The following is a 72,089-nucleotide window of genomic DNA, read 5'->3' on the forward strand; positions in this document are numbered from 1 at the left end:
AGTATAAAGGCCCCGCTCTGCATCGGGTTCTCTTACTTTTAATACTTAAGTGCATTTTACTTTTCTTTCTCCTGTACTTTTACTTCAGTAAAACTTGAATCCAGGGTTTTTACTTGAAATGAAGTATTTACACTGTTGTACCTCTGTTGATCTTCTCTGTTTGAAGATCGTGTGTTAGGATTAAAGACACCAGAAAAATAGCTTTCAGTTATTATGCTCCTCACCTGTGGAACAATCTCCCTGCACACCTGAGGCCTGCACCGACTGTCACTTCATTTAAATCACAGTTGAAAACAGCTTTTACTTAAAGTAAATATATCTGCTAAATTATTTTAATCACTCTAAATGCTAAACTGCTGTATTTTACTGGCTTGTTTTTAATTTTCCTTTAAATGTATTTTTCTGTTCATAACTTTTATAGTATTTTATCTGTATTTTTATTTTTTATCATCTTTTAATTTTCTCTCTTTCTTTCTTTCACTCTTTCTTTGAAAGTATTTGTATTTATGATTTTAATGTATTTTTATGTTTCTGTAAAGCACTTTGAATGGCCTGATGTATGAATAAATAAATAAATAAATAAATTTGCCTTGCCTTCTGCTTCTTCCATTCGCTGATTTCTGCCACAAACACTCCGGGGTTGAAAGAGCAGTCTCTGGGGTGGATGCCCAGATCTTTAACTTCCTGTTTCCTGTAGTCCAGGAAGCCCAAATAGGTTAGGTAGAGAAGAGGACACCATAGCTCAAATTTAACCCACAAGCTCGCAAAATGAGTAAAAAACAGACGTGTTTGGGAAGTTTCTTTGTGAAGGGGAAAAGGCCCAGTGAAGAGACAGAAGAAGAGCCGACGACTTCCAAGAAAAAGAAGCTTTTAACTGACGATACCAGGAGTCCTACTTGAAATATGGATTTGTCTCGACAGGTGATTCCCACACACCGAGCCCGCTCTGCATAAAATATGCAGCGAGCGGCTCTCTAATGAGGCGATGAAGCCTCAAAACTGCTTCACCTGGAGACCAAGCACACTGGATTAAAAGACAATGTTACGAGGAAGCTGCTAATAAAGTTGCATACGAGTACACAGTGGATTTACGTTTATTATGTTATTTACAATATAAAGAATCTACGTACAGCCCCTCCCCTCCCGGGCCGCTGTAAAATTGTCAAGTGTTGACCGGTCCACGGTGATAAAAAGGTTGGGGACAACTGATCGACATCACAAAAAGAGACCAGACTCTCCTCATAATCCACAAACACCCCCAACTTCTGAGGCTTCCACTTCAGAGAGAGGTCCACTGATGATGCAGGAACTTTTTACCTGTTTTCTTTTGTCAAGCATTCACACCAAAAGCCATTTGTAGGGGTCAGTGTGATGTTCCTCCTTCTGTGGATAGACTCTATCATGTTGTGTTGTTTTGGTAATGATCTTATTCATTGTGCTCAGTACAATAATCATTTATAGCACATTGTCTTTGTCTGTCTCAGGTAACTGTTGCTCCTTGATCTGTGTGGACTCTGAATCCAGCCATCTGAGTTCAGATCAGGTGGGACCTGCTGTTGAGATGAAGATGAGGTGAAGTCATACGTAACACCTATAGGGTATTATATGAAAATCAGGAACTTCCTCGTTCCTTGAACACCTGTTTACACATTTGATATGTGTGGAGCATGGAGGGGGCCACAACCGCTGTTCCTTGTGCAATGCATGACAATTAAATACCCTGAATAAAGAATAACTACATGTTTGAAATGAACCTAAACCTTCATTCTAATGAGGACTCCTAACAATGAGCAGCTGTGACCCAAAAAGGCCCGTTTGGTAAATACATGTGATCATTGTTGTGAAAATTGATAACAGTTTGTCCTTTTTCTTTCTCCTTTCTATAAAATGCTGTTGGCGCTAAAGCCACCGTCACCGTTAGAGACCAACCAACCTTGGATTCTACACAGATATGAAACACTGTTTGTTTTTGTTTTTTTGGAAACCAAGACATGCAATGAGCAGAACATCCTACGGTTCAATAAAAACCAACCTGGCAATTTTTGGCATTTCTGCACTGATATTTCTTGTCTTTTAGATGTTTGATATCTGCAACATGCCCACATTGATCACCGCTGACAGTTCAGGGCTGTGCAAAAAATAAATAAATAGATAAAAATCCACAGACCGACAGTATCAGTATCATTTGCTCTTGAACATGCTGTCGTGCACTAGATCACCTCATGTTTGATCATTTTGCAGTGGTTTTATTTTCAATAGCATATTTCAACAGTTAAGACTTCTAGAGATTAAAAGGAGTATTTAGACACTTTGGGAATTATGCTTGTTAGCTTTTAGCTAAAACGGCTGCTGTTGTGTCTGTCTGTTAAATGAGAGGCTAGAGGCAGGAAATGGTTAGCTTAGCTTAGCAGAATGACTGGGGGCAGGGGGCTACAGCGAGCCTGACTGCTTTAAAAGACTGAAACAAACAGAAAATCAGCCTGCCAACACTTCTAAAGCTCACTATTAACATGTTGGGCTATATCTCATCAGTTTAGTGAGCATAAAAACCAAGTGTAGTCTGCAGTTTTACGGGGGTTTTGTTCTGGACAGTTTCTTGACAGTTTCTCATAGTGAAGCATCTCTATTCATTTAGTCGGTTATTTCCTTTTATTTATCAGTCCTCTGTATGTACAGGTTGAAACTGGCCTGACTTTGGTTGTAAGATGAAAGCATTTTAGATACATATACTTTACTGACATGAAACCATTGTTTCAACAGCTTTTTAATGACTCCTCTTTCAAATGTAGGCTTGTTGAGACGTACTTGACACCGATTGTACTTATTTAAAAGCCTTTGAAACAAAAATATGGAACACAGCTATCTTTGAAAAAATAAAAGAATAAAATGAGAATATATTTGATATATACTGTATATTAGATATTTATTATTTAGATATATAGATATTATTTGCTCTGCACATCAGAACAGAGCTTATCAATGAATACTTAAGTGAGTAGAAAATGAAGATTAAAGTTTTATTTATTTATTTAGAGAAAATAGCAAAGGAGCGCAGCAACATCTGGACTAATAATGACCTTCATGGAAGTCATCAGAAGAAAAGTTTCCTGCGTCCTCGCCACAAAATTCAGTGTAGAAGTTTGCGAAGGATCATGGAAACAAGCTTGATGCCTTGTGGAAACAAGTCGTGTGGACTGCTACATTTTTTCGATTGACTTTGTCAATGGGCGAACCGGAGCACCCGGAGAAAACCCCACATCTGAAGGAAGAACACAGAAGGAAGCAGGGCTGGGAGCTGAAGCCTTACTGTGTTACAGTAAAACTACAACGCAGCCCGAAGTCCCCTCTGGTTGATTCAGACGGCGCTTATGTCGGTCCAGCTGCACGTGCTGTCCCCCCTAGCGCCTGTTTGGCCAGTCTAAGAGGGACTGATGGGCCTGCTGCTCCTCCTCCTTCCTCTCAATGTGCAGCAGGACCTTATCTAAGCTCACGTCCTCCTTCCTTTATTTGGCTTTGATGGTTTCAGCGTTTCCCAGCTTGTTGTCCAGCCGTCCAGCGTCTGTCCTCCTGACGGAGCTCCTGAATTTGTTTGCGGAGAACAGAAATCTCTCGGCGAATGGTCTCTGCGGCAGATGTGATGTCTTTATTCTCCCTTACAAGAGACTGTTGCTGTCTAATCTTGTTGAGAATTTCCTGACGTTCCTGCACGAGGGCAACCTTCTCATTGTCAAACCTGTTCAGCTCAGTTTTGTTCTGTTGATACCGATCGAGCCAGGGTTTCACCTGTTCGTACTCTGCTGTCAAATCCAGGATTCTGCTTTGGAGGTTGTGAAGGTGGTCCATCCTTTCCTTTTTCTTAGCTTTCTCTGATGCATACGCGGCCTGCATCTCTTGTTCATCGCGAAGTTTCTCGTTCAAAGCCTGCTGCTGTCGTTCTTGGACAGCGATGAGTTGGCTCAAGGTTTGATTCTCCTCCTGCGTTGTTTGAATTTTCTTTTCCAAGTCGTTCTGCCTGGAGATTTTCTTCCGGAGGTCCTGAACCGTTTGCTGCAGCTTCTTCCATTCCTGGCTCAAGCGTTTGTTTACACTCAGTTTAGCCTCATATTCATCCTCCAAAACTTGATGGTCCCTCATTTGCCTCTGTCCTCCAACAATTTCTCGCTCAAGACTGTGGTTGTTTTGGACTATGATTTCTATTTCTTTTTCAGCAGCCTGACATTTTTCCTCCAGTTCTATCTGGCGCTTGAGTTTACTGTGCAGGTTGCCTGATTTCTTGCGAAGGTCTTTGCTTAAGTCACTGATTGCTTTTTTCCCAGCTTTAAGCCATTTATATCTCCCTTCTAGGTCTCGACCACGAGACTGTCCTCTGCGGTCGTCTTCTCGTTCTTCCAAGAACATATTGTGCAGCTCTGAGGCGTCTATTTCCTCAGGAGCTACACAAATGTTGTCGAGAAGATTTTCTTTGTCCTCTTTGCGTTTCAGCCAACGATCCATCTTATCTTATTTTGTTGTCTCTCGATATAAAAATGAATAAATGAAAAATATCTGGAACTGATGTGAACAGCAGAGCATGAGAAGTCATAGCTATTGATGTGCTTTGATGTCAAAGAGCAAGTGACGTCACAGTTCAAAGCAATTTATTTGCTCCGTGACCTGAAAAAAACCCCCTCCAGGTAGCCATAGCAACAGGTAGCGCAGCCAATCACTTCCGGCTTCCGCTCCAGTACGAAAATAAACCCGGCAACGGGAGCCGGCCGCAGTGTTCACGTCTGAAGCCGCTTCAAGTGTCCCGGTCCGCTTCTGCTGCTCTCAAGTTTCATCCGCCGACATAAAGAGGTGAGCTGCTGCTGCTGGCGAACTTATTTTATGCTTGTTTGATTTTGTCGACGAGCTAGCTAGCTTCTTTACGCTGTTACGCTATATGACGAGCGCTATATCGGCATTACTGTCGTTGCATAACGCTACTGTCTTGGTGCACGTCGGTGCAGAGAGAGTCGCTGTTAATTACTGTCCTGGTCTGTGTAGATTCAGATAAAATGATGTTGAATGTTGAATTTAGACTTTATACTGGTTTTCCTCAGAGAACAACGCAGAATCATAACGTTTTATCACCTCATTCTACTTACAGTAACGTTATAATGTTAGAGCATGTTCTCTTGCAGTTCTTCTTAATATCATTATTGTGCTTATGATGATGATGATGATGATGATCATTATCATCCTGGAAATAGTGACACAATGAATGTTCAACAAATGAAGCTACAGTTATTGATCACATGGTTACTATCTGAAGGCAACAGCCTGAATCTCCAGCTGTACCCCCGGGGGGCCTCCACAGATGAACCAGGACTGTGAAGCTGCATCCCTGGTAGTGAAGCCTCCCTCACTGCTTTCAGCCACTCAGGGGACCCTTTTCACTGCGTCAACATCTACAGCGTCAAGGTGCTCGGAAGGAAGCTCTTCCCCTCTTTTCAGCCGCCTGCTGTTTACTCTGGTGAGTTATCATGATGAGGTTATTTTTCTTATCCAAAAATACAATAATCTGATGCTGTGACAAGTTACACTCTGACAGGTGTGTTATTCTTCTGCCTGTCATATTGTGTGTTATATATATATGTTCTATATATGTGTTATATTTATCAGGGTGTGGATGAGCGCAGTGTCCCAGGGATGGACCGAGTGGACAGCCTGGCAGAGTATTTGATGGGGCTGAGGACTGAAACTGGACAAACACTGAGCAACCAGCAGGCCACCACCATCAAAGCCCTGTGGCAGAACCTTCTGCGTATGTCCTGCCACAGGACCAGCAGCGAGCTTGTTCTCTCAGCCCATTGCTGTAATAATTTAATTATCATCCCATGTAACAGGTCTGGTATTTGAGGAAAGTCAGCATTACAGAAATAACATACTGTATATACTGACAAATATTGTGTGTTCCTGGCAAAGTGTGTCGATATTGTGTTTTAGTGTATATATTGTAGAGCAGTGTTTCCTAGCTTTAATTATCATATTGTATTTAGGCCGGCAGGCAGGAAAACTTATTTCTTTGCAGTTATTCAGGGAAATAATGTAAAATGTGGAGAAGTGACGGGACATCCCAGACCTGAGAGAGACGTAGCTGGAGACAGAGTTTGGTTTCTATTATTTTGTACTGATGGATAAAAGTCCCGCAGCAGCTGATCTCTGCGTTCAGCGTCATACATTAAAAATCTGTCTCCAGTTTGGTCTCCACTAAGCAGTCTTTTAGCAGTTTTAGGTTTTTTTTCGTGTCTGTCGGCTTCAGTCTGGTCAATCTCTGTGTCCTCAAGTCACTTGTGCCTTAATATCGCCCCTCCAGTCAGTCCAGCGTTGTTCTTTACTTTTCTTGTCTGTTTGCCGGGGACATGTCATTCTCCAGCCACACATCAAGTGTTTGGTCCTCTCCAAACAAATGAAAAGTCAAAAGCTTGTTGTTGCTGTGGCACAGCTGTCTGCTGAGTCTGTACAGAGGTTTCATGGTGTAACGGTGAGCACTCTGGACTCTGAATCCAGTGATCTGAGTTCAAATCTCAGTGGAACCTGCCTTAATGCTAACAGACAAATTCAGCTGTGTGTTAATAAGTTCATGATATCACTTCTACTTCCTGCTTTGCTCCATCCTTCTGCTGATATCCCTGTTATCTCTGCCAAAGTTTCAGACAGTGCATCTTGGACATGCTGTCACAGTCTGTCTCCCTGTTCCTCCTGGAACCAATTTTAAAGATGTAAAAGAGAATTACGGTATTATAACCACTTGGACTGATTATAAGACCTGAACCAGAATCAGAAGATACTAAATTCGGAAGGAGCCACATTACTGAGCAACAATGATGAAGCAAACACCAGAGTGAAAGTCGAGTAGCCACTCATATAATTTTTACAGTGGTTAAGGTAAGTTGATTAGGTTGTACAGAATACAGAATTGTAACCCAACTGTCAGAAAAAATACAAATAAAAATAGTGTGCACACTTTTAAAACAGAAAAATGTCCGTTGGGGCCCTCATGTCGAATAGGAGTTGTTGCAGGTTTGTTGTTGTCAAGTCACTGTAAGTTCACCTGCTTCCAAAGGTCCTTGTAATGTTCTTCAGGTGTGTGTGTGTGAATGGGCGGGTACGTGGAGATTCCTTCAGTGCTGAACTCTCTTCCGGGTGGTCGGCTCGCCATCTGTCACGGCAGGAAGTTGTCCTGAACCTCAAACATCTTCCGTCCTCCAAAAACCTGACCTGTAGACAGGTCACACAATTCACATTCAACACCATCTATACTCACATGCATCAAAAGGGATATCAAATATCAAAAAATGCACAGAATTGCATCTAACTCTGACATAAATCTTCATCTCTTTTCAAATTTCAAATTTCTCTCAGTTGTACAACTTTAATCTCAAGTGTATCATTTGTGAAAACCAACATTAAAGTGCTCAAAGACTTATGGTAAGTAACCATTAACATTCAAAAATTCACTGATCAGAACCACATCAGAACCAAATAACATAACAATATTCATTTTGAGTTAGACACAGAGGTTAAAGAAGTGTGCTGAAGTTACTCTCACACCTATTCATGTGAGAGAACTGCACCAAAAATCACTCTCTAGTGGCTTTAAATTTAGTCAAAATAGCATAAATGTTCTCAATAAATTGCATTGTACAAAATAAAACTGTTTTACTGTTTTATATTTATCACAACATACCTAATTACTTTTTTTTTCTTTAAATTGGCATTAGAAAAATAAAATACTTCCCCTTTAAATATATACACATCGGCATCAAATAATAACCAAAATATGCATTTGCTCAGAGTATTACATCATCATTCAATTCAGTTCACCCTCATAACTGTAAAATTAACGTCACTTCTACTTCCTGCTCTGCTTCCATCCTTCTCCTGATATCCCTGCTATCTCTGCCAACGTTTCGGACAGAGCATCCTGGACATTTACAGAGACTCACATCAATGAAAGAAACAGCCTTTAAAAGGCAAATCCAGCAAGAAATTAAATCAGGGGGCACCAACGCTCACTCCAACACTTAAACCCTCACTGCAAAACAGGTTCGAAACACTGACTCTGAATGAGGAAGGTCATCATCTGTCAAACCAGGGTAAAACCTTCGGTCAGACATTAGAGGGACCAGGTGGACGGGATGGACATGCTGTCACAGTCTGTCTCCCTGTTCCTCCTCTTCAGCCACATTTCTGTTTTCTCAGGCCCATCGGTGCTCTTCTCCTCCGATCCCCATGACCTGACTGCCCACCCAGACACACACCTGTTCCCACTTCCCTCTTCTGCTCTGCAGTTGCCTGGACTTCCTCACCTGCAAGCCGTTCCACCATCAGCCACTCACTACATGCGCTGGTCTACCTCCTCTGATCCTTCGCCACATTGTGAAGTACAGTGTGGGACTGGAAAAAAACACATGCGACCATAAGTGACGGACCGCAGAAACCAAACCCATGTATTCTACATCCATCTGACACCAGCAAATAAGAATTAAACAACTCATGTAGACAGACAGGTAAAGTAATGATCACTTTGGTGCGTTTGTCACATCGCTCTTAAAATTTGCAACAGTTTCTCAAAACAATTAGTGCAAAACCTAGTGGATAACCTGCAAAAGCACATCACTTGCTAAAAATGGATAGTTCATCCCTCAAAAGCAAGTATTTATGTCAATGAAACTGCCAGTGTCACCAAAATGAGAAGTCTTGACACCATCGTGTATGAACAAGACAGTCAAATGGCTTTGTCATGTTTTCATTATGACAGTTTATTCTCTCAGTGTTTTCCAAAAAAGGTCAGAACTCTGTGACACTACCTGAAAATGCTCAGGACAGCACTATAAACTATTTGTACCACCATTGAAAACAACAGTAAAGTAAGTAAGTGAGTACAAGACGCTGAATACGTACATTTCACATTTTTACTGTATATGTAAAAATATACATGTGCTTTGCAATTCTACAGCATTGTGCAAACGAAAAATACACAGCAGTCACCTTATTTAGAACAAACATAAGAAACAACCTTTTGGTAGAGCTGTGCACAAATGTGAACAATATAACAGTACATATTGTGACTGAACAAAGGTAAATCATTCTGGCACATCCAGACGTTCCTGTCTGTCTGGCCACATGTTTTCATCTACATCACAACAGATATCATCCCTTGCGATGCAGCGAGGAAAGTATCTCCTGGAGCGGCGAATCCACCCTCTGCATGACTCTGCTGTGATGTCGTCACATGCTGCATCCACGGCTGCTGGCAGGTCATAAACCTTCCACCTCCAGAGCAAAAGAGAGAAAGAGACACGAAGAAAAGAGAAACTTTCAATGAACATGTCTTCCTTCTGCAGGTGAAGTGAGATCACTGCTGCTCATCCAGCAAGTTGAAGGACTGTTGCCTAGGCTACTTAAAGTGCAAACGTTGATGGTGATGATTGGGAACGACACACCTCCTTTAGCAACTTGACATTGAAATGGAAAGGCGAGGTAGAGCAAGGTGCGTTGATTCTATTCTCCACAACCAGAGGAGAGTGTGTCTTTTTTTCTCTGGTGCACAATTTTTATAACTAGTGCAAATGTGGTTTTAAGAATATGTCTGAGTCTGATATAAATATGGACTAACTGTCTGAGCCTTAACTGCCTCAGTTTCATGGTGTCCCAATCACAAGAGATGTGACGTTAATGAATTGAATATTATTATGTTATTGCTAATCGTTTCAGACCTCAGACCCTGAATAAAATCAGATGTGTGACCTTTGAGTAATAAGTTTGAGAACCCCTGGCATGGAGTGTAGTATTGTACATCTAAACCAGCAGTGGTTAACCCATTAACTGCCTGGCAAACAGGAGTCCACACTGCGCCAATCTGCATGCGACACTGAGAGAAAATCGAGCCAGCCTCCTCAGCCCGCTGAACAACAAAGAGAAAACAGAACTGTCTGTGCATTTTGCTGTGAAAGCATAAAAGCATCATTTTGAAACTAAGCATGAAGAAAAACTTCAAAGATGAGAGAATAAAGCTGGGTGGAGCAGAGTGTGTTGCTAAACATGGGAAACCATTCACAGAGGGAGACTGCATGAAGGAGCCTTCCCTCCACAGTGCAGAGGTTCAGCTTGATGGACTGCAGAGTAAAGACCTTCATCTCCAGGGTTATGGAACTGCTGAGAGGAGCAGAAATGACACTGCAGATAAATTACACATCAACACTGCAAGCTGGTCGTCTTCATCTTTGTAAGCTGACACTCATCATAGAAAAGGTTGCCTACCCCTCCCTCACATGTTCATAATGCTAACTGATGTGTGTCAGGTCTGTTGTTTTCCATCTACCTTTAGTATAACACTGATCCTAGATGAAAAGTTAAGGGATCCCCAAAGTGATTGAAATTCTCATTTCTCGAGCCCAGCTGCCAGTGTGGCTTAAATGAGACAAGACAGGTGATAACTGGCACAGTTCAGCGCTGCTCTCATAAATTCTTCATGTTCACGTCCTGCGCTCGGATCTTTTAAAGTATTTGGGGTTTTGCATTCTCAAACAGCCCTCTTATCAACACATTACTCTGCACTTCATTGTTATGCTGCAACGCCGCTGGCTTCAAGCACAAACGCGAAACGTTGATTAAATATGAGCAACACGTGTTGGCTCTGTTGTACTCGGAGTCCTTGGAACCACCCTGCAGTGTTTATTAGCAAAGAGAAACTAGATCTGTTTCAGTATTGTGAAGGGGCTCCGCAGTCCCACCCGTCAGACCTTTGTTAACTGTTTCACAGGCACCCAAACAAGAGACTCACTGGAGGGCCATGGCACACGCCCAGCGCTCAGAGAGCACGCCAGAAATAAGATTTGCTTACAAGGGAAACCTCGCAATGAACTGTTGTTCACAGGCAGGCGAGGCCGACTTCCTGAGGCAAACAGGAGCAGAGAGACACTACTGCACTTCAGCAACAGCCCTGCTTTTAGCTCATAATAACAGCTTACAAATAGACTATTCAACAAATCAGAAGCAATCATTTCTTGTCATCAATCTCTGATTTAAACCATCTTCATGCAGAGAAGAGGCTGGAAACCAATCAGGAGGGAAAGGAGGGGCTGATTGGCAGCAGGTGAGACTGCAGCAGCAGCAGGCTTCAAATTGTGTGTGCTCACTCACTGGCTGTGACTGCCTAATTCCCTGTGACTCTGGTAGGGTGGACTTTTAACATTGTTTTATTATGTTAGTATTTTAATTGTTAGGGTACAGTAGGGGTACTTGCACCCTGAGGTATTTGTATTTTAATGATTTTAATTGTGGGTCTACCATGTTTTCAGGTCTAAGTCAAGTTTCACACTGCACAGAGGTATGTAAAACAGCCAGCATTTTAAACCTCTTGTGCTTGACCTCGGGAATTAATTGTGCTTTGTTTGTTTCCAGGCAAAGCACTGGCTGCCGTTTATTTTATGTTATTTTAGTACTACGTGTTTCAGTTTTATTGATTCTATTATTTATTGTTTCAGTGTAGGGTTTAGTTTCAATACTCTTTTTAATACTGTCTCCTCTTGTTTCTAGTGCGGCGGTTGGTGGGGTCCTCCACTTGCCAGTGTGGTTGACGCTGGGAGTTCACTTTAGATGGTGATACGGTTTGTGGTGGCACATTGTTAATTGTGTGTTGAGTTTTGCTTTCTTTGGTTATGTAGTATACTCCCAGTGTCCCAGCCGTGAGTGGTTGGTGTCCCAGCCGTAGTACGACTGTCTGTCCTCTCCTTTTTCATTCCCTGTGTTTTTAATCAAATAAATGGCATGCGTATGACCCACACTGATCGTTGCGGCATCTTTTATTGAAGCCATTTGTGTTTCACCTGGAAGGCTACATTCACAATCTGCCATCAACACTAAAACAAGAAGTGTAGAATCTGCAGACCAGTTTGAAGTTAGACTTTGACTTCTATTTGTTTTATTCTCTCAAGCAGCAGAATTTGGGCCTCTGATGTAAACAGCCAAGGGCCTGCGGACCCCCTGCAGGTGATCAACTGAAGGAATAAACCGTATGCAAATGATGTTTTCTTGAACACGGCAAACATCTGCTCCCGCTGATTAACGTGTTCTTTTAGGGTGTAACAGATTTAAACACTGCATCAACCAACTCCAGGCTCGAAACTGTGAAACGCGCACACAGAGCTCTTGGCCTGTTAATCAGAGTTTAGTTACTCTCCTGGTGCAGAGGAGAGCGGACCAGAGCTGATTCAGAGCAGAGCTAGCCAGATAGAAAGAGGAGGAGTACAGGAGTTAAGAGCATGGAGGGTCATAATTTATCCCTGTCTGTCCACATTCACTGCCACACTGACGGAGGCCAGCACAGAGAGGAGAGAGGGAGATATGCAGCTGTTTAAAGCCAATTAAGATGTGGTTTGGAGTGTGGATTTAGCAGAGGCAGGAGCAGTGGAGCCCTGCTTTATCTCTAATGCAGTGCAGTCGGACCTGCCTACCCCCCAGAAACAAGGGACACTGACTTTTTACTGAGCATAAAAGCAGAAACATCAAATACTGATTTTTACACAGTACACTGTTTTCCACAAAAAAAGAGACGACACTGAGGTGAAAGAGCTCAGATATGATAAATTGGATTGACTGATGTACAGAATACTAGGTTCTGCTCATAAAAGAGTATGTGTGCTTTTTTGGAAAAAAAAAAACCTTTTATATCATCTCATGATGATGTTGTATGCACATGCAGCAGACACAGAACAGCATTAGCATTCATTCATTTGGACTCTTGTTTATGGCCACTATTCACTTACTCTTAGCTCCAGTTTGGTCTCCATCCTCTCCTGAAAGAAAACTGTTGTTGGTTCTGCTGATGTTCGACTTACTTTCTTCACAGGTTGTTGATAACTCTGTTTTACTGTCATTGAGTGCAGGCCAGGCCGCGTGCAGTGGGTTCAAAGAGGCTAAAAAGCCGAGGGGAAGTGAAGAGTTGGTCATCATTTCTCTGTGGGTTCATCACTTCAAGTAACACCTTCCACATTACACCTAGTCACTTGATCCATTGTTAATCAACAGGAAAAAATATTGATTCTTACTTACTCAAAGCGCTTTGAGTCAGAGCCACTTTGTTCCAGACTGAAATGTTTCAACACTATTGCATAAGTAAGTTGACCCGCCCCCCTGTTTCTAGCAGCTAAGTATAGCTAAAGCGGTGGTAGTATGATAGTATCCTAGCAGCTAGTTAGCAGTTAACATTAACAGTATAGGTGAATCTAGCTTTAATGTCTTCTTCTGTTCCTCTTAGCAGGTAGCGGTTAGCACTTAACATTAGATGGTAGGATCGGAACTGTATGTCTTCTTCTGTTCTTCACATGGGGGCGGTTAGCATTAGCATTAGCAATAGTTAAATGGTAGCATCGGTACTGGCCACTACCTGGAGTATCTCTGGGTCAGTTGAACGTGGCGGTGCTGTTTGGATTGTGTACGAGCAGTGTGAACTGGCACTAGGGGGGTGACTCTGGGACGCCGGAGCTCACCGCCTAGCCTCCTGGAGGTGCAGTGGGACTAAGTAGGCGAAACACTGTTGAAGGGAGGTTTCCACCTGATGACCCCCAGAGACGTGTTAGGAATCACTGCTCTTTGGCATGTATAGAGACAGATTAGAGCTCCAAGGTTCTTCACTGAGAATGAATCCTCTTTTTGAGCACAAGTATCTTGTGTTTAAATTAACTAAATTCTCTAGAGCTGTGGCTTGTCACAGTGATAAGGATTATCTGCAGAGCAAATGGTGCAGATAAATCAGCAGCGAGTGTGTGGAAGCTGCAGCCAGCAGCCTCTCTGCTGACACTTACTGCTGCTCTCCATCACCGCTACAGAAGACCTCTGCACAACTGAAACACACTTTCATAGTTACAGCCCATAATAATGACACGGACACCGTGGCAACGCTGTTCACCAGTTCTATTGCTAACCTTGCTCCAGGGTCTACACAGGGCTTAATGAGGAAAGAAGAAATTAAGTGTAGTGGTCCTGATTGTTAGTTTAGCTCAGCTCAGTCTATCAAATAACAGATAACCAGCATCATGATTACATGAATGAAGCAGGAAGAGGTGTGAACGGAGTCTCTGCATCTCTGCGGTTCCTCAGAAAGTCTCTTTGGATGAAACAAGGCTGTTACACATGAAGGAACATGCCCCCTAAGGTGTGTGTGTACTTATGTCTGCTCTGTCTGCATCCTCATCAGGCATGTTACTGAGGAGGAACTGATACTTCTGTTTAGAAGAGGGGGCTGTCCTGCTGCTAATCACCACCCACTTAAACATACAGACATGCAATACAATGAACTCAACTGGAAGGGCTGCAGTGTGAATGAATGCAATTCTTGCATGGCCAAGTATGCAGATTGGACTTCATATGGAGGATGGTGGAGCGCTGTAGAAGCCAGTAAAGTAATAACTGCCAGTACTGTAATAATTTTCCTTTCCTGATGTAATAAAAGCTGAAATATCTCCACAGAAATCGTCATCAGTCCTTTTAATGGATCCTCCTGTTCACACTGGCTCCTAACGAGTCCTCATTCAGTATAAAGATGTAGAATAAAGTTCAGCTGAACCTGAGGCGTCGACTCTTTGAGCTACACAATCCAAATGGAAACACACAGACTGATGGTCACTCATTAGCTGGACAGTTCTGGTGATGTTGTGATCACACGAGGCAAAGCTGGGAGAATGAAAGGAAGTTTACCTGCAGTGATCATGCTCGGGATCACAGGTTGGCAACAGGAAGAGAGTCCAAACAGCCAAACAGAAGAGCAAAGGACGAAGGAACAGGTGACAGGTAACAAGGAAAAACAGCAACAGATCAGTCGCAGGTTCAGGAAAGCAAAGCATACGTTTCATGGATCATCTGGTGACTGACTGGAGAAAGGGGGCTGGTGTATGTACTGAAGGGCTGATTAGAGAAAGTGGAAACGGATGAGGAGGCAGGTGGGGGAGATCAGGTGATGGTAAAGGCAGGACTGAGGCTACTGCAGGGCAGGAGGGTGTGGCTGGATCTGAAGTGACAGGGGACTGGGACAGATGGGAAAGTCTGAGGGCATCTGGTGGAGGACGACAGTCCAGGGGGCTGGGGAAGTGATGGTGTGGCTGAGCGGAGGGATGGAGGACTGAGGCAGACCGTGACATGGTTTGAATATCGGCATTCATTTCTGGGAAACTTCCAAGAAAACGATTTAGCAATTACAGACAGTAAACTGTTACTGAATCGAAATATAACCATTTCCTGAAACATTTTACTTTCCGCTGTTTCAATTTCAAAATCATGCATTTGATTTAGTTTTTGAGTAGATGCACATGGATGAACAAAGGAAAGAGCAGCACCCACCTTGGTATTTACCATAGATATAATTACTAACACAGATCATGTACCAATTGTAATTGCTCTAGTGTCCTCCCAGTGTTTAAGAGGTGGGGCTGACTAATCCCTGGATGAATTTTTTACATATTTTGCTTCATGCAGGCTGTGCAAATATTTGCCAATGTATCGAGATGGTGCCAGTTTCAGTGGTGGAATAATCAAGCTGTGTGATTTAAGAGCCCTGAGATGAAGTTGGAGAACTTCTTGAGTCGTTGAATCACTTTGGCTTCCGTCCAGGTGGTGTTACATTAATCAGTTTGCTCTGAAGTCTTCATCAAAGAGGTGCAACAAAGACATGGACTATCCAGATGGAGTTAGTGTCATTGGGCATGTCGGAGAGACCTCCACCTCTCTCCCTCTCTTCCTTTCTCTCCCCATCCTCCATCCCTTCATCTCCCCCTCTCTCTCATGTGCTATGCTGATGAATGGAGAGGCAGAAGTTATTTTTCACTCAGGACAGTGACGCGAAGAAGGCTGGAAGAGATCTCCTCCTCTTTCCCCCTCGCTGTACCTCTACAGTAGATTACAAGGATTAATCACCTTGAATATAAAGCAGTGGATTAGCACATACTGAGATCTAACTCCATATTAATCAGCTTCACACACACACACATACACACAATGTCAATGTGACGTTAAGGCTGCTATTTGCTTGTGAGACTGCATGCCGTTTATTGATTTATTCATATATGTCCTTCCTCCGTCTTACTCGTGCAAGTACAGTTAGCTACGATCCCTGATCTCTGAGCTCTGTCAGAGTGCTGGTGACCTGCAGTCAGGACTGTCCCTGAACACATCGTTTCTAACTGCAGATGGAGCGTGCTGCTTTCATGCTGCTGAGCAGACATTGACTGTTAGTGCAGTTTTAAGTAATTGCAGTGGTGCTGCTAAATGTAGTTGCTGATTGGCTACTTTCCAGGTGCATTACCAAATTCATTCTTGCAAAAATGTTTGGTCAAAAGTATGAAACAGAGGAACTTCTTCCATTGTTTCTGCACTCACTACCAAACGAGGAGAGGAATGGCCTCTCTGAGACTGGCCTGCTCTTCTGGAGGCAAACAATGTCAGGAATAAAGCGACCAAAGCAAACTTGGGTAAAGCCCTCAGCACACAAAGAGACCAATAAGATCCAGCATACGTCTGCAGGTGCTGGAGTCCATATCTGCAGAGGCTCAACCTGCCACTGGGTGGTGTGAATGAGGTGTTAGACACTCTGCAGCCTACCTGTGGTCATTTATTCCATCGGCTGAGGAAATGTTGGTGTTAACTGGTTCTGGGGCTCCATTGTTTTCTCAGTGTGCCCTGTTTATTTGAATCAGGTGCCAGTGAACTTCACCCACACACCACCCGTCCATGTGTGGTTTGTGGAGCAAAGAAGTGAATTTGTTAGAAGCCCACAAAATCACACTTGCGAGTACGTTCTTACACCTCTTTCTTGGAGATGTCAGAGGAATTTGCAGAGCTCCTTGATTTAAAAGTGTTAATAGATGATGGATATCATCTTGCTGTAATCGCCCCCCTCTGAGCTGTAGCCCCAACTCCCCCACATACACCACAATCAGTTTTAACCTAACACATGTGGTCTCTTTCTGCTCAGTTTGTTCTTTTGGCTTTTGACAGCTGCTTACGTCAGGCCTCTGTCGTGTAAACAAATGAGAAAGACGTATGAACACATGAATCCTGGTGGATGGAGCGGTTTGTACAACCTACAACTTGCATCACCTGCACAGTTGTGTATTTGCACTGACTTTTTTTATTGCAGTTCTGTCCTGTATGAGCAGCAGAGAAAAAGATGATATTTCTGTGAGAAGCTCAGCACATGTGTGCTGTAAACACAGTGAAGACAGTCAGTCTTCCTCAGCGTGTGCGATTTCCAGACTGGACTTATACCTCAGGTCTGTACAACCTGTTTTCATTATTGCATCAGCTGCACAGCTGTGTGTGGATTTTTCATTTTTATTTTATTACAGATCTCTTCAAAGCTGTGAGTCTTCTCTGTCTAGCTTTGAATTTTATTTTGCAGACACACAGTTTATTTGCTCAATTCAACCAGGAGGTTTAAGGAATGAAGCACTTGAAAGGTTAAGTGTTTATTTATTTGGGTTTTTTTGGTTTTGTGTGGTAGTTATACACAGCGTACTGTAATGTTTCCAGAGAGCACATATACAACAGGTCTGTCCAACCTGTGTTTCCATCACTGCACCAGCTGCACCGTTTATTTGTTTCCAATTATAGCGAGCAGTTTGAGAAATAAATAAAGTTCAAGTATTGATTTATTTTTTCTTTCCAGGTGTTTGTGTAGTAATTGCTGTATACTGCAGTATTGTCATGACCCGTGCCATGCACGGTGGTTTTGTTTAGTTTCTCTTGTTGATTCTTGCCATTGCCTCATTTAGTTACTGTTGTCTGAGTCATGCCATGTTTTTGTATTAGTCTCTACCCTTGCCCTGTCTTGTTTGTATTTTGTTAAGTTTCCCATTGTGTCTTGTCTTTGCCTGGTTTTTGTTACTTCCTGTTTTATTTTGAAGGTTCATGTCATGTGTCTTTGAGTTGCTTTACTTCCTGTGTTTTCCCTCCCGTGTGATTGTCAGATTGTTTCCACCTGTGTCTCATTAGTGTTCTTCCACTCGTGTATTTAAGTCCGTGTCTTCCCCTTTGTCTTTGTCGGGTCGTTGTCTGTGTTTCATAGCCAAGTTCATGTATCCTTGTTGCCCTTGATTCCTTTTCATAGTCCTAGCCAGTGAGTGAGTGTTTGTCATTGTGATTCCTTTGTCCTGTCCGAGTTGTGTTTCTTGTTGCGTTACCTTTGTTCATGTCCGTGTTTCTGTTCAGGTCTGAGTTGTTCCTTGGTTCGTCTTTGTCTTTCGTTCGCCACAGTTCTGGTTAGTTTATCGTCTTGTTCTTGTCTTCGTTCGTGTTCATGTCTTGTTTTGTGTAGTGTACCCATTCTTAGTGTTGTCTGTCATTCCCTAGCTGTGTTGAGTTTCCCAGGTCACAGTTCTGTTGTGCGTGTCATTTGTTTTACATTAATAACTTAGTTTCTGTTTTCTTAGTTCATAGCCTTGCCGATTTGTTCTCGATAAAGAGTGATTTTCTGTTTTTGTTGTTTAGATTCTTGTTTCTCTGTTTTCTAGGAATGTATTTTGAGTTGAGTTTCTTATCTAGTTCTTTCAGTAGTCAGTTCCGTTTTCCATAGCCCTTTGTGTTTCCTCCTTCGGGAGCGTTTTGTGTTCTTTATTGTATTCATTGTTATTCATAGTCTCGTCCCTTACATGTGTCTTGTAGTAATGTGTCTTTCCCTGTGTTGTGTTGTTGTTGTGTGAATTCTGTTACCCTTGTGTGTCGTTAGCCATTAGCCCTCTGAGTTTGGTTGTCTTGTTTCCTTGAGTTTAATAAATTTATTAATTGAACCTAGCGCCCCCTTGTGTGTCTGCATTTGGGTTCAGTTCCCCTTAGTCCCCGCTTTCCTGACAAGTATATAAATGAATAAAACTGCATCTTTGTGTGTATGTGAGCACTGCATGATTGATTTTCACATGTGGAGGTATTTTTTGCTGAAGTATTGCTATTGGTTGTACTATTATACACATGAGCATCATAGTATGACTGCTGTGGGTATGCAGATGCTGCCCCCTCAAGACTGTCTGTGGGTATGGTGCCCCAAGTGAAAAAAAGATATACTTCAAATATATTTAAATATTGTAAAGTGTTTCCAGTTCATTTATTTAAACGTGTAGTTATTTCAAACAGATTGAAGGCGTACATTCATTAACTATACTACAGTTAAACATGTTGTTAGTCAAATTTAAGTTCAATATTTAAAGTGCACTTTTGACATGATTGTTGTCAAATAATTTTCAAGTATATTTTCAGTAATACATACAATACTCAGACGTTAGAGTAGTCGAGTTATCAGAAGGTCGGGGGTTGGCTTCCTGGTCCCTGCAGTCTACATGTTGAAGAATGACTGGCCATGATACTGAATTTGTTCCCGGTGCTGTGTCTGGGTTTGGAATTATGCATTTTTGGTGTTTATAGCACCCCCTATGTGTTGGGCTCGAAATACGTTGGTCGACTTATTCCCAAACAGAAGATTTGTACCAAGATTTGTTATGACTGAACAAATCATTAAAGCATTATATTAATTTTCCCACCCAAGTTTTGTGGCTTGTTTCTGAACTGACCTTGTTAATAGCAATGTGTAAATCAGTCCTGGAATGCTGTACACTCATTTTGGTGTTGATACAGTCAAAATCCAAAATTTGCATCACACCACTGTTTTTCACTTCATGCTAATTAGCAAAATATCCATGCATGGTGGACTTTTATTTAACTTGTGTGCCGTTTCAAGTCAATTGGACTCATTGTGTGAAGGGTGTGGCCTTTTCTGACTTTAATTACAATGCCACTGTCTGACCTCATGCTTCTTGACATGAGCAGGTAAGATCATGGTAATATTCTGTATAATTTTCAGCAGGAACGATGTAAACTATCATGAAGCCAGATTAAATTGGCTGTGACAGTTTAGAAATGACAGTGAGACACAAAAGCCAAATTTCAGGGAGGATGGTACATTTTTTTTTTAATCTCCTACTGAAAACCAGGGAGTCCCTCAGTCCCTAATGGTCCTGCGGCCAGGCTTGGATTTGATGCTCTCACCACTGCTGCCAGGGTTCAATTCCCGGCCAGGGAACGTACTTTTAGTTTTCTCGAGCTTTCTCCCACGTCACAATTCTGTACCTCCTGATGCTCATCTGCCCCTTGAAAAAAAGTATTTTTATTAAAAAAAAAATGTAATAACTATTTTCCTGAGTGGTAATAAAAAAAAACAAGCTACAAGCCAAGATTTTGTTCATAAGAGTCTGAATCTGTTCAGCAGCTACCTTCGGAGCTGTAGCTGTCGATGCAGCACAGAATCCCTTTAGCGCAATTTGAACACAGCTGATTGAAAAAGCCTCTCAGTTTTATCCAGAAGTCTTCCCGACCAAGAGGTCAGGCCATAGTATGCATTGGCCGGGAATCAAACCCAGGTCAACTGCTTGGGAAGCAGCTATGCTCACCACTATACCACCAATGCCAGGACATAAGCTTTTCCACCATCCATATAGATTTTCTTATCTGCTTCATGGTACATTCTGAAATTTTGCAGAGAGGTTGTTGTCCTGAGACCAACATTTTATGTTGGACTACAGCTGCCTGAACCAATCAACCTTTGTGATGCCATCATAGAGAGCCAATCCCTGCAATCCCTGCAAAATAGATCAAACTTGAGCCAAACCTTTAATGTGTCCTGTAAATATAAAGAATATTTGAGTCAATAAGAGCATACCAGCAAAACATCTAGCTATACCTAACAAAGCAAACAAACTTCCCTCCGTTGTTAGCGTTGCTTGAGCTCAGGGCAGTGATGCACATGTTATGATCATGCTGCTGCCTCTATCTAATGCTGCGTCTAGCAGCCACTCAAAGTGCTTTACAGCACATGCCACATTCACATGCACAGATCATCAGGAGCAAATTAGGGTTCAGCGTCTTAGCTGAGGACACGCAGAGCGGATCAGGCACGGATCAAACCCCTGACTTAATGTTTAGTGGATGTACTTCTGACACTTAGTTAATTTAAACACAAGATACTTGTGCTCAAAAAGAGGATTCATTCTCAGTGAAGAACCTTGGAGCTCTAATCTGCCTCTATACCTGCCAAAGAGCAGTGATTCCTAACACGTCTCTGGGGGTCATCAGGTGGAAACCTCCCTTCAACAGTGTTTCGCCTACTTAGTCCCACTACACCTCCAGGAGGTTAGGCAGTGAACTCCGGCGTCCCAGAGTCACCCCCCCTAGTGCCAGTTCACACTGCTCCTACACAATCCAAACAGCACCGCCACGTTCAACTGACCCAGAGATGCTCCAGGTAGTGGCCAGTACCGATGCTACCATTTAACTATTGCTAATGCTAATGCTAACCGCTAGGAAGAACAGAAGAAGACAATACAGTTCCGATGCTACCATTTAGCTAATGTTACGTGCTAACCGCTACCTGCTAAGAGGAACAGAAGAAGACAATAAAGCTAGATTCACCTATACTGTTAATGTTAATTGCTAGCTACCAATACTAACTGCTAAGATACTATCATACTACCACCGCTTTAGCTATTGTTAGCTGCTACAATGCTACCACAGGCCTAGATGCCACATGTAACTGCCGATTGCCACACTACCATCATCTACCCCTGCCTCTCACCAACTGCACCAAGAAAAAGCGGGGTGGGAATACAAACCCTGGTTCGGGTAGGGGATAGAAAATAAAGAGGTAGAGTCAAAAGATGGAAGTAGGGATTGGATACAGACCCTTGTTCGGGTAGGGGGTGGAAAATTTAGAGGGTGCTGGAGGTGGAGGCCTAAACCACAGACTAGATTTAACAGCCTCTTCTAACATTTCCTTCAAGAAGCAGCAAACCCTACCATTTCCTTCAAAAAGCAAACAGAGTAGGAAAACAAACCCTAACATTTCCTTCAAGAAGCAAACAAAACAGGAAAACAACCAAAAAGATCAAAAAAACAAGCCAACTCTGTATCTTACCACGCAAACTCACCTGAACAGGCCGCATGGTCCCAAAGAGAGACTCTAGCTGGCCACACCCCCACCTTATCTAAACTTCCTGGTTCTCTTCCTATTGGCAGAGCGAGAAGATGGGGCGGGGAAAGCAGAGCAGAGGAGAGGTGTCTTGTTAAGACTTTAACCTCTTCTCTTGCCGGGTTAGGCATGCATGTCCTCTGCCCCCCCCCCCCCCCCCCCCCCCCCCCCCCCCCCTCACCGTCCCTATTTCACCCCCCAACTACTATTATTTCTCCTGATCCATATCCACTGACTAGACCTAGCAGCCTCATCTGACATCTCCCTCACTGTCTTCCTTAAATTTTGCCCATGCACTCCCAGCTCCCTCAACAGTGAAACAGCTGACCCTGCAACAAAACCTCTACACCCCACTTCAACCGGACAGACCCTTGTCTTCCATCCCCTCTGCTCAGATTCTGTCTTTAAATCTGCATACTTAGTCTTCTTCCTTTCATAAGCTGCCTCCACTGAATTTTCCCAAGGGACTGTTAACTCAATAAAACAGAGGATACTCAGTTGGTGGTACAAGTTGGTGTCTGAAGTTTACAGTGACAGAGGATGGGAATGGTCACTGTCTCTGTTTACCCAGGCCCCTCAGTGCTACGCTCCACTCATCCATCACATGTGCCCACAGAATCTAACCAGCAGCCATGAAAAGAGCTGTTGGACTTCTTAAAATGCCCAGGAAAGCTGCTTCAGTGCTTCCTGTTGTGTCTCCTTTAGCATGGGATGCAGCGGACCACCCTTTACGAAAGGAAAAGAGGTTATATCGGCCCACGATTACTAGTGCCAGCAACATTTATAGAGACGCACCATCAGCTGTTCAGGATAACTTCAGATTACACATCCACATCTGTATCAGCCATAACAACTGCAAAGCACAATCATGGCAACAGGCGTTTACTAAGCTGTTATGTGCTCAGGCTCATAATCAGATCATAATCAGCACATTAACCATGAGGGATGTATGGCAATGTTAAGTTAAATAGCGCTTTTATTCAACATGGTTGAAACTTAAAAATGATTGTGACCAGTTCATCATCGCAGTATGAGCAGCGTACTGACATCTAGTGGATAGATTCTATATAACAGGCAGTTTGTACAGCCCTCAACACCTTGTCAGAGATTTTGGCAGCTTCCTGTTTGCCGCTTGGTCACACAGCAGGAATTAAACATGAGGAGCGATGAAAATAGCTGGAAATAATGACTTGTGTCCTATGCATCTTTGTAAGAAGTCAGTTTTTAAAAAGTTGAACTTCTCCATTGCTACATCTCTTTGGTAACACTCACACATGATTATTTCATGGTTTATTTGAATGTATGTATGTTACATGCCATGTGCTAGTTAATGATAAAAATGAGAGATTTTTCTGACTTTTCTGTTATCAGACCTAAGATGATCAGCCCTCATGCTGTGATGCTGTGTGTAAAAATACATTTCCTGAATCCTTGAAGTCTGATGATTGTGACATTTCTGGTTTTCACACTGACTGGAAGACAATAGCTGCAGAGTTGTGGCCTTGTTGTTGTGTTCTTTAAATGACGTAAATTAGGTTTAATGAATCACTTCCTCCTGCACAAACATGTACTGCAAAGTATGTGTATGGATGTAGAATGATGACAGCAACATGGTGATGCTTCCAGGATACCCTGAAGAACTCAAATGTACATAAATAAAACTGCAAAAAAAAAAAAAAAAAAAAGCGAAAGAAATTACAATCAGTCATATTTGGTCACTTGATCATGACTAAAGGGCCACTTCTATGCCCTTGTCCCAATCTTTGTTTGTTTGGTTGATTATCTAGATTACAATGTTTAGTTTCTCATTTTATCCAGCTGTGGTGGTATTGCGCTTACTGTGGTGGTCCACCACAGGAGCAAAAAAAATAACAGTTTTCAGGTGATTATACTCTAATAAAAACATGATCATGAATGTTATATTCCATTTCTGACAATAGATCCCGTTAAATTATACACACCTTTAAATACACTCCAATTTCACACTTCACACACATTACACACTAATATCACATGGTGGCTGCCTTTAATAACAAGGCAACATCACAAACAAACAAACAAACACACACACACACTGTGTAGAGAGCTCTGGTTGTCATGGAGACAGAGGACACACAGGATAACATGGTAAAGAACAGGTTGGAAGTGAATGCGTCCCGTTTGTGTGCAGCACCCTGTGCATGTTTCTCTGACTCGCACTCACTAAAATCCAGACACACATGCTCACACACACACACACACACAGGCATGCACACACTCCAATCAGATTTCAGGACCGATTTCCCAACCAACACTTTACATTTTGCCCTGCTGTGGGAAACAGCTGTCACTGCATCTGTGTTCAGTGTCAGAGGTCATGGTGAGGGTCCAGAGTGCAAACTCTTCATCGCTGTACACAGACTGATGACAGGAGATTAGGTCCACTTCTCTGCTTCTTGGCTGCTCGGCTTCATCAACACACACACACACAGACATCAAACACACACACAGGCTAATAGGGCTTGCCTGCTCCTCTCAGGAGGGGGATCAGGTTAGGCATGCAGTTGGCAGAGCTCAAGGACAAGCAATAGCGTGACACAACTTCAACCATATCAATCATATTTCTGGAGCTTGAAGTCAAACAAAAGTAGGAAAATAATAAGAAAGATGTCCAGAAGGTAAAATACAGTGAAAGTACAGAAGAGAATCATTATTTTCTGCACTGCAGAGAACAGTTCTGTGTGCTCAGACCATTAATAAAAATGAACTTGTAGGACCTTTAAACCTCCACATTAGGACCCCAGAAATGATCAGCCTCAGGCTTTATATAGACTGGCAGGTGTCAGATCAGCACCTGGGAGAGTCTGTGGTTTCTTTAACCAGAGCAAGAGGCAAGAAGTGGCAGCTGGAGCCATGATGGCTGATGGCTTTGTTCTATTGTTGTTGTTTTAATCGTCAGGGTTAAATAAACCAAACGTATTAACTGTATGTTCAGCGGGCTTTTGTCTGGGTACGATACATCACTGTGATGCATTAGTGACCTTTTGTTTTGGAGCTTGTTTCGAGTTTGAAGCACAGTTTTTTATGGACAAATTACCACTGCAATGTCAAAACATGCATCTCTTTTGTTTTCTGTGAGAGTTCCACACTCTGATGGCATCTTGTTGCACATCATCCGTCCAGCAAAGCAGCAATTTCATCACATTCACTTACCAGATGTGGACATCCCTGCTTCTGTGCCTTGATTACTTCTCGTGTGTGTTTGGTGCATCTGGTGTGCACTCAGGACCTGATGTGATGCTTTGTGATGCACAGATTCTGTTTCCCATTGAAAGGGATGGGATGGATTGGGAAAGTGTATCTCTGATGGAAATGGAAAACAGGGGAAGTAATTTTTGGTTGTAAATGAACTAAACTAAATGAAGTAAAACTCCAACATTAAACCATGAAAGGCCGCATTCAGCCACTGAGAGGCGCCAACATGAACATAAAGATGTTGGTGGCAAATCCTATTCTTCTAAAGTACTCTTATTATTCTATATCATCAAGCCACGCTCACAGGAAAAGCTAAGTTCATCTGATGGGTCGTTGGGTTAAAGAAAGGTTGCTTTGAAAGGGGAGGGAGGCCCAACATTTTTCCCTGCAGATTCTCTGGCATCTCTGCGCCCTCTCAGGCATGTTCGCTCCTCCTCGCTGCTGATGGTCTACATGTCACGCTCTCTCTCTTTCTACCCGTCTTGCAGCAAGGAGGTAACATCTTCACACATAGTTGGCTGGGCGTGCTGTGTTCAGAGTTTCTTCAGTTCTAATGTGGGGTTCCTTTCAGAAAGTTCTTGTTTTTAAAACTGTTCTGTGCAGCTCTGTTCAAGGCCATATTGAACTGGATGCCCAGCAGGCCCCAAAATGAAGGGTCAGGCACCAGAGGGTTAGGGGCCCAAAGATGTAAGAGTGAAGAGACAAATGGAACAATAAACTGAAATCAATACAGCTGATCATCCCTTGTTATTACAGGGCTGTGTCTGTGCTCTCTCTCTCCTCGAGCACAGACAGACTCCTGCAGTCTGAGGCGTCCTTGTGTTTGGTAGCAGAACTCAAACCCTTTTCCTGGAGTAGCGTTAGCTCTAACCTGTTCTTGTTAGTTCAGTTCTTACTATTTCTGCACCAGTTTTGTGTTTCTCTCATAGTTTCAACAAACACATCATGTTACACATTTTTTTTTTGTTCTTTGTTCACACTGTGGTGTGAGCGTCCTGGCCTCGTCTGGAGACGTGGGGTACTGAGAGTTTATCAGGTTAGTGGAGGCTCATCCTGCTGTTAACTGGCCATGTGTCACTGATTCTTCTTTGATGTCCTTAATCAAGTCCTGTAGTATGACTCCAACCAGGCTGGGAGAAGTTTGTCAGTTCACCTCTAGAATAAAACAATATTGATCCACCCTACAAATGTCGCTGCCAGATATACAGCAGAGAGTGCAAATTAAAAAACAACACATACGTGTGTGAAATACACTGAGCCACTGTGATGAACACTTATATAATACAGATAATAACACTTTTCTGGCCATCAGTGGTCAGAGTTCACACTCAAACACATTTCTCCTTCCTCACACACTTAAACAGTAGATGTTGCGGGATACACACACACACGCACACACACACACACATGCACACACACACACACACACACACACACACACACACACACACACACACACACACACACAGAGTCAGAAAAATGATGGTTCTTCAAAAGGCTCTGTCCACCAGTTGCAGAGCCTCTTTATTTACAGGAAGGCTTTTCACAAACTAAATGTGGTTCTTTAAAGAACTAAAGGTTCTTCATTTTTATTTATTTATTTAATAGCATGAAACTACGATTATTATTATTATTATTATATTATTAATGATTATTTTCATTATCGATTACTCTGCATATTATTGTCTTAATCCTTTGGTGTATAAAACATCAGAAAAGAGTGAAAACTGCAACGTCTCAAATCTCAAGTTGACATCTTATAAATGTGTTTTGGGTCATGGACCAACAGTCAGGAACTGCAGACACACTACACATCGGGGAACCAGATGTAAAACACAGAAACAGCAGTAGCAACGCAGGAAATCAGAATTAAATCCATGAGTGTGTCTCTGTTGCTGCATGCTGGGCAGCATCTCTGTTCACCTCACACCAAACTACAATACATCATCTAATATGTAGTTCAGAACCAGCTCCAGAAAACTAATGTCAAGAGGACAAGTTACAGTGTGTGTGTGTGTGTGTGTGAGTGTGTGTGTGTGTGAAATGTATGTTTCAAAAGGGATGCAACATAAGACAAGTTCTCCAACTTCTTTCAACTCTATAAAGTTTAAATCTTGAAGACTTTAATTTTTGTTTTTACACTTTTTCTCTTCAAAAAATCAGAAAAGGCCGCAGTCAAACACTCTTGACTCAAGATCTCCATCTAGTGGAGTTAACAGGCCACAGAAAAGCAGGTCACTGTGTTTGAATAGAAATGACTTGGAGTCATTTTTATTCCTGCACACAGTGTCCACCGTTTACATATCTGTATTGTTTTGGAGTTTTTTTCAGAACATATACTTATTTTAATAAGTGATTATTTAATTACTTCAACTTAATCTGTATACAACTTGTTCCCAAAAAAGTTGGGACTGTGTGTGAAATGGAAAACAGAACGTGATGATTTGAAAAACACTGAAACCCAATATTTAACTGACAATAGCATATATGAAATGTTAAAACTGAGAAATTTCATTGATTATGAAAATAATATCCTCATTTAGAATTCGATGCCGGAAACATGTTTCAAAAAGTTGGACGGTGGCAGCAAAACATGTCACAGTTAATGAGGTGACCTGGCAGCAGGTTAGTGACATGATGGGGTGTAAAAAGAGCCTCAGAGAGGCTGAGTCTTTGTGAAGTAATGATGGGGAGGGGTCCACCACTCTGTGACACACTGCGCTGGCAACAATTTAAGAAGAATGTTTCTCAGTGTAAAATTACAAAGAATTTGGGGATTTCATTGCCTACAGAACAAAATGTCATTAAAAGATTCAGAGAATCTGAAGAAATCTCTGTACGCAGGCACAAGACTGGAAATACTGGCTGGCTGTGATCCTCAGGCCTCAGACAGCACTGCATCAAAAACAGACTGGATTCTGTCCTGTGGTCTGACGAGTCAGCATTTGAAACTCTTTTTGGAAATCATGGAGGAATGATGCTGACTCAGCATTCACACTATCAAGTAGCTCTTCTACTTTGGCCTGATGTATGAATAAATAAATAAATAAATAAATTTGCCTTGCCTTGCCTTCTGCTTCTTCCATTCGCTGATTTCTGCCACAAACACTCCGGGGTTGAAAGAGCAGTCTCTGGGGTGGATGCCCAGATCTTTAACTTCCTGTTTCCTCTAGTCCAGGAAGCCCAAATAGGTTAGGTAGAGAAGAGGACACCATAGCTCAAATTTAACCCACAAGCTCGCAAAATGAGTAAAAAACAGACGTGTTTGGGAAGTTTCTTTGCGAAGGGGAAAAGGCCCAGTGAAGAGACAGAAGAAGAGCCGACGACTTCCAAGAAAAAGAAAGCTTTTAACAGACGATACCAGGAGTCCTACTTGAAATATGGATTTGTCTCGACAGGTGATTCCCACACACCGAGCCCGCTCTGCATAAAATATGCAGCGAGCGGCTCTCTAATGAGGCGATGAAGCCTCAAAACTGCTTCACCTGGAGACCAAGCACCCTGGATTAAAAGACAATGTTACGAGGAAGCTGCTAATAAAGTTGCATACGAGTACACAGTGGATTTACGTTTATTATTATATTTACAATATAAAGAATCTACGTACAGCCCCTCCCCTCCCGGGCCGCTGTAAAATTGTCAAGTGTTGACCGGTCCACGGTGATAAAAAGGTTGGGGACCACTGATCGACATCACAAAAAGAGACCAGACTCTCCTCATAATCCACAAACACCCCCAACTTCTGAGGCTTCCACTTCAGAGAGAGGTCCACTGATGATGCAGGAACTTTTTACCTGTTTTCTTTTGTCAAGCATTCACACCAAAAGCCATTTGTAGGGGTCAGTGTGATGTTCCTCCTTCTGTCAATAGACTCTATCATGTTGTGTTGTTTTGGTAATGATCTTATTCATTGTGCTCAGTACAATAATCATTTATAGCACATTGTCTTTGTCTGTCTCAGGTAACTGTTGCTCCTTTATCTGTGTGGACTCTGAATCCAGCCATCTGAGTTCAGATCAGGTGGGACCTGCTGTTGAGATGAAGATGAGGTGAAGTCATACGTAACACCTATAGGGTATTATATGAAAATCAGGAACTTCCTTGTTCCTTGAACAACTGTTTCCACATTTGATATGTGTGGAGCATGGAGGGGGCTACAACCGCTGTTCCTTGTGCAATGCATGACAATTAAATACCCTGAATAAAGAATAACTACATGTTTGAAATGAACCTAAACCTTCATTCTAATGAGGACTCCTAACAATGAGCAGCTGTGACCCAAAAAGGCCCGTTTGGTAAATACATGTGATCATTGTTGTTAAAATTGATAACAGTTTGTCCTTTTTCTTTCTCCTTTCTATAAAATGCTGTTGGTGCTAAAGCCACCGTCACCGTTAGAGACCAACCAACCTTGGATTCTACACAGATATGAAATACTGTTTGTTTTTGGTTTTTTGGAAACCAAGCCATGCAATGAGCAGAACATCCTACGGTTCAATAAAAACCAACCTGGCAATTTTTGGCATTTCTGCACTGATATTTCTTGTCTTTTAGATGTTTGATATCTGCAACATGCCCACATTGATCACCGCTAACGGTTCAGGGCTGTGCAAAAAATAAATAAAAAGATAAAAATCCACAGACCGACAGTATCAGTATCATTTGCTGCAGTCACGAGCGTGATAAAACTCTTGAACATGCTGTCGTGCACTAGATCACCTCATGTTTGATCATTTTGCAGTGGTTTTATTTTCAATCGCATATTTCAACAGTTAAGACTTCTAGAGATTAAAAGGAGTATTTAGACACTTTGGGAAATATGCTTGTTAGCTTTTAGCTAAAACGGCTGCTGTTGTGTCTGTCTGTTAAATGAGAGGCTAGAGGCAGGAAATGGTTAGCTTAGCTTAGCAGAATGACTGGGGGCAGGGGGCTACAGCGAGCCTGACTGCTTTAAAAGACTGAAACAAACAGAAAATCAGCCTGCCAACACTTCTAAAGCTCACTATTAACATGTTGGGCTATATCTCATCAGTTTAGTGAGCATAAAAACCAAGTGTAGTCTGCAGTTTTACGGGGGTTTTGTTCTGGACAGTTTCTTGACAGTTTCTCATAGTGAAGCATCTCTATTCATTTAGTCGGTTATTTCCTTTTATTTATCAGTCCTCTGTATGTACAGGTTGAAACTGGCCTGACTTTGGTTGTAAGATGAAAGCATTTTAGATACATATACTTTTCTGACATGAAACCATTGTTTCAACAGCTTTTTAATTACTCCTCTTTCAAATGTAGGCTTGTTGAGACGTACTTGACACCGATTGTACTTATTTAAAAGCCTTTGAAACAAAAATATGTAACACAGCTATCTTTGAAAAAATAAAAGAATAAAATGAGAATATATTTGATATATACTGTATATTAGATATTTATTATTTAGATATATAGATATTATTTGCTCTGCACATGAGAACAGAGCTTATCAATGAATACTTAAGTGAGTAGAAAATGAAGATTAAACTTTTATTTATTTCTTTTAGAGAAAAAAGCAAAGGAGCGCAGCAACATCTGGACTAATAATGACCTTCATGGAAGTCATCAGAAGAAAAGTTTCCTGCGTCCTCGCCACAAAATTCAGTGTAGAAGTTTGCAAAGGATCATGGAAACAAGCTTGGTGCCTTGTGGAAACAAGTCGTGTGGACTGCTACATTTTTTTGATTGACTTTGTCAATGGGCGAACCGGAGCACCCGGAGAAAACCCCACATCTGAAGGAAGAACACAGAAGGAAGCAGGGCTGGGAGCTGAAGCCTTACTGTGTTAGAGTAAAACTACAACGCAGCCCAGTGTCCCCTCTGGTTGATTTAGACGGCGTTTATGTCGGTCCTGCTCCACGTGCTGTCCCCCCTAGCGCCTGTTTGGCCAGTCTAAGAGGGACTGATGGGCCTGCTGCTCCTCCTCCTTCCTCTCAATGTGCAGCAGGACCTTATCTAAGCTCACGTCCTCCTTCCTTTATTTGGCTTTGATGGTTTCAGCGTTTCCCAGCTTGTTGTCCAGCCGTCCAGCGTCTGTCCTCCTGACGGAGCTCCTGAATTTGTTTGCGGAGAACAGAAATCTCTCGGCGAATGGTCTCTGCGGCAGATGTGATGTCTTTATTCTCCCTTACAAGAGACTGTTGCTGTCTAATCTTGTTGAGAATTTCCTGACGTTCCTGCACGAGGGCAACCTTCTCATTGTCAAACCTGTTCAGCTCAGTTTTGTTCTGTTGATACCAATGGAGCCAGGGTTTCACCTGTTCGTACTCTGCTGTCAAATCCAGGATTCTGCTTTGGAGGTTGTGAAGGTGGTCCATCCTTTCCTTTTTCTTAGCTTTCTCTGATGCATACGCGGCCTGCATCTCTTGTTCATCGCGAAGTTTCTCGGTCAAAGCCTGCTGCTGTCGTTCTTGGACAGCGATGAGTTGGCTCAAGGTTTGATTCTCCTCCTGCGTTGTTTGAATTTTCTTTTCCAAGTCGTTCTGCCTGGAGATTTTCTTCCGGAGGTCCTGAACCGTTTGCTGCAGCTTCTTCCATTCCTGGCTCAAGCGTTTGTTTACACTCAGTTTAGCCTCATATTCATCCTCCAAAACTTGATGGTCCCTCATTTGCCTCTGTCCTCCAACAATTTCTCGCTCAAGACTGTGGTTGTTTTGGACTATGATTTCTATTTCTTTTTCAGCAGCCTGACATTTTTCCTCCAGTTCTATCTGGCGCTTGAGTTTACTGTGCAGGTTGCCTGATTTCTTGCGAAGGTCTTTGCTTAAGTCACTGATTGCTTTTTTCCCAGCTTTAAGCCATTTATATCTCCCTTCTAGGTCTCGACCACGAGACTGTCCTCTGCGGTCGTCTTCTCGTTCTTCCAAGAACATATTGTGCAGCTCTGAGGCGTCTATTTCCTCAGGAGCTACACAAATGTTGTCGAGAAGATTTTCTTTGTCCTCTTTGCGTTTCAGCCAACGATCCATCTTATCTTTTTTTGTTGTCTCTCGATATAAAAATGAATAAATGAAAAATATCTGGAACTGATGTGAACAGCAGAGCATGAGAAGTCATAGCTATTGATGTGCTTTGATGTCAAAGAGCAAGTGACGTCACAGTTCAAAGCAATTTCTTTGCTCCGTGACCTGAAAAAAACCCCCCTCCAGGTAGCCATAGCAACAGGTAGCGCAGCCAATCACTTCCGGCTTCCGCTCCAGTACGAAAATAAACCCGGCAACGGGAGCCGGCCGCAGTGTTCACGTCTGAAGCCGCTTCAAGTGTCCCGGTCCGCTTCTGCTGCTCTCAAGTTTCATCCGCCGACATAAAGAGGTGAGCTGCTGCATCTGGCGAACTTATTTTATGCTTGTTTGATTTTGTCGACGAGCTAGCTAGCTTCTTTACGCTGTTACGCTATATGACGAGCGCTATATCGGCATTACTGTCGTTGCATAACGCTACTGTCTTGGTGCACGTCGGTGCAGAGAGAGTCGCTGTTAATTACTGTCCTGGTCTGTGTAGATTCAGATAAAATGATGTTGAATGTTGACTTTAGACTTTGTACTGGTTTTCCTCAGAGAACAACGCAGAATCATAACGTTTTATCACCTCATTCTACTTACAGTAACGTTATAATGTTAGAGCATGTTCTCTTGCAGTTCTTCTTAATATCATTATTGTGCTTATGATGATGATGATGATGATTATCATTATCATTCTGGAAATAGTGACACAATGAATGTTCAACAAATGAAGCAGTTATTGATCACATGGTTACTATCTGAAGGCAACAGCCTGAATCTCCAGCTGTACCCCCGGGGGGCCTCCACAGATGAACCAGGACTGTGAAGCTGCATCCCTGGTAGTGAAGCCTCCCTCACTGCTTTCAGCCACTCAGGGGACCCTTTTCACTGCGTCAACATCTACAGCGTCAAGGTGCTCGGAAGGAAGCTCTTCCCCTCTTTTCAGCCGCCTGCTGTTTACTCTGGTGAGTTATCATGATGAGGTTATTTTTCTTATCCAAAAATACAATAATCTGATGCTGTGACAAGTTACACTCTGACAGGTGTGTTATTCTTCTGCCTGTCGTATTGTGTGTTATATATATATGTTCTATATATGTGTTATATTTATCAGGGTGTGGATGAGCGCAGTGTCCCAGGGATGGACCGAGTGGACAGCCTGGCAGAGTATTTGATGGGGCCGAGGACTGAAACTGGACAAACACTGAGCAACCAGCAGGCCACCACCATCAAAGCCCTGTGGCAGAACCTTCTGCGTATGTCCTGCCACAGGACCAGCAGCGAGCTTGTTCTATCAGCCCATTGCTGTAATAATTTAATTATCATCCCATGTAACAGGTCTGGTATTTGAGAAAATACAAACAAAAATACCAGATGCATTTACCACAGCTTCAGAGGTTTTGATGTGCTGATGTGTGTGTGTTCTATGTGTTGTTCTGGATTGTGGCATGTATTCAAATAAACAAGAAAAACTAAATATAAATACAGTCGGTGGTGAGACACATTTTATTCAAATAAATAGAACAGACAAGAGCTACATCCTAACTGAGCATTAAAATTTGAAATATAAAAGGGTGTGGACAATGAATTATTATTTATTAGTTAATAAATAACATGAAACATGAGAACATTTCAGTCAATAAATTAAGATTCAATTTAATTAAACTGACAAAATCATGTTAGACTGAGTGTCATGACTCTCCTGGGCAGCTCACTGTACATTAGTACAATATATTACTCTGGACATCACAACATGGATTCAACATCTGGCCTCTTCACCTTGACTGATTCAGTTAAAGCATAAACGAAAGTGATAATTGGTTTTTGTATGCTGACCTGAAACAATCACATTTAATATGTTTTGTATTTTGTATCATCATAATGATTCCATATCAACTTCTAGATCTTTTATTTATTGTATATATACTTTTCTAAATTGGTTATGTACTAAAGGCTGAATCAGTCTCATATGTGTATGATGAGCTACGAGGGTCCAAAGGCTTATTGGAAGTCTGCATCTCAATGTCTGGCAGTACAGGCTCAACTCCAAAAGTAAATGAAACAGAATGTGATAAATAGCTCATCTTTTTTGACGTATATTCAACTGAAAACAAAACAAAGACTATATTTGATGTCTTACCTCATCAATTAGATTCATTTTTGTAAATATATGTTCATTAAACAAGTTAGCTGCATGTGGACCCATTTTGTGTAAACACATGAAATTATATATCTTCAAACACAGTTTTGTTCCTTCACTGTGGTTGTTTTCAGACCTTAGCCACAGGTCACTGGCATCCACTCCCAGCATCCACACCTGAGCATCGCCGAGCGTGGGCATCCATTAAATTAGGCTTTGACTTTACATTTTGAGGAAACACTCTTTAGCATTGCTCCACACTTGTATTCCCTGCAGGGAGAGAGAAGAAATAAAACACTTGATTCATGAACATGACCACTCCACTTATCCTGTGACCTTCAGGTACCTGGTGTGCTGCTCTGTACCTTTTTGCACATGCTGATTTGCATGACAGCATAGTTGATGAGCGCTTCCCGCAGATCTTTGTCTTTCTGCTCCTTGAAGCGCTGCATGTCCACCCATGCCTTTTCAACGTGCTCTCTGTGGTAAAACAGACCAAATAAAGCACTCAGACAAATCTGGTGAAGATATTATCCTTTAACGCGCACAGGACAGAAAAGGCTCAGCCAGCATGCAGCAGCCTCCATGACTCACTCGCACTCCATGGTTTTCTCCTTGACGGTCTCTTCACCCTCTGCTATCAGTTCCTCCAGCAGCTTCAGTCTGGCCTCTCTCTGCTCAGGGGCCTCCTGGCCAAAAAGCTTGTTGGTCATTCCTTTGAAGGAGAACGTCCGCACAATCTGAGGAAAACATAAAGACAGAAAATTACGTTAGTGAGGCAGGAGAACATCTGGATAACAAACAAATAACAAACACAGGGAGAGTAAAGCACTACGTGGATAACATTAGTTTGCTGTACCCCTGTGGCCAGCTCCTCACGCTGCTGCTTCTTGGAGACGAGGTCCTGGGAGGCCATCTCGAGCTCAAACTGGGTCAGCTCATGTTTCCTGCACACTGCTCTGCCAAAGCAAAGTGCACAACATGATATCATTATCTGCTGTCATCAGGTTGGAACCTACCAGCCAAACAATGGGAGCATTTAACAAACGATTGAATTGTTCTGTGAAAAAGTCAACGCAATCATCTGGGGCATGGGGAGATATCCCACTCTGTGGGCCAGGTTGACAACAAATCGCTTTTACCGCTGTTACTTAATGTTAACAGTCTAAATATAACAAGGCTGAAGGCAGCAGCAGCAGAGGGTGGAGACAGCAGCCCACTGATCCCCGCAGTAACAGTGTAACTCTTTAAGTTTTTGCAGCTGAAGTGGTAAATAAGACAGAAGGATATGCAGACTTTCAACAGCTAAAGTGAGACAGTGCATATGCAGTTTTGTTTCTTTACTGTAATTGTTTCCAGAGCTCAGCCAGAGGACACAATCCCAGCATCCAGGATGGGGCCAGGTTCACCACTCTGTGAAAAACTGTGTGGGCAAGTAGTCCCAGTGTTTAAGAACAATGTTCCTGCAATGAATTTAAATGATTTCATGAAAAGATTTAGAGAATCTCTGCACACGACGGGCGAGGCCGAACACTGGCGAATGAATGAATGCCCATGATCCTCAATCCCTCGGTTGACGCTGCATTAAAAACCGACATGCTTGTCTAAAGGACATTACTACACGGGTTCAGGAACACTTTGTAAAACCATTGTTGTTAAACACAGTTCTTCACTGCATCTACAAATGCAAATTAAGACTGTACCATGCGAAGTAAAAACCACATATCAGCAACACCCAGAACGTGCTTCTCTGGACCCGAGCTCATCTGAGATGGACTGATGCAAAGTGGGAAAGTGTGCTGTGGTCTGATGAATCCACATTTCAAACTGTTTTTTGGAAATATTGGACAAGAGGAAAAGGACCATCCAGACTGTTACCAGGACAAAGTTGAAAAACCAGCATCTGTGATGGTATGGGGGTGTGTGGGTGCCCATGGCATGGGAGAACAAAGTAAGTGTCATCTGAGGATGAACTGTGAACACTATAATGTGTATATAGTGTTGCTAAAACTGGGTCTTACCTAAGAGCTTCAGCGTAGAAGAGATATTCCTTCATTTGGTCCGCATAATGTTCCTCTTCTTCTAAGATGTCATCTATTGATGCAGCATATCTGCAGATGTGTGACAACATCTGTTTTAACAAGCAACACAGCTGGTAATCCTACAGTATGTGTTAAATATAAAATCTGCAGAGGAATTGCAGAAAACTGTGACGACAGAGATAGATGGGATTCTGACAATGCAGCGAGTGTCAAATACTCACGCATCCATATGATGACCGGCACTTTGGAGTCCATCTCCCATCTCTTTCTCTATGGCACTCCACTCACTGCAGTGACGAAATATCACATTTAAATGCTCCTGGATTTTGGGACTGAATAATATTTTTCGAAGTACTGTAGCACCAAATCTTTTTTGTCATGTTGAAGTTTCTGTTTTTTTTAGGGTCTGAGGATAGAAGGTACTGCATGCTGCACATATTGTAAAGCCCTGTTTGGACTAAAAACATTTTTTTACTTGATAATGGTACAATACCTGAAGACTCTTCCATAGTTCCCATGGACCTTGTAAACACCGTAGAGTCGATCTGCAACCCTCTAGAGGAGACACGGAAAAATAGATGAAACTAACCAATTAAAACTATAGCAAATATTCAATCAATAAATTCAAATGTCCAGCCTAAAGAGCCCAGCACGCTTGTTTTTATTCCCTTAACACTAGTTTATACGGTTGTGCTGCTACAACAATACAACAACCCTGATTCCAAAAGAGTTTTAGGCTGTGAAAAAAGTAAATAAATCAGAATGGAATCATTTGCAAATGAACTGTGTATACAGGTGGCGACGTGCTCCTGAGCCCATGAAGAATTATCCCTTATACAATCATGTGTTTCACTCATCAGCATTACACAACTTTCCCAGTCTTTTGTTGCCCCTGTGCCAACTTTGGAAGGAGTTGCGGTATCAAAGTCAGAATAAGCTTTTTACAAAAATCAATGAAGCTGATGAGGTAAAAAATTAAACATATTGTCTTTGTACTGTTTTCAGTTGAGTATATGTCAAAGGGATTAGAAAATGGTTACATTCTGTTTTATTAATGTTTAACACAGCGTCCAAACTTTTTTGGAATCAAAAAAGTCCAGCCTGATTCTGGACAGAAATACAACTCTGGATTGAACTATTTAAAAATGTTAACAGTCTTGTTTAACATTATGTTCTGTTAATTCATACACATGAATTAAGTAATTCCATTATAAATTTACTGTTGCTACTGAAATGAGATTGTTGTGTCTACTACTGTTTCTGAAGTGAGGAATGAGCTTTCAAAGCACAAAGCAGCTATGATGAAAAGTGATAAAAAGGTGATGAGACATCAGTGTTGTGTTCACTATTTGTTTCTGCTGCCCCCAATTGGGAGCAGCATTTAACGCAGGTTTTAAGATTAAAGCATTATTTTTTTTTCCCCAAGATGTTGAGTGTGTGTGTGTGTGTGTTTGTCTGACAGACAGACAGGCAGAAAGAGACCTACTGCTCGTGCTCGGAGCAGCTGAGATGTGTGAGACTGCAGCTCATCGCTGTAGTGTTTCATTTCCATGAAGCGTCTGAGAAAGAAAGAGGAAACAAAGAGACGTGCAGAACACAGTGATTAAAATGAAAAATGAATTTAAATGACTGATTAAAATCAGGCCTAGTTATTTACATTTTTGACTTTTTCTTTTAATCTGATGGATCTGGAGAGGATGATGTCTTTATTCTTCATTTTACTAATTGTTTCAGTCAAGTTTCAGGCAAAAATGCCAAACATTGGCTTTCGCACTGGTAAGTTGATGAAATGACGACATTTTTTGACATTTTAACTCATTTGCTGACGCCTCATGAATCTGGCAAACAGCAGTACTTTATGTACAGTAGCTAGCTTTAGTTAATGTTTATCATGAGATAATACCTAGGTAGCATTAGGATCAAAACATACTTACAGTATAAAAGGTGAAAGTACTGCCCCATTTCAGAATAAGGTAAAGTACGATACTATTATCTAATTCTAATTAATACAAATACTCAATGTTGCAGCTGGTAAAGATGGAGCTGAGATTTTTATTGTTTTTTTTTACTATATATACGACTGAGAAGTGAATTTCACCCCTGGGATCATCTTTTCTTATCAATCATAATGTATTTGTTGATTATAATTTGTATTATTAATCTGAACCTACATAGTAACTTGTCAGATAAATGTAGTGGAGTAAAAAGTAAAATATTTGTCTCTGAGATGTAGTGGAGTGGAAGTAGAAAGTAGCAGAAAATGGAAATACTCAAGTAAAGTACAAGTACCTCAACACTGCACTTAAGTAAATGTACCATATGGCAGCGAGATCAGAGAATATTCAGGCAATTGTGCAAAAGAATAAAGACATTTTAACGGCTGCCCACAAAGAAATATCTCACTTTTAGGAAGAATCCTGTTAACAAAGAGGGAAGGGATTTCAAGATTTACCCAGCGTGATCTCCAGCTGTACCAGACCAGACCAAATTCATTTCAACTTTATTTAAAAACAAACAAACAAACAAAAAAACTATTTTAATTTGTGACACCCCTAGAGGCAGAATATCCAGGAAGATCAGATCTACTTTTACTATAATAGCTTAAGACCATTTAGATTTACTAGTGTTTGTGTGAAACTGAACTTAAAATTGAATATGTTATGTTGTAATATTGTTGTAATATTAAATACATGTTAAGTGGGTGCTTATGTTATGATGTACCATGTTAGGGAACTGTAGCTGTTATGATTTTTGAGAGCCAGATAGATAGAAAGAAGAGGGAGGAAGGAGGAAGAATAATCCTAACAGATGCAATAGGGTTCCAGAAGCCTTGCTGCTTGGACCCCTAATAACTAGAGATGAATTATTAAGATATTACAGGTAACTGTTGACAACATTTTGAACATGATTGAGCTTCTCTTACAGTGTGTTGGGAAAATACACTTATAACTTACTTATCTGGATTTCTCACCCTGAAGGTGGCACTGAGAGCTCTCAGCCTGGAATCTGCCTGCAACAGGAGTAACAGGAGGCGGTCAAGCTTTGTGACATTGAAACATCTTTGCAAGAAAAAAGATTAAGAAGAGCTGCAATTGGGCATTACCTTGGCCTGAAATCCTGTCTCATACACCACTTCCTTCCAGCCATGTTCCTGCCAATCACAGCGTGAAGTTATTCAATCAACCACTGAGCTATAAATGATCGCTTGAACTGCTGGACTGACCAAGAGCTGCAGCTTGTACCTCAGTGAGGAAGTGGTAGAGGATCTGGTCATTGGAGAGGACAGGATGGGACGCCACACGAAGCAGAAAGTTCTCCAGCCCGACCCTGCGGCGCTCCACAAAGTCTGGATCCATGTTGTCTGCCGACAGCTTGTGCCACACAAACTCTGCCTGCATGTAGGAGAACAAACTGCCTGCATTCACCTTTTCCCTTGACATGTCTGCAGTTTATATACTTTTCTTTGATTTCATGCACATCATGTGTTTTGGTATATCAGTCGTATGACACACACAGCTGAACGATTCTCACACTTTTCAGCACTATATGTCATTGAAATGAATAAAGCATTGTGGAAGAAAATGTGGTCTACTCGCACCCCCCTAAGGAAAGCTGTGTTGAGACTTGATGCTCGGCTGAGGAGAACAAAGAGATTATCAACACAGTGTGAACACTGCCTGATGCCACCTCAATTCTGAGGGATGCTTCCTGTGATCAGCCCTTTATCCTAGCTGGGAGCGCTAAATCTGCCCAATTATGGTCATTCTTCAGACATCAAGAACATGTGTAACTAACTGATGGCTCTCCAGACCTAAAACAAGGCCTTATGCTCATCCACGTTCCCCAGCTCACGTTGCATGTGTCTTTAGGTTGCCATCAACACATTTCTCTAACAGGAAACAGTCTACCCCACAATGTCTGGAGGACAGCACAGCTTATCACCTATGACGATGGTTGCCCCAGCAACGGCGCTTCTCTCCCTATCCGGAGGGCGCCAGTTTCCCGAAACAACCCAACAGCTGTATTCTACTCCAGCAGAGAAAAACAAACCTCTCCCTTCGGCCCTGCGGCCCCCACTAGGAGACAGTCAGGGTGTAGTCAAGTGACATCACACACATCATATACAGTCGTAGGTAGGCCTACGAGTAAGTACAAAATTATCTGCAAGAATAAAAACAAAACCGCAATGCCACTGACGCAGCACACCACGCCATCGAGCTGCCGAACATCATTGCAGGGGAAGATCCTTCACCATGAAAGCCCTAGTCATATAGCCATCTTGACCATCGTGCAAAATAATTTCAGTACCACAGAAGCACTTTTTAAATGTTCATTGCATTATCAAATAGTAAAATGACATTAGACAGAGGAACAGTTGTTATATAAAATGTCTAATTTCTCTTTTTAAAAGGTACAGAAAACTCCAAACTGTTGATTTGAATCTTAGTGGGTGTGTATGTAACATCCCGTCTTGCCATCAGGATTCCTGTTATTTGCTCATGTGTCATTTATTTAACGACACTGTGGTAAATTCACTTTCTGGTTCAGCAGCTGCATTCAGGTCCAAACAGAGGGAGTCTCATTAGATTGACAGTCATTAATGTAATGAGTGTGGACAGAAGGTATGAAGTGTTCCAAAGTAAAATGACCGTCTTTTAGCTTTCTTGTTGGGTCGAGCTTTGTGAAGCTGCTCTGTGGCAGGCTACTTTCAGTCCTGGCTCAGTCATCCAGTTTATGGCTGACACCATGTGGATTAGTTTTGTTCTGGAGTCATTGTTGAGATGGTGCAATGAAGCTATTCTTGACTCTACACTCAAACTTAGAATTAAACTTCTGTTCAGAGCAACAGCCTGCTTGTTATTATTTAGGGATGAGGACGGGAGAGTGAAACCATGACAAATCATTAACTGATTTCTGTATTACTCCTCATTTACTAGAAGTTAGCCGGAAGCCAATGATGATTTCTCAACCTACTTCTGCTTGCCCTGTCATATTATAATCAGCAAGGATGTAAAGCACGGCTGCATCCTTTGCGAATCACTGAACTTACCCTCTTCTCAGGCAACGGGGGGACAACGATGTATGGATAGGTAACTATTAGGTAGTTCCGCAGCAGTTCAAATTCACTGTATCTCCTCCACAAAGAGTCCGGGGCTGGGTTACGACCATCGGCAACTGCATCCATTGGCCTTGAAAGATTAAGCCAAGAGACAATGTTGTTATGTTGTTTTTGCACAAAAGACAGAAGTAAATTCATGCAGCACAGAGCTGAAAGAAGGAAGTCTAAGTAAATGCATATCAAAAGATCTAAGCTCGAGCCACAGCACTTCCTCTCAGGGGACAGCTGCTCTCACCGTGTTTCGACGAGGTACACGGTGAACGTCTCCTGCATGTTCACTGCGTTTTTGCCGCTCCTCTTCTCAGCCTCAGCAACACAGATCTCCATTCTGCGCAGGAGCGTGGAGCCCTCCTCCACCATCTGAGCCATCACACAGCAGCATGACTGACAGGCTGGAAACAGCTGTGTCACTGTCCCCACTCCTCTGCCCACTCGTGGTGACATTTTGTTTTCATGTTAGCCTACGAGCTAATGGCTATTTGGATATATGACCTATGGGGCAGTCTTTTATTGAACAAACCAATGTTAGCATGGGAATAACAGCGGACTGGGTGAGTCATACATGACCTCCATGTGTCCATAATGGCGAAAACAATTTAAATATTAACTGAAATAAGACTTATCAACCTGTGTTAACTTTTCTTGTGTTTAGCTAACTTGTCTACGACATAATGTAAGCTAGCTCTGCGCTGGGCTTTACACTGTTGAGCTTTCCAGCGGTTAACAAATACAACGTAACGTTAACACAGCCATGTCTAGGATAAGCGACGTTTCACAATTACAGCTGGAAGGATGCGCTAACATCATGGTTTTACCGTGTTGTTTAAGCTGTTTCGCCTGTCCGCGGCCGTGTGGTAGAAATCATCGTCAGCAGCTACAGACTCTTCTTTCCCATCCTCCGCCATCCTCTCCCTTCCTCCTGATGTTGTTGGTGAGCCAGGACGCATGCGCAGAGCGCACATCATCCAGCGGACGTTAACCCTTTACTGCGCACACCATTATACCATCATAGCACAAGTTTCTGAATTATTATTATTATTATTATTATTATTATTATTATTATATTGTTCAATGAGAAATGCCTGAATCTGAAATAATGACTCATTTCCTACAAAAACATGCACAAGATGCCTACTGTATTTCTAACTTTATGTTCTTGCTTTTTCAACTTTTAAAAATATTTTTTGCACAGTATGGATTTTAAAGCTGTAAAATTTTCATTTTAATTGTACCAAGCTATCAGAGGATAATTAACCCAAGAGAACCTGTGTGTACAGTGTAAACACAAGTGTGAGAATAATAATTGCTCAACATTACTGAAAACTGGGCTGATTGTCCTTATTGAAAATATACCACGAAGCAACAATGACAGAGCGAGAGGGTGTGCATGTGTGTTTGGATGTGTGCGTGCATGCAAATGTCACTCAGTGAGCCTGCAGCCAGGCCCTCTTTGCTGCAGCTTTCCTTGTGACACCATTGTGTGTGGCCTCCATCTCATCAAGCGTACTCCGTCGTTTGGCCTTCATTCCCTTGTCTCCCATGAAAGCACCTCCAGCAAGTTGATTCTGCAGTACAGTTCCCACACTGTGGATTTTAGACTTCCAGAATCACGTCAATTCCATAAAGCCAGTTGTCATAAAAAAGCTTGTATGACATTTAGGGAGAAATGACAGAGGCTATTAATAGTACAATATTCCCACTTGCACCATTGTCTTGAATTCCATCTTCTGCAGGGACATAACCAATATAAAACTTGAATTGTGAACGATTACATGTCGGTCCGCCTGCACAAAGAACACTACCTCTTGTGTTCCTTTCTTTCACAGGGAGAGAATGATATTGTCCCCTTAACAACAAAAAAGGACACTGAGCGTATGTGTGGTAGTTTCCAGCAGAATCTTGAATTCTGGCAGGAGTAGAAAAGGAGATCTGGCACAATGACACAAAAACCCCTTACTGTTGACTGATATGACACTGAGAGGGAGAAGACAGATTCCATTCTCTTAAACAATAATGCCCTCCAACACAAAATTGAGGAGCGAAAGAAAACGCTCAGAATAGAAAATGACTAGAAGGAAGAGCCACTTTTCAAAGCTGCTGAAAAGAAGGAAGAAATGGAGACAAGCTGAAGGAGGTGAAGGAGCAGGAGGAGGCCATGCACCGTAACTAGAAGCTGTTTTAGAGTTTGAGTTCATGTGTTCTGGTATTGATGGAAAATCCTTACTTTATTTATTCTTTATAGAAATTATTTTGCCCAAGAAACCCATATGAAATGGAGATGCATGACCATTAATTGTGAAAACCAAAACGGATTGTACATTTTAGAAAGCAATGTGAACAGCAGCCATGTGTTTCAGTTTGAATCAGTACTTTCAGAGGAGAGACTGACTAGAAAAATCTTTAACTAGGACATAGCACACAATTTTTCTTAGTTGAGAGAGCTTGTTGTATTACATTCTCATTCTGATTTGCATTCATTTTCAGCAATGATTTGCAATAATATAATAAAAAAGGAAATTTGGAAAGCCAAAGCTCCAAACTCACATTCAAATTGAAGATACATAGATACATACATTGCTACATAGAAGCACATTTGCAGCAAAGGTAGAGATCTCCTGTGTGCTCAGTTAAGAGCTGGTACAAGACAGTTAAATAAGCAAAGCAGACAATTTAAAATGTTTAATTGTCAGCGAACATAACAGTTGCATTAACATAACTTTACATTCAAGTGATATGAGACATAAAAGAGATTTACAAGCTGAAGGTCACACCATGTACTCTGATAACACTGATGCTGGAATAACACTGGTTGCACTCTCCTGATCAGCAGTCAGCATCAGTGTTTCAGTTTGGCAGACATTCGTCATAACAACAGCCTCTAGAGAGGCTTTAAAGTCATATAAAAAATATCCTTATATCATTTGGGAGGTCTGCTGCTCGCTACAAGTGTAGAAAATGGGCTAGATTAACCAGGAACTACATACTGGTCAGTGATGTGACCACTGAGTAAAGTGGCTGTCTTATTTGGTAGATTTGTTTCATTATAGACTTCTACTGTCTAGTCTTTGACATCATCTCAGTTAAAGGACACTTTAGTTTATTCCTACTTGAGTCTTTTGTCCAGTTATCGGCAGGGCTGAAAAGCCACTGAGGGAACACTGTGGAAAACAAAACTGGTCTGATTTGTGGAGAAATAAGAAGTTCCCTTTCTGGTGAGATGAAGTATGTTAAGAAATGCAGACCTGTCAGAGGTCGCATCATGTCGTCTAAAAAGCTGTCGCACGGTGCCTGGAGATATCACACAACTGTAAAAATCAACAAACATAATCGAAGGGACAAAAAGGCAGATGGATGGACAGACATCTTGATTCAATTAACTGTGCAGGAATGAGGAAATTTCTGTGCTGTACATTAAAACAGATCATAAAACCGTTGTGTTGTATTAAAACATTGGATGTAATGATAAACTTGGTGCTGTGTGGACTGGCCACCAGCCCCTCACAGACAGAGTGGACTTTGACCACGTCTTCGTCAAAGTGCAGGTCCTGCATCACTCCCCTGCCGTGCACGGCTCCCGGGTTCGTCCTCCAAACCGACAAAGAAGCAGACTTGCTGCGGAGAGGATGGGGCGATGTGAGGATGATGGTGGGAGGAAGAGGAGGTAGATTTGGGGATCTCCCAGTAGCTGCCGTGGAGGTCCAGGGAGGAGAGAGCAGGCGGGTCATCTCTCTGCGTGGGTCTGTCGCACTCTGTAGGCAGAAGGGGCGCGCTCAGGCATTTCCTCTGGCCCGCCTCACTGCAAAGACAATCACACGGATGTTTCAGGGTTTGTTTCATTCACCTGAAACAAGATTCATGCAGCAGTTCAAGACAGCAAATTCATGGGGGATGGGGAAAAGTTTAAACCCCGCCAGGTGCAGTCTTTAATTCTGCTTTTAGAAAGGGGGTTTTTGGATGCTTTTTGGTAATCTGACAAGCACTTTGTTTGAAGCATCCTGAGCCCTTTACTGCCATGATGTGCCCCCATGAACACACTGTGTCTAAAATGCTTAATGCCTCGACTAGATCAGCAGATCATCAGGATGATTTGGGGCCTTCCTTACGTTTGAAAAAAGTGTCCTAGTTTCACGTTGACCCTAAGCGATAAAATTCCTGGATTACCCTCTGACATCACATCCTGTATGGAGAGGTTTAAAGCATTTGGTCTACCCTAATGCTAGCTGTGGCTGCCCACAATTCAAATCCTAATTCCACTGTAAATCCTGTGGTGTGACAAAACAAGACAAAGTGTAGGCAACATGCTTTGCTGTAATATGTCAAAGTCTTGTTGCCAAAGAGATTCCAACATTTGAGTTGTAACTCTGGGTAACGATGTGAAATTATGCCGTTATGTGTGTTTAAAGGATAATTTAGGATAACTAGCCGGTGGTCGGCTAGTTTAGCTGTAGTTTATTAGTTTATTAATTTAGTTAAGTTATTATTCTACTGCCTTCTACATGCATGTGTATGCATGTGTGTGAGTGTGATATCAGCTGGATAAAATATCTATTTTTACTGTACCTTTGAAACACACAATATTACTGAGTTTAGAAATTCTGAGCACCTGTTCAATGGGCATATGGAGTGGATAATAATGTGACTGAACCTGAACACTGTATGCACTGTATAGAAAATCATTTGTGACCTAATGGAGCTGGCTGGTGCTCCTTTCCAGGCCTGTCGGTACATGCTGCCTGCCACCCCAAACAGCCAGCTCACATCAGCTGGCACCTCTGGGATCCACTCCACAAACCTGTGGCAGAGCAGAAAACTGGTGTTTAACACTGAAACAGGCAACACGATGAGTGGAAATGAGCTCTAAGTGCAGAACTCTTTTGCTTTAAGGTGAGATGGCGTCATTGTTTGGATCCTTGCTCACCTTTGGGCCACTGAGTAGGCCGACTGCACAGGAAGTGTGTATGGCATGAGCATGTAGGAGGCCACTCTCATTGGCAGCATCTCGGACACCTTGGCATACAGGCCAGGTTTGTCTTGGCAGGCCTCGCAGAACACTAACGGACAAAGAGAACAGGACGGGTCAACCACATGGCATGTTGACACGCCTCTTTCAAGAGGCACTACAAAATCTGTGACCTTTAACCTTTCCTAAAATCAGCAGGAACTGCAAGAACTTGGAAATCTTCATTCCTAAAAGCCAATAGAGTCTGGGATGACCCCACACCTTTCTTGATGGGCGTAGGCAGGACGATCTGCTCATCCAGCCACCAGTGCTGCTTGCGCAGCAGGCGGAGCCTCCGGAGCACCCACTCTTTGGTGGTCTCCGTGTACTCGCAGCAGCAGGCGGACGGGCTCTCTGGCAGGGAGGGGCCCGACGTCGGGTGCTGCAGCATCAGCAGGTCTGGCACCACAAAACGAGACATCAGCGACACAGTCCAAAGGTTAGGATACAGACCGACAGGGATACCTCATTACTAGGTAAGTTTATTTGAGCGTCACCATGGCAACACAGGATTAGAATACGTACTGTTCTCTTCAAGGAAGCGTAGAGCATCCATATAACCACTCTGACACATCTCAGCCAGTACCTGTGGAGAGGAAAACAAGGCATTTTATTGACTTCACATTATTGATCAGTGACACATGATCATGATTGACACGTGGTCGTTGTAATATTTCTCAGCTGAATTTCCTGTTTTAAAAAAATCAGTAATAGATAACTGGAATTCAATGTTTTTTTGTTTTTTTTTTGTTGATTGGCAGCTGCCATTCTCTGTTTTTTTACTTTTTGTATTGTTTTTGTCTTTGAACCTCATTTAATTTATTGTTGTACAGTGTTGAATGCTGATGGTGCAAAAATGTGGCAGTTTCACAGTAAAGCTGTTCTGTATGTGAAAGGTGTTGAAGTTTTGAGCCTTAAGGGCTGTCCAGTAATCTATTTTTAAACTTATTAAAGAAGGAAAACTCCTTAATGACAAGTAATTTAAAGTTTAGATCGTTTTATTTAATTTTCCAATTTCCATTATTTACTTCCTCACTGAAAAGGGTGAACATTCACATGTTGTATCATGTTAATTTAACTGTTGTTTTTTTTTTGTGATGCCTAACTAAGGTAAGCTAATTGTCTCAAATCAACCAAAGAAATAAAGGGAAATACAATATACATTGTATGTGTACAATTTAGCTTTTTGCATTTTAGTGTTGTCCAGCACAGCATTTTTAGGGGTTTAAAATTTTCCATGGCCTAAAAATGCTGTGCTGGACAACACTAAAATGCAATTTTTCAAATTTTTTTCTGTGTTGTGGTTTGATTTTTTATGTGAGTAACAATGAAAAACAATTAATTCACTTACTGAATGCAAAAAGCTGAATTGTACACATACAATGTATATTGTATACATCTTTATTTCTTTGGTTGATTTGTTTTATTTAGACAACTTTAATCTTCCATACACAATGAATGCACACACATATCAGTGGTGTTAAACTTCTTATCTAACTCTCTGTAAAACAAGTGAATAAGCTTATTTCCAATGTAAAACCACACATCTGAGAAAGACTTGGCAATTACTCTGGATGCTGCCTTTTAAAAAAAAGTTTTTGTGACATTTTTTGGGAGGAATTAATAATATAAATATATATATTTATATATTAATATAATATATTAATAATTATACTTTATATTTGTGAAATCTGTTTTTATTTCCTGACAAAGCACCAAACTCAAAGGTAATGCAAGTTGAAGCTGCTGCGATGTGTTGCTCAGTTATCCCTGTCCTAACACTGTCACTATGACACAGCCGTGCCACCACAGGGAGTTTGTTATGTTGCATAAGAGCAACTTCTTCAATAAAAGAGAGCTCTGACATCAGCAGAGGTGCTCACAACTCGTCCACGGGCTGGATTTCAAATGTTCCTGTGCACGTCAATACAGCACCTGCCGAGTGTTTGTGTTTAGCGACAAGTTAACAAGCATGTGTGGGTCGACTTGTTTTTCATGTGGCATGGTACTGGGAGGTAACTCCTGCCTCCAGGAATGCAGTAAGAGCACACATGACTTGTGCACCCAATTACATAATCGCGGGATCCAGACAGCGCACACGTGAGGGGATCACTGAGGAGGCCAGACTGCACAACAACAACACAGCAAACAGCTCCACCCCAGCAAGGTCAAAGCTCACCTTATCATAAAGGCTACCTAACGCCCATCACAGCGACAGGGAACAACAAGAGGACACATGAGATAAAGGAGAGCGACAGGTAAAAGCAGGGCACATCCTGATTCCACTTCCTGTCAGTGGTGGGGAGAGGGAGTGGAGGGAGATTAAGGAGAGAGAGAAGCTTTTCAGCAAAGACATCTGCCTCTGAGCTACATATGAATGAATCATAACAATAATTGTGCCTTTCCAGCTCTCATGTGTGATTTAAAGGGACTCAGTCCACCAGTGTGAGTGAGGCATAGGTCTTAAACCAGTCAGAAAGCCCCTACAGGGTTACTTTAATTGCTCCCGGTGTGCTGGGGGGTGTTTCCTATCCTAAAACCTCATCTGCCAGCCTCTGAGAATCCTTGTTTGGGATGATGTCAGTTAAGCAGATGTGGATTAAAGGGCATCGTATCTTTAAACTGGAAACTAAAAGTACTTCATGAGGCAGTGGAAACGGCTTCTGTGCTTGACAAATATGAGAGAAATCAGTTTAAGGTGGTTTTAAGAGTTCTATTCAGTCACAGTTTTAATGTTTGATGAGTTTGTATCTTATTCAGTTCTGCTGTGTTGCCCATAAAATTCAGGAGTAAAGGATGTTGGAAGAGTCATAACTCCAACCTCTTTTTTTGGAGAAAATAAATGAAAACAATCAAAGCTTGTTGATATAAAAATATTGATTGGTGAAGCTTTAAATGGACTTTAAGGAAGCAGCATCTGCTGTGACATGTAGGAAAACATACACTATATTCCTATATAATTAATCTTACCTTCAGAAGGGAGTTTAGGAACATTAAGCCTCAGAAATCACACCTAATGTTTAAATTCAATTACAGTTCTGCATCATATTTTTTTTATATCAGCAGCTTCTTCTCCGCCACATGAAACAGCAGAAAGTCCCTCTGATGCCGAAGCACCACCTACCTTGGGTTCTGGCGGAAACAGGGCCCTGCTGAGGCGGTACATGTTGCCCAGGTTCATCTGGATGCTGGTGTTGGTGAAGTACAGCTCGTGGAAGCTGGTGGAGTTGTCGCGCGGGCAGATGTCACTCTCGCCGGAGAAGGGGGAGACGGTGATGGTGTTCTTCAGCTCCGACTGCGGCAGGTTATCGCTGATCCCGCCATCCACGTAACGCTACAGACATAGAAAGAGGCAAACAGACAGAAATAATGTACCTACATACTTTGATTTGAAAGTTAAGGTAGTATAAACTGCAATATTTTCAGCCAGTGCACATGCCAACCTGTGTCATCCACTGCAGAACAGGTGTCATTGAAGCACATTGAAGATTGGTAATGGGGCCAGACTTAAAGCTGCCCTTGCAGGGGCCTTTCAAAATTAAAAACTCAAACACTCTGTAGCAAAACATGACCCCAATTTGCGATATACAAAATCAGCAATGGCATCTTTGAATGTGTGAGTGACACAATTTTCAGAGCCTTTACCCATTTATTTATGTGAGAGGCATCAGTTTCAGCTCCGACTCTGGAGCACGGGAAAATGAAAGGACAACTTTCTCATTTTTAATAGTTTAAAATGCCACTGAGAAGGAATTAACCTTATTCTGAGTGCCAGTTGTAAAATCCCCTCAGCTTGGCAGAGGCGCAACTAAACGGCTGAAAAATGAAGCTCGGAACTGCCAGCCTGACTGAATATAGGTCAGTGAGGAAAAGCAGGTCAGGATCAAGCAATGTGCACACAGAGAATACCAATATGTATTTTGACACTTTCACTTAAATTAGTCAAGTTCTAACTGTAATGTTGGATTTACTACATTAGTACTGGAGCATTAACACTTCGTGGGGTTGCTGTCGTGGGCCTGTAAAGCCCTTCAAGACACTGTATGTTACGTATGCTTGGCTGTAAAAATTACAGCCCAGCTCACAATCTGGCCCTCCATTATCACTGGCTGATATTAGCTTCCCACAGATCTGTCTTATCTGCACATACATCGATCAGTGAGTCACAGGACAGTGCAGCACAGACATGAAACAAGATGAGGTAGTTCAGAAACAGGATGGGATTAAATAACTTGTCCACCAGAGAGCACTGACAAGTCTGTCTTGTTCATCTGTGAAATGTCCATCTCATATACGTATGTCATCACCATATATTTTGGTCACAATTTGTTGAAAAATAAATATATATATATGCGTCAAAGAGTCGGAGTGGGCCTCAGAAATGCAGTATCAGTTGGACTTTAGCACAAACAACCTCAACTTTAACTGCTTTCTCTTGGCTGAGAGGAATGCTGGGTAACTACATTCTCCAAGTGTGTCATTTCAGAACAATCTCCTGGATGTTTCCTGGGAAAAAATGTCGATTTGTACAAAAATAGACCCAACGCTCTGACACAGCATACACTGCAAGTACCAACTAATCTGAGCTCTGAAGAAAGAACCAGGAAGTTAATTTAAAGCTGTTACATAATTAAGTAGAGTTTCTAAGCAGTTGTTGATTGCCAGAGGAATTTCCTCCAATTATAATCTAATGAAATTTAAACCCAAGTAAATACAAATTTCTTCTAGGAAACTTTATTTCAGTATCTACTGAACTGCATGCATGGCTGTTATATAATAATAACTGACAGCTGTGTGAATGAATCATAACAAACTGTCTCCATTGGTCCTTACTATTGGCACCAAACTACAGTCTTTTCAAGGAACTGTTGAAAAATGTCTAATTTCCTTAAGAGAAAATTATTTGTTAACTATGTTAAATGTTATTCACAAGACATCATGCCTCAAGTTATCGCACACTCACGCACACCAGAGAATGAGTCACACTGAGCCGGGCTGTGAGCCAGCAGGTCGTCCAGGCAGCAAAAAGTACACAATGTACAGAATCCACAGATAGGACCCGCATACGCAACACGTACACTCAGACGTGCATGTACACACTCCACATACGTGTGACATGTAAAGCAGCGGCCTACTGGACTCATTGTGATGTTTTTGATGCTGAACTTTGGCAAAAAAGACTGAGACAACAGGCTCCATTCAGGGTGAAATGCACCAAGATGTCCACAAAGAAGGTGTTTGTCAGAGAGCGCCTGTTGTCCCTCAGCCGCTCATGTTGTGACTGGGGCTTCACTGGCTGGGTGTCGTGTCCCACGCTAGGTCCTTTTACTGTACCATTTATGTTTAATTACATATACTGTACATGACTATTATTAATTACTACATTCATTCAGCATTTTGAAGCAGAAAGCTGGTGGTTATTCTGTGTATTTTTACTTCATGTCATCTCATTGATAACTCTTCTCTCTTGATCTTTGTATTTTGTTGTTATTTTGACATTTCAGCTGCTTTCATTGCCACTCTTTAAATGACCGCATCGACTGCACTCAGTCGTGTTCCCTGTGGGAAGCTGAACTAACATTTTAACGGTGTCAGCACTTTCACTTCAGCTGAAACTTTTGGTCGGCGCAGTGATTCACTCTGAACTGACACATGAACCGTTTTCATTGATTATACCTCAGCCGACACTTCAGCTGCTTTCAGTGCTTACATGTCAACTGATGTTTCAAACACGTTCAATACTTAAACTGACACCTCTTTTGTTAGCTCATTCCTTGCTACAGCTTGAAGCTTCTTTGCATTTTTAAAATGCGTCACGTCATCTGGTTGATTATTTTGTTTATCCGTCCTCACACGTCGATCTTTATATTTTGATATTATTACATAGCTTCATTTAAATCATGGCTGACTTCGAGATGGGAAGTGCTGGCTGAGCACAGTGGCACTGAGCCACTGAAATTAGATCACTGTCAAAGTCCAGTAGCAGCTGATAACTCAAATAGAGGGAAACACTGGTATCAGAAACTTGCAGCAAAGCTGATAACCAGAGTTTTTCTATAACCCTGATTCTGAAAAAAAGTTGGGACGCTGAGTAAAACACACAGAATGTGATAATTGGATCATCCTTTTTGACTTACACTCAATTGAAAACAGTAGAAACACAATATATTTAATGTTTGACCTCATCATCTTCATTGATTTTTGTAAATATCTGCTTATTCTGAATTTGATGCAGCAACACGTTTCAAACAAGTTGGGACAGGAGCAACTAAAGACTGGGAAAGCTGTGGAACGCTCCAAAAACACCTGTTTGGATCATTCCACAGGTAAACAGGCTGATTGGTAACAGGTGATAGCATCATGATTGGGTATGAATCATCCTGGAAAGGCTGAGTCGTTCACAAGTGAGGATGGAGGGAGGTTCAACACTTTGTGAACACATGATTGTATAGAGGATGTTACTACATGGATCAGGAACACTTTGCAAAACTGTTGTCAGTAAACACAGTTTGTTGGCAAATGACGGCATTCTGCATCTCTGTTTAAGTTTTACAGAGTCCACACTTTTCTGGAATCAGGGTTGTAAACATGCAAATGACTCATCCTGTTTATTTCTTATGAAAAAGTAATAAAAATAATCTCATAGTTATCTTGCACCTTGTCCTATTTCCAGGTTTGACTGGAATACTGTTACATAATGAACTTGTTTCTGGATCACAGCTACGCTCAAAGGCAATTCAAATGATCTTCAAAACCAAAACTAAAACCGAAGCTAAACCTGGATGAGAAGCAATTCAGCCAGAAGCACCTACCACTCCTCTGAAGGATGGAGGAATCAGCCCGCAGTAGATGGGAATGAAACAGCTACAGATCAGCGCCTGTGGACAGAGGGTAGGGTTAAACCAGAGAAAATCCATTTCCTGTTGCGTGATTAATTTCATGGAGGCCCTGAAGATTAACCGTGTCGGCGCCTCCCCACACCTGGATGAGTTCCTCTTTGGAGCTGAACTCTGACACCAGCACGTTCTCCCCGTCAGACACTCTGGTCAGCGAAACACACAGCCGCCCCGAGGCCAGAACGTGTGCGTCCGACGGCAGGTCACGATTCAGGCCAGACTTTATCACCTTGACCAGGTTGAATGAAGGGTGAAGGGGGCCCAGGTTCCTCTTCCTGGCCTCTTTTGCCACCTCGATCACATCTTCACAGCATTTGGCTAAAAATGAGAAAGAAAAAGGGGACTTTGAAGCTACACCTGCTTTAAAGGTTCCCTGTGATCAGCTGCATGAAAAATCCAAAACACTTCCTTAAGTGTCGACCTGCCACTGGATCAATATTCACTCAAGCTACCAGGAGTCAGTGACCAACAGTGACCTGCGCAATATAATAGAATTGTTAGAATTGCCAGTTCCTATAATTTCCTTAGTTTTCTTCCATCCATCCATCCATCCAGCCCACAGCCTGACTGTTCAAAGAGTTGACTGAGTTCACCTCAGCTTCTTCAATCTGCATTCTTCCAGTACGTGTCTACTGATATCAGTCCTTATGACTGCTCATTCATGCGAGAGAAAGAAAAAGGGCGCCTCTGACTTGCGCCGTCCACAGCAAGAACAGGCATGTCCTCTGTGACCCTGTGGTCCCACACCGCTGTGTTCAGGTTACACAAATGCTGAACATATACTGTATCAATGAAGGCCATTATCAGTCTGATGTACATACTCTGTCAGCTTTGGACTTTAAACCTGACAGTGGCTGATTACTCATATATTACATTTGATCTTGCACAGATATGTTTACATTTACACACATACAAATATGCTTGTTTTGATGAAAAATTTAAAATGTTCAAAATGATGACATTCAGATGAAGTGTGTTTTGGAGCAAGAGAAACTGAGACTCTTCCATACAAGAAAACTATGTGAAAGTACATTCTTTGGTATGTCTACAGTCAGAAATTACTCTTTTAGGCCAGTTTTGTAAAAAAAAAAAAAAAAAAAAATAGAAAAGGTAAAAAGGTAAAATTCAACCAGTTTTCCACACTAATACCTGAACTAATAGAAACCCACACTGCAAAAATATATATGTTGACACTTGTTGTAGTGCAGCAAATAAAACACAAAAACAATAAACTATAATAATAGTTAGAATCATAATGATCATAATTATAATTATAATAATAATAGTGTCCGCTGTCCTCCAGGGTACCGAGCCACAGCGGTGTGTCTTACTTATTGATGCCTGGCTGGCGAGCACCGAGGCGGTCAGAGCACCGGCAGAGGCCCCGTACAGCTTCGTGGCTCCTCTGACGAGGTACGGCGCTTTCTCCAGCAGGCAGCTGGCGACCCCGATGTGGTAAATCCCCAGAAACCCGCACCCGGCGAAAGACAGGTTCCAGCCTCCGTTCAGGTCGAACATGGCGGGGCATGCCCTGGCTGAGGAGCCCCGAGCGGACAGATCAGCGAGTGTGCCGCGGCTTGGCCGGAGTGTCCTGCTCGGTGGAGAGACACAGACTGCGGAGCCCGGTAGACCGACAACAAGTGGCTCTGTAGAGGGAAGTGCTGGGAGGACGCCTGCGAATGATGCCTTCACTGCTATCAGGAATATCAGGACACCGATTTTAATGGTCCAGTGGAGTGTGTGTGCGGAAATGTACACCTCTTTTCTCTTTAGATTATATATGGTTTGAAAAACTAAAAGAACCAGACAAGTGTTAGTGCAGTTTTACTGTTAGGTTGCATTCGCACACTTGTCGTGTGTAGCTCAGAGGTTTGTATTTGGATTGTTTCATGTGCTTGTTCACTGTATTTGGAGACTGTTCAATCATAAGCTGCTCTCTTTCCACATGAATCAGAGCGTGAAGCCACACGAGGCCATACAATGTGATGGTAGTGTCACAAGTTATTGAGACGACAGATTTCCGAGGGACACTAAAGGCAACGCGCATTACAGAAAGCATGATTGGATTAATGCACGTCCATCAATCCCCTTTTTTACTCAAAGGCAAATCAACAGCAAATGGGATGGACAACACTCAGTGACGACACGAACACGTGACAAAAGAAAATAAAGAGAAAAACGCACAAACCACTCCTCTAACATGGCTTCTGTTTACTTTGAGAAGGTTTACAGCTTTTTCACACACCATTAATATTCCTGTGGTGACTGATCATGTAAAACGATGACAGAACACTCGCTGGTCACTTGGTAACCTTTTGCTGTTTGTTGTCAGTCAATCACCCAAAAAAAAAACAAAAAAAAAAAAAAACAAAAAGGGAAAACAAACAAGCAAACTAACAAATGATCCCTTTGGATTAAAAAAAACCTTTTAGGGTACCATATACCATTATACGAATATTATAGGAAAATTATAGGATAGGATTGTTCAATAAGGTGACATTGTGTTAAGGGTATTGTAAAATACTATAGGTTTGTTACCATATTATTACAGCAACTCAAGAGCAACTCAGCAACTCAACTCAACTCTCACATGGATAGAGCTATTAGACAGGCCACACCATTATGGTATCAAACCATTATACTGACCGCTTTTATAAACTCAGTATCTAACATCAGATACACTATAAGAGCCAATAATAAAGGCTATAGAATAATTAAGCCAATGCGTTATGTAGCAGCATGGTACTTCAGTTGGCTGTATGATGTACCACAAGAACAGAGGATTATAACATATCATACAGTAACTGTATGGCAATGGCTTTTACTGGAGCGTGTAGGTGTGTGTAATGTGCTGGGAAGCGTCCTTCATCTGCGGGCGCGCGCATCCTCGTTCCCGGCGAGAGTGGTCCTGATGCTGGGACTCGTGCGCGCGCATTACATCACTTCTGTCCTGCGTGATTGGCTGTAGGTCAACTCGTCCGCCTGCCGTGCGGCACCTCCTGCGAGCTTCAGCATCACCGAGCGAGCGGCAGCGGCGTTTCAGTTCAGCCTCATCACCGTCATCCTCATCTTCGATTCCATTACAAAAAAAAGGGAAAAAGAAAAAAAAGAAACCTGTTCTCGTGGGTGTGCGCGTTTTCTATCTCTTGCACTGGCGGCTCGTTTCGAGGATGGCCGAGAGCGAGGCAGACACGCCGAGCACGCCGATTGAGTTTGAGAGCAAATACTTCGAGTTTGATGGAGTGCGGCTGCCGCCCTTCTGCAGGGGGAAGATGGAGGAGATCGCCAACTTCTCCCTCAGAAGTAGCGACATTTGGATCGTCACCTACCCAAAGTCAGGTAGGAGGCTCTGCGTCACCTTCTGCACACTGCCCGCTGTGTCTTCATATTCCTTGGCTGCTTGCTGCTGTCTGCTGCAGCGCTGACTGCAGGCTTCCCTTGCGATTATTAAAGTTTCAGCAAATAGATACAGCCCAGGCGAGCACCTGCAGCCCCAGACAGTCACAGGGTTCATTCTGCATAACACACAGGTCGCAAAGTTGCACATCTGCAAGTGGCTCATTAACCGCGCTGGGTGGGTCACAGCTATCTGACAGATCTAATAGCCTACATGTCTCTGTTTATATCGCCCCTGTGCACTGGAACTACATTTTACAGGCCTCTATCGAGCTTTTAGACGCAGTATCCCAGCATGTACTAAAGTAAATCCATCATACGTGGCTGTATTGCATCAGTTAGCCCACACTTCCAAGGTGGCCTTCATCATCCATCATCATCATCGCACGCGCGATCAGACTCATATGGAAGCTGTTTACATTCAGCTCCGGAGGTGTCGTTGCGCAGCGCTGCTGCGGCCGTGTGCGGTGCCCTGCCGTGCGCTGGGTGGGTCCGGTCATGTGACGGCTGGTGGGCAGCCGGAGCCCGCTGTCAGTGCACGCAGAAGGGCAGAGGGGGTTTGATGGTGGTGCTGGGAATTCATGTTCTGGTCGTGCGTCTCAACAGCAGCCAAAACACGCACACATCCAGCGATGAAACCGGCTTCAGTTTACTTAAGCAGCGTGCAGCCACATTAACCCTTAATATACTGTGTATACATTACATGCACCAGTTTGGTTCTCATAGGAGCTGATGTGGCTGCCAGCAGGACACAGAGGTCCTAACTGCAGTGTTGTGTCAGACAGTTTGGGGGTTTGATTGAGGAGTTCACATTCTGCTGTAACACACTGTGCTTAAGCCAAAAATATTGCATATTATGTAATATTATGATTGTATAACATGTTATAAAGGGGTTTAATATTGACATAGGCTACAATTTAAACAAGAAATAATAGGAGATAAGATTGTTATTATTGTTGTTGTTATTAGTTTGTTGCTAGTGAAAGCTTCATTGAGAGGTGGATGGGGGTCGGGGCCTCAGGCCATTCTCACATCTCTGTCACAACGATTCGTTCTTCTAATTCTTCACGATATGTCACATGTTGGGAAATTAGATTTCAGAAAAACAAGCCTGTCCTGAAAACAGAAAACAGTGTACAGGCCTGTGGCCCGTTGCACCAGCTATATGTTAGTTAAGTTAGGGTGCAAAGTCCGCACTGAAGATATGCTGACACTAGTTGAACTACTTTGATACTAAAGCTGTGCTGTTGCTTGGTTGCACCACAGAAGCGTAAGGTTCATCTTAACTGCAGTGCTGTGAAATCCAAAGTAACCAAAATACTGTTGCAGAAAATGATGTTTTCACTTCCTGTGGCCAATCAGTGAAAAGCTCTCTTCTTCACTTCACTGTTTATTACCGCGTTGTCTCTTGTGCCCAGTCATATCTGAACAATTTGCAAAGCCAACAGGCTAACGGCTAAAAATAGCTAACGTTAATCACCAAACAGCAAGAAAATCTAAACTAGGGCAAAGCATTATGATCCAACCTTAGCCTCCAACAAGTTGAAAGTAACAACAGTGACATCAAGTGGTTGTTAGATAATGATAATAATAATATATCTGTATATATGTATGTATGTATACAAACACACACACACACACACACATGCACATAATGGGGGCAGTGGGGCAAATTCACAGGTCAATGTTCACAGATGAACTTAATGTGAAAAATTGCACAGACCGTGACTAAATCAACTAGTTGCAGCGGTTCCGTTGGAATGAATGAAACTTGCTGTAAATATGCACCCTTGTAACGTGAACAGTGTGTGAACGGGCCTTCTGTGCAAGTATAATTAAAGATATGTTGTAACAGGCCAGAAGCCTGAAAATAAGGACTCTGCGTTTGAAAAAACATACAGTGAAGGACCTTTAGAACAATGAATGAGGGTCTGTTTGCAGGAATGCATTGTTTCTTTGCATGCAGATATTTGTGAGTGCACTAAGCAGTGTTGCTGCATCATCCTGCAGCACACACGCTGTAACGTGACACTGTGACTGAAAGCAGTAGAGCCAGGCTCTCCTGTGTGCAACAGACCGTGCTGCTTCCTGTTAAGGTTTTGCCCTGCAAGCATGGATTTGTGCATCCTCCCATCCCATCCAGAGAGGCCTGTGTTGGCTGTAGTCATGATTCATTTAGACTCTCCTGGAACTCAGCACCTTTCCCGCTAACTGTGGAGAGACTGCAGTTCTCTAAAACATATCAAATCAGAATGATTTCAATTCTGCAAAACCAGTATTTTTGATGCTTTTCTACAATATCTGTGAGTGTCTATTTTTTCTATTGTTCGTTTCAGCATCAACAATACACGTGGAGTCCAAATACAATATTGTTTTACAGACTTTCTCAAAATCAGTGAAGCACAAATAAATCGTCATGGGTCCAGACCCCTCCAGGGAGCACTTCTCTCACTTACTTCTTGTTCTTGGTAATTCCAAGGTCAAGGCCCAGGCCTATAAGTAAAGAACACTTACATTCATACGTTTGTCACAGAGGGTCTGGAATGCCTGATCCAAACCTCATGTCCTTTCTCTGCTGTTTCTCTGTAATTTTTTTGCACACTATATTAATGTTATCAAGGGAAAAGCCTGGAAATCCTGGTGATCTTCCCACCTTACATTTAAATGACTGTTGTGGATGGAGACAAATGTGTGTTATGCTGAAAACCTCTCAAAGGACATAAGACGTACAGAAAGAAGAGCATATCCACCGAGCTGTAAACGAGGTCGTTTATCTTAATTTAAAAAGATGACACTGTGGAGTGATAATGATGGTAAATCCGTTCATATCCAAAGAGCTCTGCTGTTTCTTGTGCACCTGAGAGAAGCAGTCAAAAGCAAGCTGAAGCTTTTTGCCCCCCCCCCTCTCTTCTTCCCTTCCCCCTGCTCTGTGTTCGTGTCTCTGTTGGCTTCTGGTGCAGAAAGATAGAAAGCACATGGCAGGCCACATGGTTGGGATGCTGCAGAGCTGTGATTGGCTCACATGGGACGATCTTGGTCAATGGGATTTGCAAGATTCTATAAACCTGGGGGGGTGGGAGTTTGGGTTTGCTCTATGATAGCAGTGCGTTTGTGACCGATTTGACATCAGCCATTTGCTCCATCATGTCTCTCTACAGGCGGTGCACCTCTGCACTGCACGACACTCACATACTCACAGATCACAGAGGGCTAGAATAACCACAAGCACTGATGTAGAGGAGTGATGCTGTGCATGATGTAAAATTAAAATGATGCACATTTAATGAGGGACTCCACTGATTTTACAGCACAACTCAGCCTGCGAGAACAGTTACATGCCTTCTGTGGCTCTGGAGGAGCTTTCTGAAATCTGAGAAACTAACCCTGATGTTGTCATTATCTCAGCCTGAACTTGCAGACTAGCAGCAAACAAACTGAGGGCATCAATCCTGAAAGACATGTATGTTTACCAGGCAGGAAGAGTCTAACAAATGCTTTTTGAATTGCATTGTAGAGAGTGTAGGAGCCATCGTTTTTTAAGCTAATCAGCAAGTCAGAATATCTCAATCTCTACTGCATCAGTTTTGACCATTCTTTATTTAAACTATCTCTAGCTATTCCAGTGCTAAATTGCTGAAGTGCCCCCCTGAATAATATGACGGCACAGTCAAACCATAGTGGTGGGTAGCAAATATTTTCACTATCAGATTGAAGTTTTCAAGTGACAGCAAGAGCAGAATTAGCGACTATAACACCCATTCCAAAAACGTTGGACGCTGTCTAAAACATGAATAAAACAGTTTGTGTGATCAACACCACTGACTTTGGTAAATATTCCATTTTCAATGTCCATTTTAATTTATTTTATAATTATATTTATACATAGGCCTTTAATTTCTGCTTATTCTGAATTTGATGCAGCAACACGTTTCAAACAAGTTGGGACAGGAGTAACTAAAGACTGGGAAAGATGTGGAACGCTCCAAAAACACCTGTTTGGATCATTCCACAGGTAAACAGGTTGATTGGTAACAGGTGATAGCATCATGATTGGGTATGAAAGGAGCGTCCTGGAAAGGCTCAGTGGTTCACAAGAGAGGATGGAGCGAGGTTCAACACTTTGTGAACACTTGATTGGATAAAGGATACATGAACTCAGGAACGCTTTGTAAAACCGTTTACTGACAACAGCAAAAGACCTACTCTCTACAAGGATGAGGAAAAGTAAAAATACATTTTGAAAAAAAAATGCTTATAGAAATGTAGTACTGCTATGTATATTTAACAAAATATAATGCTAAATGTTCAACAGTCCAAGAAGGTATGTACACAAAAACGATGTTTCTTACGTACTGTATCACCCCCCCAAAACCATGGCCATTAACTTGCTGCTATCACAGCCTCCACTGTTAAGGTTGTGCAGCAGATGTTGAATCTGGTTGCAGGGATTTTCTCCTTACCAGACACAGGAGCATTAGCGAGGTCCAACACTGACGTTGGGTGATAAGGTCTGCGTTCCAAGTCATCCCAAAGGTGGTGGATGAGGTCGAGGTCAGGGCCAGTCAAGTCCCTCCACAGCAAACTTGCACAGTTCCTAGGGATGCAGGGCTAAATTAGAAGGGATGTCCAAATACAAACATAATCTACAAGTAGTCCATCTTGGTTTGAACAGAATGTCCTGCACTCGGTGTCCTCAGATATTTGTTTATTCCCTCATCCTTTTGTCTTTTATTTCAGTTTGTAAGCCACAGCTGATGTTTGTCATGCATCATAACTGGTACCAATGAGAAATAAAAGTTTTCTTTTAGAGCCAGATTTTTGGTCCAGTTTCACAGCCGGCATGTGGCCAGCCTGAGGCCACCCAGACTCACGTCTCCATCTAGGCACAACAGTCGGCCTTGTTCCCGCCACCCATTTCTGCAGAAAATTGGCAAACTGTCCGGTTGATAAAAGCCTTCTCCTCAGCTTGGTACAGCGATGTTCTTCAGGTTTCACATGGTGTGATCTCATCGCTGCCTCTAACCTTCATTTAGTTGTGGTTTTAGACTCTTGCTTTTCCACAAGAAGCACGAGGGATGTCAGACTGGCACATTTGAGCGTATCTGCAAACTTACTAGGTAAGAGAAGCAGGTTTAGAATTGAAAGGTGGAGAGCGTGATTCACCAGGTTGACTGAGAAAAGTGGGAAAAACAAAAGCTCAATGCTACATTAGCTTCTACTAGCACAGCACAACCGAATCTTTCTCTGAATCAAGGTGCATTGTGGGTAGTACAGACTCCAGGGTTTGACAAGGAAGAAGAATACATGGAATAAACAAGATGGTATCTCTGGTTCTGCTGCTCTGAATTTGATCCATTTGGTTTTTTTTTTTATTTGTCTGGTTATTTCTCTCTCTCTTTTTTTCTTATTTCTGCCCCTCTGCGCATGGCAACCACTTTCCTTACTCTCTTCCTGCTGTCCCAAATTCCTGATTGTCCTCTGGCTCTCTGCTCTGTCCTCATAGGCACCAGTTTACTTCAGGAGATTGTGTATTTAGTGAGTCAGGGAGCAGACCCAGACGAGATCGGCCTTATGAACATCGATGAACAGCTGCCTGTCTTAGAGTACCCCCAACCTGGCCTGGACATCATACAGGTAATGTCCCTGAAATCATGTTGGCATTCATTCAGTTCATTAGCTGAGTTCTGGGCCTGTGGGGTCTTATAGTTTCAGACTTGCAAACTGGCAAAATAACGACTCTTCATTGTTGCAGGTTTACCTGTTGCTGGGTGCAGCAGCATGACGACAAAAACAACATCTTGTTTCAGTGTGAAATATGAGATGTTCCTGGTACATGGTCCTGGCTGTCTCAATTTTACAGCACCACAATCAAAACAAGGCTAAGCTTGCTAGCAGTCACAAGGAAGCAAGAACAAAGATGAATGGCTATCCCAGTCTATTACTGAATAGTGTTGCATTGCACAGCAAATTATGACTTGTGACATGCTTTTTTGGTTACATTAAAATGTGTTGCTTCATTGGATGAGCCATTTTAAAATGCATGTGAAAATGTCTGTTGTTTTCTGAAAAGCTGTCATTAATCTGGACGATCTGCTATCCCAAGTCACATTTCCTTAACGTCTTGTCCAGGATGTAATGTGTTAAAGGAATATAGGTCAGATTACTCATAATGAGGACTGTGAGAACAGTTGCACAATGACCTCTGTAGCTCTGCACGAAATATTCCAAAGTCTGACCAAATAAATCCCCAGTGATGTCATCAGCTTGGGTTACATATTCATACAAAGCCTGAGTTTCTAACTGGGGTGAGAATTTTGAAAGATGTAGGCATTTACCAGGCAGGGAATGTAACCAAGTGTGAAGTATTTTATTTTATTTTTTCTAGAATTTTTAGTGTTTCCACTCAGATTTATTTTCTGCACGGATTAAAAACTGTGCATAAAAACAGAAATGCACTTAATGGCTTGTACATTTCAGCAAGCTGCCTGCAACATCTGGAGGTGTATGAAGAAAAAAAGAATGGCTATGATGACCAATATTCACATACAGTTTAGATTCTATTCTTGTTATAACCAAAAAGACCAAATGCACCTTTAATGTGCAACCTGTTTCAGAAAAAATAAACTGGCCATATAATCTAATAATATAAACATCCCACACAGAACAGCACAGTGATTGGCAGCATTGTGCCCAGCTGGAACTGGGCATGACATTCTACTGTATAACAGAAACAAGAGACACAGATGCAGAAATACGTAACTATTGTGTTGGACAGATGCAGAGCCGACATGAAAAAATTGTCAAACTTCAGAGCATCACAAACACATCATCCTTGCCAGTTAAATTTTAAGTTCTTCCTTTGTGTTTCCACAGGAGCTGACGTCCCCTCGTCTGATCAAAAGCCATCTTCCCTATCGATTCCTTCCCACAGCCATGCACAACGGAGAGGCCAAGGTCACGATCAAAACGTTTAATGAACACTAAAATTACCTGTTTCACATGTGAAGAAGAAATATTTGTATTGTCCAACAGTCTTTTCTTTTAATATGCAGTCTTAAACAGCACGACGTGAAACTAATATCATGTTTTGTGGTGTTTTTGTGGTTCTCTTCCAGGTGATCTACATGGCTCGTAACCCTAAGGACCTGGTGGTGTCCTACTACCAGTTCCACCGCTCTCTCAGGACCATGAGCTACCGGGGAACCTTCCAGGAGTTCTGCCGGCGCTTCATGAATGACAAGCGTAAGTATGAAGGTTCCTGGTGGACTGGGACACTGTGACCCTCCATCTGGTTTCAAGTCAGTGAACTCCTGTATTGTATTGTCTCTGTCTATAGACTAGAGTAAGTTCATCCAGATGTGCCTCTCTCTCTCTCGTAGTGGGATATGGTTCCTGGTTTGAACATGTTCAGGAATTCTGGGAGCATCGTATGGACTCTAATGTCCTCTTCTTGAAATATGAGGACATGTATAAGGTAACACCATCTTTGTCTCTTGTGCTTTTTTAGCTTTTGTCTGCCAGCTCTCAGCTTAACAGTATGTAACTCCAAGTCAGGTCGGTAAGGTGTAGGCGTAAAAATGCTGCTGAATCTGGTCACAGTTAGTCTTGAGCCAGGGTTGAGGAGCTAGGCCTGAGGCTGTGCTCTGGTTTTTAGGCAAGCAGCAGTTCAGCTATATAACCAGGAGTCAGCCTATGAAGTGCTCGGTCATGGTTGAATTTACACTAATCGAGATGTTGATGATATAAAAGCATGTGAGTGGGAGATCATCGCAGGAAAACTTGCTGTTTGAGATGCTCCGCAGTTGTGACTTGGGCAGGGCTTTATGCTCTCAAACATCCCATTTGGACTGGAAACTGCTCAGACCGGGACTTGGTCTTCAGCTTTTGGAATCCGGCCAGATTGATGCCAGATGAGCTGTCGTTTGATGTGCGGTGTGAAACACAGTCACAATGTCTTTTTGTGTTACTGGAGTCGTATTTTGTTGGTAAAACTGCTGTCTTGCTGCCTTTCTCTCTTTTGTCAATATTGTTGAGGACACGGTCATCTTCTCTGGCTAAACCTTATTGGAATTATCATTGTACAGCATATTGAGTGTGGTTTCCATGTTGTGGCATGATCATCATCAACTGATCCGTACAGAGAGAGCAGGAAGGTTGAGCAAAATGCATATATGTGTGTGTGTGTGTGGGCACTTAGTGGCAATAGTCTCCTTGATTGCTGTATATTGGTTGTCATTTGTTATGTATTTGCTTATACAATTAACCTAAACAGGACATATATTATACAGTTCTTGTCTGATTTTAAACAGATGTTTTAGATTTTGTTTTATTCATATAAATCTGACAGCAAAAGTATGAATTAATAAGTTATGATAGAAAATAAACCTGTAGGTGTTTGAACCTCACCTGAGATTTATGCCATTTTCCTGACATTATATTTCCACCTCTCAGTAACCTCTTTATATTATAATCAGCTCATGAACTGACACACATTTCACTGGGACATTGTAGCCCACCTGTCTTTGTGCTGCTCAGGCTGCTGCAGCCAGGATCCTAAAATGATGCATGGAACTCACAAGCAAGGACAAGCTGTGGCTTATTTACCCTACAGTGTATGTCCAGAAAATAATGGCCCATATAAAAATATCTCAACTCCTGATCAGCTCACGAAGGGCAGGAGGAGGGATAGACTGCTAATGCTAAGTACTTCAAACCACCATTCATTCATCACCATTCAAATTCTCCTACTACTGCCAATGCTGCAGCTAGTTAACAAGGTGTAGGTACAGCAGACTGCCAGATCAACAGGTGAGGTCTCTCCTGCATCTTTCACTCTTAATAAAAACAAGAAACACACAAACCTGGCAGCTCTGCATGGATCTTACCAGTAGCACTGTGTGGAGTGAAAATGACAACATCATTTGAGATTGGTAAGAGTGTTGGTAGGAACAATTCTGCAGTGCCTCGACACTGAGGGAAAGGAAACTTCTCTTTTCAACCTTTTCATAGTGGAGAAAACACATTTCCTCACTAATTCAATCCATAACCTACTTTTACCTTCAGTTTGATCCTTTATCCTCAGTGCCTCTTATCATACGACATGGTACACACATATCCTATCTATCTTTGTGGACAGAACATTCTTGTGCAAAACTCTGCACTCAAGGGAAAAGAACATAATATGCTGAATCAATATTTACCCTCTGCTTTGTCAAAAGCCCTCTTAACAATATCTGGTCTTATCATGTTTATGAGACACCGACTCAATCAAGATAGGCCTCTCTTAGAATAGATTTCTTAGAACTGGAGGGAGAAAACAATCGATCCCATAGTTTCACTTTGTCTGGCATTGTCAAAAAACATGACATTTTATAGAAGCACAGTGTATGAATAAGAAATGGCCCCATTCTGGGGGCCATGTCTCCTCTACGTGATGTAAGTTGGTGCTTGAAGAGGCTGATGAGAGAGCTGAGAGAGCATTCTTTTTGTGGTCTCTAAGTGTATAGAGAAAGTGACATATTACACATTTCTAATTTACAAAGCAGCACTGTTCAACACATATTAATTTAACAAAGGCTAATGGATTCATTTAAAACTGCATTAGTCAATATTTTTATATTACCAGTCATCATTTGACTGTGTGATGTGGAAAGGGATTACTCAGAAGACAGCGTAAAGGGAGGGAGGTACTGGTGTGTTGTCAGTGGTTAGATTTAGGTTGCTTATCTCATTTATCGTGATGTACTAGCAGTCAGAATAGTCTCATGGTTTGTGGCAAGTTTATTTTGTTCCTGTCGAATCTGAATGAAGCGTGTTTTACGATGACGAAACGACAGTTTCTGTAAATGGAGTCTGGTGGCTTTGGGAGAATGAAATAGTGGCTGGTTGTAGTTAAACAGAAGGATGTTACTCTTTAACAAAAAGGTCTATCTCTGCAGGGATCCATAATCCATAATGTTGTCACAATCTGAGCTCGTCAGTGGCAAAAACAAACACTTTTAGGGGATGTGGAGGGGAGGGATTACATTGCAGCCTCTTTCATATTTGCTCAATACTGGAAAAAAATGTGTTGTCTGCATAAGTCACCAGGACACAGAAACATGGGAAAATAGTATAATCACAGATAATATTTGACTGGAATTTCTCCCATTTGTCCAGAGGAATAGCACGCTAGCATCTGACCTTTCTGAGGTGGTAGTTGGCTCTCATAACCACAAAGGGTCGGGCTAGTGTCGACTCTGAATCAGCCTCTGAACATGTTGCTGAAAACAGACAGTCTTTCATACATGGGATTTCACTTCAGCTGTGACGGCACAGTTTCGGCTGACACACTGCCCTGGATGTGTCCCAACGCCAGTGGGTCAGCTGTTAAGGCTCACCACCCAGCCTTCCTTAATGACGATTGGGCTGACATTGTCTGCTGCAAAGGCAAATCCAGGAGGAAGAGGGTACCAAACCAAAGCTCACTCCACCTGAACCCTCCTATGCAAAACAGATACAACCCACTGACTCTGAATGATGAAAGGTGTGATCAGGCAAACGATGTTGAGGCCAGGGAAGCTAATTCCACCACAAGCATTAAGGCTGACCAAAACTCCCCATCTGACAAGCCAAGGGAAAAACATAACACTCGTGAATCCACACCTGATAAGCCAGACGCCATTCTGATACGGGACTCTATAACCAGGCATGTAAGAAAATCTCACCTTGAATGACTAAGCTAACTGAACCTGCCTTGAACACACACAGACACATACATCCACCCATATGCCATGCATGTGTTGTACCCAGAGTACACTGATAACCCGTATATTCCTGTATGATGCATTGTTCACACAGAGCTGGACATTTTGTCTCGCAGCTGTCGTATGTCTGTTGTGCCACGTAGGTTGTCTAAGCATTGGTAACAGTGTGTTCTCTACAGCTGTGGGTGGATGCTGGTTGGGGAAACAGAATCGCTGCCTTGGAATTATGTAAGAATTCAAGAGGGAGGCAGTGTTATCTATATTTGTATTGTTTTCATAGATTTCCCATTTTTATATCTCACAGTGAGCCGAGACACGTTATATTTTCAGTCTATCCAGTCACATTATCTCGAATGTCAAATCTCAAGAACTCCTTGACGGAATTTCTTTGAAAGGTCATTGTGACTTCACAAAATAGATTTTGGGCCATAAAATTAACAATCACCTTCAACAACATCATAATGTTGTGCAGAAACAGTGTTTTGGTCTTTATTCCACACCATAGCTCAGGAGCAGAAGGGCAGATTGTGACCACATTTCACATTTGGTCAGATACTGAACTGGTGACACTGATCTTGGGTGTCCACCTTGAAGCTATGCTGATTGATAGATAGATAGATACTTTATTCATCTCCAAGGAGAAATTTGCAGTTCCAGCAGCTCAAAAGGTGGACACACAAGGGCATGCAAAATAAGAACAGAACTACTTTCAAGTAATGAACAACTTACAAGTAGAGATCAACTTTCTAGTAATGAACAACTTTCAAGTAATGAACCTTTTCAAGTAAGAGGTAAAAATACAATACAAAATACAAAATAACAATACAAGAAAAAATAGTGAAATAAAGATAAACTAGAAACTAGGCTATCCAGGATAAACATCTTAACATCTGGCTTTACAGGATAAACATCTGTAATACAGGATAAACATTCGAGCATTTAATATGTGCACAGTAGTGCAGTTGTGCAAAATAACAGTGTGCAATAGTCGGTTTGTCCACACTTGGGTCCAGCATATAGATGTGTGTGTGATAAAGTCCAGCATATAGATGTGTGTGTGATGGAGTCCGGCATATGGATGTGTTTGTGATAAAGTGTGTGTGTCCATGCTGTGTGGTGTGAGTGTGTAGTGGGTTCGGAGTTGTTGTGTTGGTTATTGTTTTTGTCGCCCTCCCCGAAAGGTGTTGAAGAGCTGTACGGCGAGGGGGAGGAACATTCTTTTCAGTCTGTCACTGAAGCTGCTCCTCTGCCTGGAGATGGTGCTGTGCAGTGGATGATCAGGATTGTCTATTATGGACAGGAGCTTGTTCAGTACAGATGTTAGACTGTCCAGCTCTGTGCCAACGACGGAGCCTGCAGAGATCGTCTGTGCTGCTGGGTTGAAAACTTCTGTGAAACATCCATATTTTAGGATTTGTAGCTTGTTTGCAACAACATCCATATTTGAAGCATTGTAGTCCACCACAACACCTTTGCCACCTGAGAGTAGACATGCATAGATGCAAACTACAATTTGGTGGTTGACAGCGGTATCCAACCACAAAGCGATAATTCTACTCTTCTCTCCTCTCCTCTCCTCTCCAGGATCTGGGGACGTTGGTGGAACAGTTAGCCCGGTTTCTGGGTGTTTCCTGTGACAAGGCTCAGCTGGAGGGCATGGTGGAGAGCTGCAACCAGCTCATCGAGCAGTGCTCCAACTCGGAGGCGCTGTCCATCTGCAGGGGTGAGCGGGAGAGGAGACAGAAGAGTTTGGAGTTTCTGGCTCCTTGACGTCTCTGTGCCTCTGGCTTTTGTTGTAGCTGACACTGACACTGTGGAGCAGCATCTCCAAAGCGTCAGATCTGCCAAACGCATCTTAAAACCATTTTCATTACACTTTCACTCATCTAAAATATTCTCTTCTGTGCATTTCAGGCATGTATGAATGGAAAACAAGCCAACGTATGTCACTTGCTCCATAGTTGTAGCACAGGCGTTTTGTTGTAAATGTAGTCCAAAACTGAGATGATGACATCGTCAGGGTTATTTTCTCAAGTAAACTGTTATTTAAGAGTAAATATTGGTGGAGTACTCCTTTAATAACTAGAACTCCAATTAAGACGTATAATTCCAAACAGCGCAGAGAAAATGTATGTAAAAGGGAAGTTTAGCTTTACTTGCATACTGTAATATATATTCTTTAGTCTTTGAGTGCATTCGGCAAACAGACAAGACACAACCAGTCTGCTGTTCAAACAAGAAGCAGTTCAAGGAAAACATAAAGCCTCCAGGAAAAACAGTGTTCCAGATCAAATCTCCATTTAAAAGTGCAAGAAAGGCATTACCCTGTATAAGATATCACTTTGGTTTAATGCCAGTTTAAGTCTTGAATACACTTGAGAGAAAGAATCATGCAGACAAGGAGGATACTGAGGCCCGAGAGAGCACAGATGTGGTTAACGTTCCCCTTTTAGAGCCATTACTGTAGGTCAGGTCTGACTCATTTAAGTGATCTTATGATATCGACTGAGCCTTCAGAGCTCCTATTACAAAGCTATTTAAAGACCAGGGAGGTACAGAAAAAAAATAAAAGACATGCAAAGATAGTTCATGACTCTTTTTTAATCCCATAAAGCCACTGGAAGGAAACATCAGTGTTATGTTTGAATGGCCATCTATTCTAGCTGAAGGGATGTTAACAACAGTACAAACTACTCCTACAAAAATACAATGTTCTTTTCAGGAAACTCTCAAGAAACTGTTAGGAAGCAATTAAACCTAAAGCATTAGCATTAGTCTCGTATACAGTGTTGTATGTGGTTCTTATTGCGCTAAAAGGAAGTAGGGCTCAATGTGTCTGTGTATAAGGAGTTATCTTAGGACCCTGACCTGTTGTAAACACTGTGAATGCAAGAAGTAGGACAGGACACTGTATGGAACATCTGTCTGTTACATTCTGTACAGCAGGCCAGGTCGTCTGATAAGGTCTGAATACATTCATGCCACACCCACTGGCCTGTACTCTATACCATAATGAGATTATAATTAGATCAGGATCAGATGGGCAGGAACAGAGAGAGCAGTCACGACACCAGTTTCACAAGACATTGTTCCCTTTCACCTGGCCGAGCTGGAATATTTTTCCATTAAAACACACACACACACACACACACACACACACACACACACACACACACACACGTTTGGCTTAGAGTGGTTGGAAGAGTTGAATGGTCAATATACATATATAATATGTAGCAGGTACTGTATTTGCACATTTAGCAATATCAACTATGGAGTGTTTTTATTTAATCAATGATTATATATGTGAAAATAAGAGCTTTAGGGAAGGTCATGAAATGTGACATTATGAAATAAAAAACAGATAAAGAAAAGTCCATTTGGAAATAAAAATGTCAGCAGTGAAACAAAAATAATATCCAATAAAATTCAGTGAAAAGAGTTTTAATAATTTCTTTCAAGTACTTCATAAATTGTTTTTTTATTTTTATATTTAACACAGTGTATTCATATGATTGTTACTTCAATGATTTATGTACACACATATACATTTTGTAATTTACAGCATTTTGAACACTTCATAGTGTCATAATTAACTACATGATTCTTTAAGTTCTGTTCATGGATAAGAGCACCACCTTGTGGCTACATGTTGCAGCTACACCACAGAGTGACTCACTCTGTTCAATCACTATACAATCCTATAACCAGAACTACAGACTGTGTCGTGTATGATTTCAACCTGCAGGCACGGTCCCTTTTCATTTAACCCACTTTGAATGTCTTTTACATTTATTCCCCAAGTTGTCATAATTATTCAGTTTGGTTTATGTCGCCATTCCTGTTTTTGATTTGATGTTTTGGTTTCTGTCATCTGTTTTTTTTCTGTTTTCCCATCATTTTTTTTTTTCCTTTTAGTGCATGGAAGTCTGGTGTCTGGTCTGCTATAGGCTTAACCCACAGTTGACAGTCAGTCTGATCTGTCTCAGGCACACCGCAGCAGGTGAGTCACTGCCGCGTCAGGCTGCATTCACTCTGCAGCCGGAACACATCAAGATAACAGAAAAACGGCATCTGGCAGAAGCTGCCACATGAATCATGAGTCACACACAACTCCTGAGCAGGGCCACATAACAACAAGCAAATTAAAAGTCTTCAAGCCACATGATAGGACAGTTTATATTAAACAATCATCTGATACAAATCTAACTTGATTTGATATTAAAGGCCTTTGCCTACAGGTTAATTTAAGTGAATTAAGGAATTATTTCGTGACTATCAGTGGTGGTGGACATTATCAATTGGATCTATTTTTGTTACATTACGTGCTCTGTCTACTGTGAGTAAAAACATGATTCAGGGAATCCTACCAATCATGATTCATAAATTGGGAAAAAAAAAAATCAGAAAACAAAAAGAATTCAAACACAAAGACTCTCTCTGTAGATGCCTGAGAGATG

The 72,089-nt window shown here is 42.0% G+C and overlaps 3 protein-coding genes and 2 non-coding genes across 5 annotated transcripts in view; 2 read left to right on the forward strand and 3 right to left on the reverse strand.

Annotated features, from left to right (window-relative positions):
* The first annotated feature begins 6,488 nt into the window (after window positions 1–6,488).
* On the forward strand, window positions 6,489–6,560 carry trnaq-cug. Its single transcript has one exon. It is a non-coding gene; the product is annotated as a tRNA-Gln (tRNA).
* A 13,841-nt stretch (window positions 6,561–20,401) lies between these two features.
* trnag-ccc lies at window positions 20,402–20,473 on the reverse strand. Its single transcript has one exon. It is a non-coding gene; the product is annotated as a tRNA-Gly (tRNA).
* A 13,318-nt stretch (window positions 20,474–33,791) lies between these two features.
* LOC121625742 (sorting nexin-4-like) lies at window positions 33,792–42,507 on the reverse strand. The gene is made up of 14 exons (XM_041963985.1): window positions 42,409–42,507; window positions 41,829–41,953; window positions 41,525–41,663; window positions 39,717–39,866; window positions 39,578–39,625; window positions 39,429–39,484; window positions 37,961–38,033; window positions 36,968–37,029; window positions 36,696–36,761; window positions 36,454–36,543; window positions 35,292–35,391; window positions 35,027–35,172; window positions 34,798–34,912; window positions 33,792–34,702 (listed from the first exon to the last, which is right to left on the reverse strand). Exons 1-14 carry the CDS (start codon window positions 42,496–42,498, stop codon window positions 34,655–34,657), a joined length of 1,308 nt encoding a protein of 435 aa, XP_041819919.1. The 5' UTR covers window positions 42,499–42,507; the 3' UTR covers window positions 33,792–34,654.
* Window positions 42,508–43,851: 1,344 nt separating this feature from the next.
* pnpla3 (patatin-like phospholipase domain containing 3) lies at window positions 43,852–55,111 on the reverse strand. Its single transcript, XM_041963919.1, has 9 exons — window positions 54,820–55,111; window positions 53,574–53,806; window positions 53,405–53,470; window positions 49,717–49,926; window positions 47,118–47,178; window positions 46,815–46,991; window positions 46,512–46,644; window positions 46,278–46,385; window positions 43,852–45,389 (listed from the first exon to the last, which is right to left on the reverse strand). Exons 1-9 carry the CDS (start codon window positions 55,004–55,006, stop codon window positions 45,125–45,127), a joined length of 1,440 nt encoding a protein of 479 aa, XP_041819853.1. The 5' UTR covers window positions 55,007–55,111; the 3' UTR covers window positions 43,852–45,124.
* Window positions 55,112–56,658: 1,547 nt separating this feature from the next.
* The window catches only part of sult4a1 (sulfotransferase family 4A, member 1), a 16,081-nt gene continuing 650 nt past the window's right edge, over window positions 56,659–72,089 (forward strand). The window contains exons 1-6 of the mRNA XM_041964356.1: window positions 56,659–56,827; window positions 62,388–62,518; window positions 63,758–63,838; window positions 64,000–64,126; window positions 64,264–64,358; window positions 69,214–69,352. Of these exons, the coding sequence (XP_041820290.1) occupies window positions 56,659–56,827; window positions 62,388–62,518; window positions 63,758–63,838; window positions 64,000–64,126; window positions 64,264–64,358; window positions 69,214–69,352 (742 nt within the window). The remainder of the gene's footprint in view (window positions 56,828–62,387; window positions 62,519–63,757; window positions 63,839–63,999; window positions 64,127–64,263; window positions 64,359–69,213; window positions 69,353–72,089) is intronic.

The sequence above is a fragment of the Chelmon rostratus genome, chromosome 22 (assembly GCF_017976325.1).
Source record: "Chelmon rostratus isolate fCheRos1 chromosome 22, fCheRos1.pri, whole genome shotgun sequence".
Taxonomy (NCBI): Eukaryota; Metazoa; Chordata; class Actinopteri; order Chaetodontiformes; family Chaetodontidae; genus Chelmon; species Chelmon rostratus.

Bases quoted from the DNA above. Each gene is read 5' to 3' on its own strand.
- LOC121625742 (XM_041963985.1), bottom strand. From the start codon at position 42,498: ATGGCGGAGGATGGGAAAGAAGAGTCTGTAGCTGCTGACGATGATTTC. The intron at 35,392-36,453 runs GTAAGACCCAGT...TTGCTTTGGCAG, and splicing joins TTCTACGCTGAAGCTCTTAG to AGCAGTGTGCAGGAAACATG. The intron at 35,173-35,291 runs GTACAGCAAACT...TGTTTTCCTCAG, and splicing joins GTGAGGAGCTGGCCACAGGG to ATTGTGCGGACGTTCTCCTT.
- pnpla3 (XM_041963919.1), bottom strand. From the start codon at position 55,006: ATGTTCGACCTGAACGGAGGCTGGAACCTGTCTTTCGCCGGGTGCGGG. The intron at 53,471-53,573 runs GTGTGGGGAGGC...CTCTGTCCACAG, and splicing joins CCAAAGAGGAACTCATCCAG to GCGCTGATCTGTAGCTGTTT. The intron at 46,386-46,511 runs GTGAGCAAGGAT...GCTCTGCCACAG, and splicing joins GCCTACTCAGTGGCCCAAAG to GTTTGTGGAGTGGATCCCAG.